At 39.4% G+C, this 72,089-nt stretch overlaps 2 protein-coding genes and 2 pseudogenes across 2 annotated transcripts; 1 reads left to right on the forward strand and 3 right to left on the reverse strand.

Annotated features, from left to right (window-relative positions):
* Positions 1-18,875: 18,875 nt before the first annotated feature.
* On the forward strand, positions 18,876-20,172 carry LOC100671054 (olfactory receptor 7E24-like). The gene has a single exon (XM_003422911.3). The coding sequence runs from the start codon at positions 19,246-19,248 to the stop codon at positions 20,170-20,172; it is 927 nt and encodes a 308-aa protein (XP_003422959.2). The 5' UTR covers positions 18,876-19,245.
* Positions 20,173-36,709: 16,537 nt separating this feature from the next.
* On the reverse strand, positions 36,710-38,020 carry LOC111749303 (olfactory receptor 7E178-like; annotated as a pseudogene).
* A 9,857-nt stretch (positions 38,021-47,877) lies between these two features.
* Positions 47,878-49,460, reverse strand: LOC100658779 (olfactory receptor 7E178-like). Its single transcript, XM_003413400.3, has one exon. It carries the CDS (start codon positions 49,103-49,105, stop codon positions 48,176-48,178), a length of 930 nt encoding a protein of 309 aa, XP_003413448.3. The 5' UTR covers positions 49,106-49,460; the 3' UTR covers positions 47,878-48,175.
* Positions 49,461-58,064: 8,604 nt separating this feature from the next.
* Positions 58,065-59,453, reverse strand: LOC100658498 (olfactory receptor 7E24-like; annotated as a pseudogene).
* Between the last annotated feature and the right edge of the window lie 12,636 nt (positions 59,454-72,089).

Raw genomic sequence — 72,089 nt, forward strand, 5'->3', positions numbered from 1 at the left:
AAGGGAGAATCAATAAGAATAAGTTCAGACTACTCAGCAGAAACCATGCAGGCAAGAAGGGAATGGGACGACGTATATAGAGCACTGAAGGAGAAAAACTGCCAGCCAAGGATCATATATCCAGCAAAACTCTCTCTGAAATATGAAGGAGAAATTAAGATATTTACAGATAAATACAAGTTTAGAGAATTTGCAAAAACCAAACCAAAGCTACAAGAAATACTAAAGGATATTGTTTGGTCTGAAAACCAATAATATCAGGTAACAGTACAATACAAGGTCACAAAACAGAACGTTCTGATATCAACTCAAATAGGGAAAGCACAAAAACAAACAAATTAAGATTAATTCTAAATAAATAAATAAAATAATACACATAACAGGGAATAATGGAAGTCAATAGGTAAAAGATCACAATAATCAAAAAGAGGGACTAAATACAGGAGGCATTGAACTGACAGATGGAGAGTGATACAAGGCGATATAGAATGATACAACTTAGGTTTTTACTTAGAAAAATAGGGGTAAATAATAAGGTAACCACAAAAAGGAATAACAACTCCATAACACAAGAAAAAAGCCAAGAAAAACGTAATGACTCAACTAACATAAAGTCAAACATTATGAAAATGAGGATCTCACAATTTACTAAGAAAAACGTCTCAGCACAAAAAAGTATGTGGAAAAATGAAATGGCCAACAACACACATGAAAAGGCATCAAAATGACAGCACTAAAAGCTTATTTATCTATAATTACGCTGAATGTAAATGGACTAAATACACCAATAAAGAGACAGAGAGTCACAGACTGGATAAAGAAACACGATCCATCTATATGCTGCCTACAAGAGACACACCTTAGACTTAGAGACACAAACAAACTAAAACTCAAAGGATGGAAAAAAAATATATCAAGCAAACAATAAGCAAAAAAGAAGAGGAGTAGCAATATTAATTTCTGACAAAATAGACTTTAGACTTAAATCCACCACAAAGGATAAAGAAGGACACTATATAATGATAAAAGGGACAATTGATCAGGAAGACATAACCATATTAAATATTTATGCACCCAATGACTGGGCTGCAAGATACATAAATCAAATTTTAACAGAATTGAAAAGTGAGATAGACACCTCCACAATTATAGTAGGAGACTTCAACACACCACTTTCGGAGAAGGACAGGACATCCAGTAAGAAGCTCAATAGAGACACGGAAGACCTACTTACAACAATCAACCAACTTGACCTCATTGACTTATACAGAACTCTCCACCCAACTGCTGCAAAGTATACTATTTTTTCCAGTGCACGTGGAACATTCTCTAGAATAGACCACTTATTAAGTCATAAAACAAATCTTTGCAGAGTCCAAAACATTGAAATATTACAAAGCGTCTTCTCAGACCACAAGGCAATGAAACTAGAAATCAATAACAGAAAAACTAGGGAAAAGAAATCAAATACTTGGAAACTGAACAATACCCTCCTGAAAAAAGACTGGGTTATAGAAGACATCAAGGAGGGAATAAGGAAATTCATAGAATGCAAAGAAAATGAAAATACTTCCTATCAAAACCTCTGGGACACAGCAAAAGCAGTGCTCAGAGGCCGATTTATATAGATAAATGCACACATAAAAAAGAAGAAAGAGCCAAAATCAGAGAACTGTCCCGACAACTTGAACAAATAGAAACTGAGCAACAAAAGAATCCATCAGGCACCAGAAGAAAACAAATAATAAAAATTAGAGCTGAACTAAATGAATTAGAGAACAGAAAAACAATTGAAAGAATTAACAAAGCCAAAAGCTGGTTCTTTGAAAAAATTAACAAAATTGATAAGCCATTGGCTAGACTGACTAAAGAAAAACAGGAAAGGAAACAAATAACCCGAATAAGAAACGAGAAGGACCACATCACAACAGAACCAAATGAAATTAAAAGAATCATTTCAGATTACTACGAAAAATTGTACTCTAACAAATTTGAAAACCTAGAAGAAATGGATGAATTCTTGGAAAAACACTACCTACCTAAACTAACACATTCAGAAGTAGAACAACTAAATAGACCCATAAAAAAAAAGAGATTGAAACGGTAATCAAAAAACTTCCAACAAAAAAATGTCCTGGCCCAGACGGCTTCACTGCAGAGTTCTACCAAACCTTCGGAGAAGACTTAACACCACTACTACTGAAGGTATTTCAAAGCATAGAAAAAGACGGAATACTACCCAACTCATTTTATGAAGCTACCATCTCCCTGATACCAAAACCAGGTAAAGACATTACAAAAAAAGAAAATTATAGACCTATATCCCTCATGAACATAGATGCAAAAATCCTCAACAAAATTCTAGCCAATAGAATCCAACAACACATCAAAAAAATAATTCAACCTGATCAAGTGGGATTTATACCAGGTATGTAAGGCTGGTTTAATATCAGAAAAACCATTAATGTAATCCATCACATAAATAAAACAAAAGATAAAAACCACATGATCTTATCAATTGATGCAGAAAAGGCATCTGACAAAGTTCAACACCCATTTATGATAAAAACTCTTACCAAAATAGGAACTGAAGGAAAATACCTCAACATAATAAAGGGCATCTATGCAAAGCCAACAGCCAATATCACTCTAAATGGAGAGAACCTGAAAGCATTTCCCTTGAGAACGGGAACCAGACAAGGATGCCCTTTATCACCACTCTTATTCAACATCATACTTGAAGTCCTAGCCAGGGCAATTAAGCTAGACAAAGAAATAAAGGGTATCCGGATTGGCAAGGAGGAAGTAAAGCTATCACTATTTGCAGATGACATGATCTTATACACAGAAAACCCTAAGGAATCCTCCAGAAAACTACTGAAACTAATAGAAGAGTTTGGCAGAGTCTCAGGTTATAAAATAAACATACAAAAATCACTTGGATTCCTCTACATCAACAAAAAGAACACCGAAGAGGAAATAACCAAATCAATACCATTCACAGTAGCCCCCAAGAAGATAAAATACTTAGGAATAAATCTTACCAAGGATGTAAAAGACCTTTACAAAGAAAACTAGAAAGCTCTACTACAAGAAATTCAAAAGGACATACTTAAGTGGAAAAACATACCCTGCTCATGGATAGGAAGACTTAACATAGTAAAAATGTCTATTCTACCAAAAGCCATCTATACATATAACGAAATTCCGATCCAAATTCCAATGTCATATTTTAAGGGGATAGAGAAACAAATCACCAATTTCATATGAAAGGGAAAGAAGCCCCGGATAAGCAAAGCATTACTGAAAAAGAAGAAGAAAGTGGGAGGCCTCACTCTACCTGATTTCAGAACCTATTATACAGCCACAGTAGTCAAAACAGCCTGGTACTGGTACAACAACAGGCACATAGACCAATGGAACAGAATTGAGAATCCAGATATAAATCCATCCACACATAAAAAAAAAAAAAAAAATTTTTTTTTTTTTTTTTTTATGTGTGAGCAGCCGATATTTGACAAAGGCCCAGTGTCAGTTAGTTGGGGAAAAGATAGTCTTTTTAACAAATGGTGCTGGCATAACTGGATATCCATTTGCAAAAAATGAAACAGGACCTATACCTCACACCATGCACAAAAACTAACTCCAAGTGGATCAAAGACCTAAACATAAAGACTAAAACGATAAAGATCATGGAAGAAAAAATAGGGACAACCCTAGGAGCCCTAATACAGGGCATAAACAGAATACAAAACATTACAAAAAAATGTTGAAGAGAAACCAGATAACTGGGAGCTCCTAAAAATCAAACACCTATGTTCATCTAAAGACTTCACCAAAAGAGTAAAAAGACCACCTACAGACTGGGAAAGAGTTTTCAGCTATGACATCTCAGACCAGCGCCTGATCTCTAAAATCTACATGATTCTGTCAAAACTCAACCACAAAAAGACAAACAACCCAATCCAAAAGTGGGCAAAGGATATGAACACACATTTCACTAAAGAAGATATTCAGGCAGCCAACAGATACATGAGAAAATGCTCCTGATCATTAGCCATTAGAGAAATGCAAATTAAAACTACGATGAGATTCCATCTCACACCAGCTAGAATGGCATTAATCCAAAAAACACAAAATAATAAATGTTGGAGAGGCTGCGGAGAGATTGGAACTCTCATACACTGCTGGTGGGATTGTAAAATGGTACAACCACTTTGGAAATCCATCTGGCGTTATCTTAAACAGTTAGAAATAGAACTACCATACAACCCAGAAATCCCACTCCCGGGAATATACCCTAGAGATACAAGAGCCTTCACACAAACAGATATATGCACACCCATGTTTATTGCAGCTCTGTTTACAATACCAAAAAGCTGGAAGCAACCAAGGTGTCCATCAACGGATGAGTGGGTAAATAAATTGTGGTATATTCACACAATGGAATACTATGCATCGATAAAGAACAGTGACGAATCTCTGAAACATTTCATAACATGGAGGAATCTGGAAGGCATTATGCTCAGCGAAATGAGTCAGAGGCAAAAGGACAAATATTGTATAAGACCACTATTATAAGATCTTGAGAAATAGTAAAAACTGAGAAGAATACATACTTTTGTGGTTACGAAGGGGGGAGGGAGGGAGGGAAGGAGAGAGTTTTTTATTGATCAATCAGGAGATAAGAACTGCTTTAGGTGAAGGGAAGGACAACACTCAATACATGGAAGGTCAGCTCAATTGGACTGGACTAAAAGCAAAGAGGTTTCCGGGATAAAATGAATGCTTCAAAGGTCAGCGGAGCAGGGGCTGGGGTCTGGGGAACTTGGTTTGAGGGGACTTCTAACTCAATTGGCAAAATAATTCTATTATGAAAACATTCTGCATCCCACTTTGAAATGTGGCATCCGGGGTCTTAAATGCTAACAAGCGGCCATCTAAGATGCATCAATTGGTCTCAACCCACCTGGAGCAAAGGAAAATGAAGAACACCAAGGTCACACGACAACTAAGAACCCAAGAGACAGAAAGGGCCACATGAACCAGAGACCTACATCATCCTGAGACCAGAAGAACTAGTTGGTGCCCGGCCAAAATCGATGACTGCCCTGTCAGGGAGCACAACAGAGAACTCCTGAGGGAGCAGGAGATCAGTGGGATACAGACCCCAAATTCTCATAAAAAGACCATACTTAATGGTCTGACTGGGACTAGAGGAATCCCGGCGGCAATGCTTCCCAGACCTTCTGTTGGCACAGGACAGGAACCATCCCCGAAGACAACTCATCAGACATGAAAGGGACTGGTCAGCGGGTGGGAGAGAGACGCTGATGAACAGTGAGCTAATTAAATCAGGTGGACACTTGAGATTGTGTTGGCAACTCTTGACTGGAGGGGGGTTGGGAAGATAGAGAGAGAGGGAAGCTGGCAAAATTGTCATGAAACGAGACTGAAAGGGCTGACTCAATAGGGGAGGAGCAAGTGGGAGAAGGGAGTAAGATGTATGTAAACTTACTTGTGACAGACTGATTGGATTTGTAAATGTTCACTTGAAGCTTAATAAAAGTTAATTAAAAAAATTTCTTATTCACAATTTGTAATTTATGAATTTATTATTCACAATTGAGAATTTATATATGTGCTTATGGAGCATAGTCAGTTGAGGTGTACAATTGATGCACGTCCAAACTTACTATAAATTGCCAACATTTGTTTACCAGTACAAAGTCAGACACAACCACATGCTTTTGTTTGAATATATGGAATCAAATATCTATGAAAATTGTCTGCTAATGATCATTTGACAATAGATCCACATGAAAATTACCATCCTGTAAAGGGAATAATACTCCCATAGCTCAGCTATCACAAATAATCAGTAAAATGCATTGCTATTCATAGAAACCCCTTCAAGCCACAAGATTCCTTCTATAAAATTCCCTGTAAACCATTTGACCCATTTTCTTAATTCACAGATCAACTCACCGAGTTGTAAGAGGAAGAATCAGTGGGTCAGTCTCCATTTGCCCACCTGAGAAGAAACATGATCATTCAGCTCTGGCTGAGGAGACAGAGCCCTGGGATAGGCATCAGGAGGACAAGGTCCAAATCTCAGATCTTTCACACACTAAATCTGAAGTGCTTGTAAATCTCTCAACCTCTCTTACCCAGAAACAGAGGGAATAATACCCTGATGGCAGCCAACGAAGATTCGGTACTTAGTAAATACTTGCACATTGTTCTTTAATGAAAATTTGAATCAATATCAGGTTAATGGGTTTATTGTTGAAATATGATCCCAGTTTTATTTGATTATATTGAAAAGAAGCCTAATATGTTCCAGAAAATTTAAGCATAGAATATACTGAAATCTTAAAATGTGCTGATGTTCACACAATAAAATTTATTTTTCCCTTCTTTTTCTCCAGTTTTCTTTTTAGTTTTCAGTTTTATGACTATTTCCACAATTTTTTGAAAATAATTGAATGTTGTACACTTTGTTAAATACATAGGTCCCATAGAAAGTCTGTGATATAGATATATTCATGCCCTATTTTATCTTGTCTCTAGTCCTATGAGACAACCTGGGAGGGATGAAAGCACAGGCAGGAAAGCATTCAGCATGGAAAATGTACAGCCCACACTGACCTTATGAACCAAGGAAAAAGAAACCAAGGGTCTATTCCACAGTTTGTTGTTGTCCTTGCAGTTGTAGCCTGCTCTTTGCCAAGAATGGAATAGGCTCTGGGGAATCAGAAATGAAAGAGACTCAGTTGTTTCCTTCCAAGCATGCCCACGCATTCTTGTATCTACCAGTTGCCGTTGAGTTGATTGAGACTCATAGTGACCCTATAGGAGAGAGCAGAACTGCCCCATAGGGTTTGCAGTAGAGCTCTTAACCACTGCACCACTTGTATGAGAATGAAAATAAAATGCTCTTACAGGAATCTGGACAAAACAAAATCTTCAGATCACAGGATACTTTAGTTGAATGGTATGAAGCTTCATCTAATTTATATTAATGATAATATGTAAAATTAATGCACCCTGACTATATGCATCCATCATATATGTAATCATATATGCAATATGCATTATCTGTTCAGTTCTTACAGAAATGCAGATCTCTCTCTCTATCAGCTGTGGATCAACTCAATTGTCAACATGTACACAGAGATACAAAGAATGTGCCCCATGGCACACAGATCACGAGTAGAGCAGATAGGATACACGATTAAATTGTATGTCACTGAGGCCCATGCGATGACCATCTTCATTCCATTTTCTCATATTTCAAAATGCTTAAATCAGAAGTCCAGGGGGCTTAACCAAAGATACATCTAAGTTACATCTTTAAACTCATTCCAGGAATAGAACTGAAGATCTTATCTTTACGTCTTCAAGATTGACATTGGCTAAATTACATGGATGAAGGAGGAAGTGGACAGCTGAGATAAAATCCAGAAGAAGGGGCAAGAGAGAGATCTGTCCTGAATTATCGTTTTCCAACTCCTGTTATGATCCTGTCCTATATTCTCAATGATCCTTCTGATAGTCAAGGCACCAAGAAGCACCCACTGCTGTCCACTGTGGTCTAGCAGGAAGTACAGACACAAAAGGGCACAATGAGCAGAGGGTCTCTGCCTGGAGAGACAAAGGAAGTGAAATGACAGGGAGGGTGGGCAGGGGACAATAGGGCCATGTGCCCTGTGTCTGCTGTCATGCTGCCTGGATTCAAACCTGGCTTCAACCTTTTCTGCCTCATGACCTGGAACAAGTTACAAAAAAGTCTGTGCTCCATTTCTCTTCTGTGAAATGACAATAACTGTGTGTTGTTCTTTTTTGGGTGTGGCTGTGCAGAAAAAGAAAACATGCTACATAGAAAACTTAGCTCAGATTCTGGCACTGGGCAGCCTTCGATAAATGTTGATGATACTGTGCTTCTGTCATCATCCTCGTCATTGTGGTTATCATCATCATATGCAACACTATTCTGAAGTGTTTATGGGACAGGTAAGAGGGACCTATTTCCTCCACTTGTGGAGAAGTGCCTACAGGATCCAGAAACAATGCAGAAGAAATTAAAACTCTAAATGAGCCTTCTCAGACCTCTACCAGAACAGGGAACAGAAAATTCACAGGTCTCTGAGCTGAAGCTTAGCACTTCATGGCCTCCCATCTGGCTATCCCAACTGTAGTGTATGTGCTTATGAGGAGGAAAAAGTGCTCCCCAGCCCTCTGTGCCCACTGTCTTCTATGGCACTCACTGGATCACACTGGGTCTCTGCTGACCAAGGAATGTGAGTCCACCATCATTGCCCCACCTGGTGGGAGATGAGTGCTGAGGCTCCATTCTCAGGACTGTCAGGAAGAGAGACTCAGGCATGGGCCTCCTGAGACAGATGACTGCTCTAGAGAAGAGACATAGTTATGGAGCTCGCTGGTCTCAGACAGCAAACTGAAGGTCTAGAAGGCACAGGTGGATTTTGTACAGTTATATGGCCTTGAAAGCTGAGAACTCAGAACTCACAATTAGTGAAATTGGTTCATGTTATTCCAATCTCTGACAACTTGTTAATATTAATCAAAGAGGAGGGGGAGATTGTGAATGTCCTTGGTATCTTGGACCTCCCATTTTAAGGATGAGGGTCACTTGTATTCCTCACCTCCAACTGCTAAGTTATAGGATTCTTAACATACAAATCAGTCTTTTGTTTTTCAGTTTTTCAACATAAATAATCAGTGTGTGAGTTGGTATCCTCAAGCCCATTGAAAGAATCATGTAATTTAGGGAAGATTAAGGGTTCTATAAAAGCCCTGGTGGTACAGTGATTAAAGCGCTTGACTGCTATTAGAAAAGTTGGCAGTTAGAACCTGCTCAGCCACTCCACAGGAGAAGAGCTGGCAATTTGCTCCCATAAAGATTACAGCCTAGAAAACTCTAAAGGGCAGTTCTATTCTGTCACATGCGGTCACTGCGAGTCAAAACCAACTCACCAGCACCTAAAAGAACAAGTCTTCTATACGAAGAATCCAATACTATTTCCATTTTTTTGAATTAATATTTGTATCATTAAAGAGAACATCCTATCTTCCTTTCTGTAGCCCTTGCATGTGGTTTGGGATTTTCTGCATAGGAAATTTATATTTTCTGCTAATTTGAGTGACAACACCAGTTCTAATATTTCTGTGTAGTTAATGCCTGGTGGTATTTTGGAAAACTGTGTATTTTGTCATACTTATTTTGTAACTTGATCCTTAACCTAAATACCTCTGAGCCTCACAGAAGGCTGCATTTAAAAAGCAAATAATCCGAGAAGCTGGACTATATGAAGAAGAAGGAAGCATCAGGATGGGAAGAAGATTCATTAACAAACTCTGTTATGCAGATGACACAACCTTACTTGCTGAACGTGAAGGGGACTTCAAATACTAATGAACATCAAAGACTACAGCCTTCAGCATGGATTGTTACCCCAACATAAAGAAAACAAAAATCCTCACAGCTGTACCAATGAGCAACATCACGATAAACAGAAAATATTGAAGCTGTCAAGAATTTCATTTTACTTAGATCCACAATCAATGCCCATTGAATCAGTGGTCAAGAAATCAAACGATGTATTGCCTCTGTTGTCAGGTGGTCGCTGCACATGAGGCACACTGGTTGAAAATCAAACCTGGTCTTCCACATGGAAGGGGAGAATTCTCCAAGTTCTATTAAATACTTTTCATGGTGTTTTCACTTTTCTTTACTGAATGCCTGATTAATTGTATTTGGGGAATAAAGGTACTTGAGAAGCGTCTAAAATTGAAACATTACAAAACATGCTTAGGGAAAAAAGGTTGTTGTAAAAGATGTTTTGGTCAAGGTTTTACAACTGAGAATAGAGGTGGTGGTATCATATTTCCAATTGTTGTAGCTCTATTTGTGCTCTAGGATCATTAATTCACCAAGTCATTATGAATAAATTACATTTTATCTTATTTTCATTAGTCTAGAATTGCAAAGAGTCATTTTTCACCAAAGGGAGCTCTTGCCTTTCACTTGTAACAGCCTGATGAAGACTTACTGTGCTGCCACATTCCCCTGGCCAACATTTTGAATGCAGCTTTCCCTGTGGTCCATAGACATATTTGGGTAAAGGATCAAATTACCAAATAAGTACAAAAAATAAATAGTTTTCTAAAGTACCAACATACACGAACTACACAAAAAAAATTAGAACTGGTGCTGTCATTCAAATCAGCAGAAAATATAAATTCCTAACGCATAAAACCCAAAACCACATGCAAGGGCTACAGAAAGGCAAATAGGAAGTTCTCCTTCATGACACAAACACGAATTCAGGTAACATAAATAGTACCAGATTCTTGGTATAGAAGACCTGTTGTTGTTGTTTTGTTGTTAGGTGTTGTTAGCTGCCAAGTCAGTTCCAACTCATAGTGACCTTGTATACAACAGAAGGAAACATTGCACCACCCTCACAACCCTTGTTATGCTTCAGCCCATTGTTGCAGCCACTGTCTCAATCCATTGAGGGATGTCCTTATTTTTGCTGACCCTCTACTTTACCAAGCATGATGTCTTTCTCCAGGAACTTGTCCTTCTTGATATCCTGTCTAAAGTATGTGAGACGAATTTTCTCCATCTTGCTTCTAAGGAGCATTCTGGCTGTACTACTTCCAACACAGATTTGTTCTTCTTGCAATTCATGGTATATTTAATAACCTTTGCTAACACCATAATTCCTTATGCGTCATCAAGCTTTCCGTTGCGTATGAGGTGGTTGAAAATATCACGGTCAGGCGTACCCTAACCCTTGTCTTAGTCATCTAGTACTGCTGTAACAGAATTACCACACACGGATGGCTTTAACAAAGAGAAAATTATTCTCTCACAGTCTAGTAAGCTAAAAGTCCGAATTCAGGGCATCAGCTCCAGAGGGAGGCTTTCTCTCTTAGGCGGCTCTGGAGGAAGGTACCTGTCATCAATCTTCTCCGGATCTAGGAGCCTCTCCTAGCAGGAACCCCAGGTCCAAAGGACACAACCTTCCTTGCTGAAAGTGAAAGAGACTCAAAGCACTTACTGATGAAGATCAAAGATCACAGCCTTCAGTATGGATTACACCTCAACATGAAGAAAACAAAAATCCTCACAACTGGACCCATAAGCAACATCATGATAAACGGGGGAAAGATTGAAGTTGTCAAGGATTTGCTCTGCTCCCGGAGCTTTTTTCTTGGTGGTATAATGTTCTTATGTCTCGCTGCTCACTTCTCTTTTTTATCTCTAGAGAAATTGGCTCAAGACACAATCCACTCTTGGAGATTGAGTCACACCTCATTAACAACACTGCCACTAATCCCGTCTCCTCAACATCATACAGATGGGATTTACAACACATAGTATAATCACATCAGATGACAAAAGGGTGGACAATCACATAATACTGGGAATTATAGCCTAGACAAATTGATGCACATATTTTTGGGGGACACAATTCAATCCGTGACATCCCTCAAAGTGATATGTTTCCTATTTAACACTGGTTGTTGTTAGGTGCTGTTGAGTCAGTTCTGGCTCGTAGCAACCCATTGTACAACAGAAGGAAACACTTTCAGTCCTGCGCCATCCTCACAATGATTGTTATGCTTGAACCCGTTGGTGCAGCCGCTGTGTCAACCCATCTCGTTGAGGGTTTTCCTTTTTTTTGCTGACCCTAAACTTTCCAAGCATGATGTCCTTCTTCAGGGACTGATCCTTCCTGACAACTTGTCCAAATAATGTGAGACATAGTCTCATCATCCTTGTTTCTAAGGAGCCCTGATTGTACTTCTTCCAGGACAGATTTGCTCATTCTTTTGGCAGTCCATGATATATTCAATATTCTTCGCCAGCACCACAATTCAAAGGCATCAATTCTTCTTCAGTCTTCCTTATTCATCATCCAGTTTTCACACGTATACTAGGCGATTGAAAACAGCATGGCTTGGGGTCAGGCGCACCTTAGTATTCAAGGTGACATCTTTGCTTTTTAACACTTGAAACAGGTCTTTTGCAGCAGATTTGCCGTATGCAATGTGGCTTTTGAATTCTTGACTGCTGCTTCCATGGGCGTTGATTGTGAATCCAAGTAAAATGAAATCCTTGACAACTTCAATCTTTTCCCCATTTATCATGATGTTGCTTATTGGTCAAGTTGTGAGGATTTTTGTTTTCCTCATGTTGAGGTGTAATCCATACTGAAGGCAGTGATTTTTGATCTTCATCAGTAATTGCTTTGAGTCTCCTTCGCTTTCAGCCAGGAAGGTTGTGTCATCTGCACAATACAGGTTGTTAATGAGTCTTCCTCCAATCATGATACAGCGTTCTTCTTCTTGCAGTTCAGCTTCTCAGATTATTTGCTCAGCATACAGATTGAACAAGTATGGTAAAGGATACAACCCTTGTGTACACCTTTCTGACTTTAAACCACACAGCATCCCCTTGTTATGTTGGAATGACTGCCTCTTGATCTGTGTACAGCTTCCTTATGAGCACAATTAAGTGTATAGAATTCCCATGATGTTATACATAATTTGTTGTGATCCATACAGCTAAAAGGCTTTGCATAGTTAATAAAACATAGGTAAATGCATGTCTGTCAGTTTGTCATACTATGGGGGCTTGCATGTTGCTGTGATGCTGGAAGCTATGCTATTATATGTATTCAAATACCAGCAGGGTCACCCATGGCAGACAGATTACAGCTGGGTTTCCAGACAAAGACTGACTAGGAAGAAGGACCTGGTAGTCTACTTCTGAAAAGAATTACCTAGTGAAAACCTAATGAACGGCAATAGAACAGCTTTACACTCAGGTTTTTTGCAGCAGATTTGCTCAATCCAATATGTTGTTTGATTTCTTCACTTCTGCTACCATGGGAGTTGATTGCAAATCCAAGTAAAATGAAATTCTTGACAACTTCAATTTTATCTCTGTTTATCATGTTTTTTTTGGTTTTTTATCATGATGTTGCTTATTGGTTGAGTTGTGAGAATTTTTCTTTTCTTTATGTTGATACAGAATCCATACTGAAGACTGTAGTCTTTGATCTTCATCAGTAAGTGTTTCAAGTCCTCTTCGCTCCCACTAAGCAAAGTTGTATTATCTTCATATTGCAGGCTGTTAATGAGTCTTCCTGCAACCCTAATGCCACATTCTTCTTTATGTAGTCCAGTTTCTTAGATTATTTGCTTTTTGAATGCAGCCTTCTGTGAGGCCCACAGAGGCATTTAGGTGAAGGATGAAGTTATAAAATAAATATGACAAAATAAATAGTTTTCTAAAGCACCAACATACATCAACTATGCAGAAATATAAATTAGCAAAAAATATAACTTGCCAATAACCCCAAACACAAGCAAGGGCTATAGAAAGGAAGACACTCAGTTCTCCTTCATGACACAATTATAAATTTAGAAAATAAAAATAGCACCAGATTCTTGGTATAGAAGACCTCGTGGTGTTTTTGTTAGGTGCTGTTGAGTCAATTTTGACTCATACAAACCCCATTTGAGCTACACTGTCGACTTTTCTAGGCTATAATCTTTATGGGAGCAAATTGCCATCTCTTTCTCCTGTGGAGTGTCTAAGTGGCTGCCCATTGCCAAACTTTCAGTTAGCAGCTGAGCACTTTAACCACTGTCCCAGCAGGGGTTTTATAGAATACTTACCAAAAAACCCAAACCAAACCCAGTGCCGTTGAGTCGATTCTGACTCATAGCGACCCTATAGGACAAAGTAGAACTGCCCCATAGAGTTTCCAAGAAGCACCTGGTGGACTTGAACTGCTGACCCTTTGGGGAGGGGCTGTAGCACTTAATCACTACACCATCAGGGTTTCCGTAGAACACTTAATCCTCCCTAAATTACATGATTCATTCAATTGGCTTGAGGCTATTCAATCACTCATTGATTGTTTAGATTTAAAAAGTGGAAAAAAAAAGAGTGATCCTTATGTTAAGATCCCTAAAGCTTGGAAGTTAGAGGCGAGGCATACAGGTGCGTTTCGTCCTTAGAATGGCAGGGCCCAGATACCATGGACATTTACTTTCTCTTATTCCTGTTTCATTAATATTAACAAGTCCACAGAGATTAAAATAACATGAACCAATTTGGCTAATTGTGACCTCTGGGCGTTGAGATCCTGAAGCCATACAACTGTAAATAATCCACCTGTGCTGTCAAGACCTTCACTTTGCTCTTCCCAATCCAGTGAACTCCACACCTGCCTCTTTCCTCTAGAGTCATCCTTTGAATCAAGAGGCCCACACCTGAATCTCTCTTCCTGATAGTCCAGAGGAAGGAGCCTCAACCCTCATCGCCCACCAGGCAGGGGAGTGGAAATGGACCCACTTTCCTTGATCATGCCACAGCAGAGACCCAGCACAATCCAGTGAGTGTCTTGGAAGACAGTGGACACAGAGGGGCTGGGGAGCATTGTTTCCTCCTCCTCACAACAAGCAGCACACTTGAGATGGCCAGATGGGAGGCCCAGAAATGCTGTTTTAGCTCAGAGGCCTGTGAAGTTTCTGTTTCTGGTAAAGGTCCAAGAATGCTCATTTAGAGTTTTAATTTCTTCTACATTGGTTGTAGATCCCATAGGCACTTTCCCACCAGAACAAGAAATTGATCCCTCTCACTGTTCCCTAAATGCTTCAACATGATCTCATTGATAATCATAATACGATAATGATGAGGCTGATGGCAGTATCCATAGTATCATAAATGTTTATTGAAGGCTGCCCAGTGCCAGGATGTGAGCTAAATGTTCTCTGTAGCTTGTTTCTTTTTTCTGCACAACCACACACAGAAAAGAGCAACACAGGGTTATCATTTCATAGAAGAGAAAAGGAGCACAGCCAGAAAAGTTTGAAGCCAGGTTTGAAATTGGGCAGTGTGACAAACACTGGGCACCTGGCCATATTTTCCCCTGCCCACCCTTCCTGCCCTTTCACTTCCTTGGTGTCTCCACATAGAGACCCCCTGCTCACTATGCTCTTTAGTAGGAGGTTTCTGCTAGTCCACAGTGGACAGCAGTGGGTGCCTCTTTGTGCCTTGGCTATGAGAACAATAGTTGGGAATACGGGAGGAGATCACATCACGAGTTGGCAGATAATAATTGAGGACACAGGTCTCTCTTGCCCCTTCTGGATTTCATCTCGGCTGTCTACTTTCTCCTTTCTACTTGCAATTTAGCCAATCTGAATCTCAGAGACATAAAGGCAGAATCTTGGATTCTATTCCTAGTCAGAAAACTGTAATATGTTTAAAGATGTAACTTAGATGTATCTGAGGTTACATTCCATGGACTTCTGCTTTAAATGTTTTGAAACGTGTAGGAACAGAGTGAAGATGGTAGTGTATGGGCCTCAGTGACTTGCAATTCAATTGTGAATCCTGTCTGCTCTACTTATGATCTATGTGCCACGGGACAAGTTCTTAGTATCTCTCAGCCTCTAAGTTGCCATCTGAGTTCATCCACAGTTGCTGTAAGGACTGAACAGATAATGCATATTGCATATGTGATTAAACACATTAGTGACGTGCATAGTCAGGTAACATTAATTTTGTATATTATTAATAAAAATTAGATGAACTTCATACCATTCAACTAATGCATTCTGTGATCTGATAATTTTGTTTTGTCTAGATCCTTGTAAGATAATTTTATTTTCATTCTTATACAAGTAGATACTGAAAACTTGAAGTAAACCCTGAGTCTCATTAATTTCTGATTCCCAGAGCCTATCTCATGCTTTGCACAGAGTAGGCTACAACCACAACCACAACAAATCTGCATTAAAAATGGAATAGGCCCTTGGTTCATTTGTTCCTTTGTTCACAGGATCACAGCATAGGCTGTACTGCTTCCCAACTGAGTGCTTTACTGCCCATGATCTCATCCCTTCAACCATGTCCCATAGGAGTAGAGACAAGATAAAATAGGTCATGAATATATATCATAGACTTTCCATGGGATTTTTTTTTTATTTAATAGAGTGTAAAACATTCAGTTACTTTTTAAAAAATTGTGTAGATTTTCATAAAACTGAAAACTAAAATGGAGAAAGAGAAAAGGAAAGTAAATCTTACTCTGTGAATCTAGGCATAATCTATGACTTCAATACATTCTATGCTCAAATTTCCTGGGACATGTTAAAACCAAAACCAAACTAAATCCATTGCAGTCGAGTAGATTCCGACTTATAGCAACCCTACAAAACAGAGTAGAACACCCCCACAGGGTTTCTAAAATGGGGTTGGTGGATTCAAACTGCAGTCCTTTTGGTTAGCAGCCAAAAGTTTAACCACTGTGCCACTGGGACATATTAGGCTTCTGTTTTTCCCTTATAATCAAATAAAATTGGGATTGTATTTTAACAATAAACCCTTTACTCTTATGTTGATTCAAATTCTGATTTAAAAAACAATGTCTAAGTATTTACTAACTGCTAGACCTTTGATAGCTGACAAAGGTATTATTTGTCCTATTTACAGGTAAGAGAGTTTGAGAGATTTACATGCACTCCAAATTTATTGTGTGAAAGTGATAGGATTTGGACCTTACTCTCCTGATTCTTCTTCCAGGGCTCTGTCTCCTCAACCAGAGCTGAATGATTGTGTTTCTTTTCAGATGAACAAATGGAAACTCAACCTTCGATTATTCCTCTTATAACCCTATGAGTGGATCTATGAAATAAGAAGATGAACCAAATGGTTTACAGAAAACTTTATACCATGAATCTTGTGTATTGTAGGATTTTCTATAAATACTAATGCATTTTTCTGCATACTTAGAAAATCTGCGCTATGGGAACATTATTCCCTATTAAAAAAAAAAAAAACAAAACCCATTGCAGTCGAGTTAATTCCGACTCATAATGGCCCTATACAACAGATTAGAACTGCCCCCATAGGGTTTCCAAGGAGCAGCTGGTGGATTCGAACTTTTGGCCTTTTGGTTAGCAGCCAATCGGTTAACCAGTGTGCCTCCAGGGCCCCATTATTCCCTAAACCTGATGGTAATTTTCATGTGGATCCATCATGGAAAGACCATTAATAGACAACTTTAATGGATATTTGATTCCATATCTGAAATGTAGTTGTGTCTGACTTTCTATTGGTAAACAAATGTTGGCAAATAACAGTAAATTTGGACATGTGTCCATTTTATACCTCAAACAACTATGCTCCACACACATATAAAATGTAGAAATTCTCAATTGTGAATAATAATACATTGTTAATAATAAATGAATAAGAAATTCCCCAAATTGTGAATAATATGGAGAATGGCATAAGAATTTTACTATAAGGGATATTATTGCTAATGTCAGATAGATCCTGGCTGAAAACAGAGAATACCAAAATGATGTTTACCTGTATTTTATTGACTATGCAAAGGCATTCGACTGTGTGGATCATAACAAATTATGGATAACATTGTGAAGAATGGAAATTCCAGAACACTTAATTGTGCTCATGAGGAGCCTTTCCATAGATCAAGAGGCAGTTGTTCGGACAGAACAAGGGGATACTGATTGGTTTAAAGTCAGGAAGAGTGTGCATCAGGGTTGTATTCTTTCACCATACCTATTCAATCTGTATGCTGAGCAAATAACCCGAGAAGGTGGATTATATGAAGAAGAACGGGGCATCGGGATTGGAGGAAGACTCATTAACAACCTGCGTTATGCAGACGACACAACCTTGCTTGCTGAAATTGAAGAGCACTTGAAGCACTTAGTGATGAAGATCAAAGACCACAGCCTTCACTATGGGTTATACCTCAACATAAAAAAAAAAAAAAAGAAACAAAAATCCTCAGAACTGGACCAATGAGCAACATCACGATAAACGGAGAAAAGATTGAAGTTGTTAAGGATTTCATTTTACTTGGACCCACAGTCAATAGCCACGGAAGCAGCAGTCAAGAAATCAAAAGATACATTGCATTGGGCAAATCTGCTGCAAAGGACCTCTTCAAAGTGTTGAAGAGCAAAGATGTCACCCTGCAGACTAAGGTGTGCCTGACCCAAGCCATTGTATTTCCCATCACATCATATGCATGTGAAAGCTGGACAATGAATAAGGAAGACCGAAGAAGAATTGATGCCTTTGAATTGTGGTGTTGGTGAAGAATATTGAATATATCATGGGCTGCCAAAAGAACAAACAAATCTGTCTTAGAAGCACAGCCAGAATCCCCCTTAGAGGCAAGAATGTCAAGACTGCGTCTTACTACTTCGGACATGTTGCCAGGAGGGATCAGTCCCTGGAGAAGGACATCATGCTTGGCAGAGTACAGGGTCAGCGGAAAAGAGGAAGACCCTCAAGGAGGTGGATTGACACCAATGAGCTCAAGCATAACAATGATTGTAAGGATGGCTCGGGACCGGGCAGTGTTTCGTTCTGTTGTGCATAGGGCTACCTTGAGTCGGAACCGACTTGACCGCACCTAACAACAGCAACATCCCTTATTTGTTCTTTTATAAATATTCCTTACCAAAGAAATTTATTGCACAGTACTTAGATAAAATAAATTACATGTGACTACTTCTTAAAAAGAACAACCCAACATTGAGTAGATTCTGACTTATGGTGATACTATGCGTGTCAGGGTAGAACTGGGCTCCATTGGGTTTTCAATGACTGATTTTTCAGAAGTAGATCACCAGGCCTTTCCTCCGAGGTACCTGTGGGTGGACTTCAGCCTTTTGGTTAGCAGCCAGATGTGTTAACCATTTCCCCATGTGGGACTGCAGGTACTTCCTAGTGCCCTTTAATTAAAATGAATTTTTCCATAGAAGAAGGATATTTCTTATTGCATATGTTTCCCTTATACAGGGGACTGATATTTTGCACCTTCTATGAATTTGTTATCTTAAAGTATCCTTGCCATTCTAACATTCTTTGGCCGAAAATCTCTAAAGCTGGGTTGAGTACAGAAAAAGACGAAAAGCAGAGTAAACAACGAGGAAGGAGTTCTGAAAAGTACACTAGTGGGGTTTGCTACAACCAGGTAATTTTGCTGCAGTTATTGGGGTATTAAGTCTGTAAGTGTGAATACTTGTGAATTTGCATGCTTTATTGCAAATTTCTTGAATTCCAAATACAGACACAGCGCTGAGTGTCTGCTTACTTGTTTCCTTTTAACAATCCTCTTTTCTTTTTCCAAAAGCTGTCTCAGGTATATGGAGCCACAGAATCTAACAGGTGTCTCAGAATTCCTCCTCCTGGGCCTCTCTGAGGATCCAGAATGGCAGCCCCTCCTCTTTGGGCTGTTCCTTTCCATGTACCTGATATCTGTGGCTGGAAACCTACTCATCATCCTGGCTGTCACCTCTGACTCCCATCTCCACACCCCCATGTACTTCTTCCTCTCCAACCTGTCCTTGGCTGACATTGGTTTCATTTCCACAACAGTCCCAAAGATGGTAGTGAACATCCAGACACAGAGCAAATCCATCACCTATGCGGGCTGCCTGACACAGATGTCTTTTTTTTATCTCTTTGGAATTCTGGACAGTCTGCTTCTCGCCGTGATGGCTTATGACCGGTTTGTGGCCATCTGTCACCCCCTGCTCTACATAGTCATCATGAACCCCCACCTCTGTGGCTTGCTAGTTTTGCTATCTTTTTTCATCAGCCTTTTGGACTCCCAGCTGCACAGGTCAATGGTGTCACAACTTACCTTCTGCACAGATGTGGAAATCCCTCATTTCTTCTGTGACCCTCCTCAACTCTTTAACCTTGCATGTTCTGACACCTCCATCAGTATATTACTGTATTGTATGGGTGCCATCTTTGCTGGTGTTCCAATCTCAGGGATCATTTTCTCTTACACTCGAATTGCTTTGTCCCTTCTGAGAGTCTCATCTTCAGGTGGAAAGTATAAAGCCTTTTCAACCTGTGGTTCTCACCTGTCAGTCATTTGCTTATTTTATGGAACAGGCCTTGGAGTGTACCTCAGTTCAACTGTTTCATCTTCTCCCAGGAAGGGTGCAGTGGCTTCAGTGATGTACGCTGTGGTCACGCCCATGCTGAACCCCTTCATCTACAGCCTGAGGAACAGGGACATCAAAAGAGCCTTGCAAAGGACCCTTAGCAGAAAAGTCTAACCTCAATGCTTTGCCATCTTTTTTTTTTTTTTTGGCTTGTGGTTTGGGAAAGATGGCAATACCTAACAGTTGCAACCATAAATCTTAGATCTAGGTTACATAATTTTTGTAGCTCTCATAGGTTTCATGCTCAGGTTTTCCTGTGTGAACATTCCTTCCTTTGTCACATCTTTATGAGATAGTAGGAGTATTTTGGGATATGTCAGTCGGCATGATCAAATCCCATTACAGCTATGGAGCCTTCTGTAGTTTCTCACCTATGACCCTTGGCTTCCTGGTAAAATGGACAATTCTATTTTTATGTACTTGGAATCTTCATCCTTAATCATATTTCATGTCTATTACCCAGATTATTTTTGCATCTAACAGAACTGAGTATGCAAATTATGTATAAGCATGCATATGCCTGGTCCTGAACCTTGACTTCATAGTGGAATCACCTGGGAAGCTGACAGAACATTGATGCCCTGGTTCCACCACTACAGATTCTGATTGAACTGGAACAGTATGCAGCTTTAGGAAGAGATTTTTAAAGCACCACAGGTGGTTTTAACGGGCAGCCAAGGTGAGAACTACTCGTCTTCTCAGACTCTTCCTTCAAAGATGACTTTGTTCTGGGTCTTTTACTCCTCCTGAGCAAATGTTGAAGACCTCAGAGTGATCGCAGCTCACAAGGGGAAAGATATGAGAGAACTTACCCTAACAGCAGGTGGGTGATTTTTCTCAATATTCCTGATATTTCTTCTCATACCTTCTCCATCTACACCATGTTGTTGTTATCTGCTCTTGATTTGGCTCCCTGACACATAGTGACCCCATGCACAACAGAAGAAAATGCTGCCCAGTTCTGCATCATCCCCATGAAATATTGTTGATCAGACCATTGTGATTCATAGAGTTTTCCCTGACTGATTTTTGGATGTAGATCTCTAAGCCTTTCTTACGAGTCCACCTTAGTCTAGAATCTCTGCTGGACCTGTTCAGCATTTTAGCAATATGCAAGCCTCTACTGACAGGTGGTAGCTGCACATGAGGTACATTGGTTGGGAATCAAACCTGGTCTTCCACATGGAAGGGGTGAATTTTACCAATATACCACCACTGCCACTGTCCTGCACACCATAAAGTTGGTCATGTGTGCTTGTTGATAAGCAATTGTCTCCCTTTTCCAGATTCATCCTTCTGCACTTTACTCTGTGATGCTCGGGCCAGAGAGGGGAGGATCTTTAAATAATTGTTCTGATTTTCCTTCCGGCTTTATTGTTACACTCTTCTAATAATGATCACTAAATGTTACTACACCCTAATAAGCTCGACATTTTTCTTATATCTCTTTCCTTAGACCTTGGTGTACAAGCTTTTTTCTACAGTTACTATCTGTTTATTATGCATTGCTTCTTTTTGCCTTTCAGCCCTTGTATAACTATTTTACCAGTTTCCTGTATGAAATGCTCTTTATGGTGTTATCGCTTCTTTTATTGAATCCTGACTGATAAATTATATTTGGGGAGTAAAGGTATTTATGAAGTGTTTAAAATTGAAACATTACAAAGCATGCTTAGGGAAAAATGGTGGTTGCAAATGACATGTCCTGGTCAAGGCTGTACAGATGAGGATAGAGGTGATGGTATCGTATTCCAATTACTGTGGCTCTATTGGTGCACTACGATCATTAATTCACCAAGTCATTATGAATAAATTAAGTTTTATCTTATTTTTCATTAGTCTAGATTAGCAGAGGGTCATGTCTTCAGGAGAGGGGAGCCCCTGCCTTTCACTTGTAAGAGACTGATGAAGACTTTCCTGTGCTACCATGTATCCTTGTCTTTGGGCTCTTTCTGTGTTCTATTATATGGGTGTGCAATGTCCTTCAGACATTCCAAGGGAGCAATTTAGAATGCTCTGAAAACCTGCCCAATGAATAGCTGAATTTACCCTGTCTTTTATCACTGAGTTAAATCACCTACAAAATTTCCTCATGAGAAACTTTGATACTAGAGAATGGAATGCACTTGATAGAAGGTGAGGCCATACCTGTTCTTGGTAAGAGATAGCTCTTATTAAAAATTGGGAATGTAGTTTTCCGACTCTCTGGATATGGTTAACTACAATGAGAAGTTATGAGTCCCATCTACCTTTCGAACTAGGTTGCGTATCCATTTCTGCAAACCTAGGGATGGCCAAAAGAAATCTATGTGTCCAAGGTATTATTTCTGTTTGATATCTCATTGTAATCTCTCCTCACAGGTAACATTTTCTTCTTCATCTTTAATCTTCAAAACTTAGAATGAGTGATACTAGTTGATCAATGGTATGAACGGGGATACGACTGGAAAGAAATATGGCAGAGGTTCCTAATGGCAGTCAGAAATGGATGTACATATCTTTGGTATGGAAGAGGAGCCACAGGTAATAGAAAGGGTGTGGGATTTGATGGCACACCTCCAACCAGATCTTGGCTTACAAACTGAACACATTTGACAATTCAGAACTTCAGAGTCCTCATCATCAAATTACGAGTAATAGTGCTATTCTTCCAAGGCCATTGTAATAACTAAATATAGTGTTGACAAGATTGGATCAAATTATAGATTCCCATCAAATTGTAGTCCTTAGTATCACTTTAGAAAAGTGTATTTTTAGGGTGCATTCCAAGAATTCAAAAAGAACTTGATATTACAAATTGTGATTTTAGCTGTAATATAAAACATCTTTCTGTTTAACTTCATCTCTATAGTTATGGTAACAAAAGCACTCATCTGAGAGAGTGGTTAAGAGGAGGTAACCAAAAGTACTGATTAGAACAGTGTTTAGTGCATAGTAGTGGATCAATAAGTGGACACTAATGTAGTCACCATATGAACAGACCAACAGAGAAGTTCAACTAATGGATTTTACAGGGAAACTGATTTTCCACGTTAGCTCCTCTAACTCATTAGGTGTGTGGACATGGACTTGTTATTTAACTCTCAAGGCCTTTAATTCTTCATTTTCTATATTATTTATCTTACAGCACTGTAAGGATTAAGCAGATAATGCATGTCATGCATAGTAAGAATTCAGTAAATATAGATATCATTGTTGTTGTCTTCTACTGTAACACAGATGCCATTCAAATAAATTTGAAATCCATGTGTGCTTTGCCCTGGATGCCTGATGACCATTACAATTTATCTTTATACAACAAGAACTTGAGAAGTTCAAGGGCAGGGATTGGATATCATTTATATATATAATAAAAATCTACTGCATTAAGACCAGAGATTATTCCCATCTCTAATTTTTACAATGTTGAATAAGTTATTTATTATTTTATTTTAAAAAAAAGGTGAAGACAATTTGGCATCCATACATTCAGTATTTTTCTTCCTCCCGAAAATATTGTACCTTCCAGAGACCTTTAAGAACTTCTAAAGGAAGAAATCTATGGTTTGTTTTTGTTATTATGGACATTTGATTGGATCTGTTATTCATAATTTAATTGTATATGCAAGGATAAGAGTAATAGGAATAAAGGGTAGGATTTGATAAGTTCTATAAATAACATAGGGATAAAAATTGAGGGTAGATGGTCCTCAATTAGACATCTAAAAAGAGAATCCAGGAATGTGGTTTTTGGGTTTTTTTTTTTTTTTTTTTCTCTCCTTTAGGATACTCACCCAAAAAGAGAAGTGGAGAAAACATACACACACACACAAAAAAAATCTCACTTTTTACCATAAGGACACAACTTTCTTTGGTTTTCATACACCTGTCCTCTATATGCAGTTTTGGCAATGACTCTAGAATCTGATCCTCTCTTTCCAATATGGTTACTATCAAAATTTTGTCACTGTCCAAGGAAGCTAAAATATCTCAAAACTTATCCTCTACCTCTCCAATCCACCTCTACACATCTGCCATTTGGTGTCCCCAAAATTACCCCAGCCATTTACCCACACATAGGTAAATAACATTCTTTGGCCCATATTCAATTTCATTGGGTATATGCTCATATTTTCTTCATATCAAATAATGACAAGTCAATCTCAAGTTCTTCAGAACAGAACGTCTATACCCGTAAAAGGTGCAACACATCATCATTCTACTTTATTTACTAGGAAAAGGAACTGGATAAGACCAAAGCACATTAGGGTTGTGAACACAAAGAAATCTAAGGAAAACTACATTCTGGAGAGAAGTGAGCTCTTTGTAGTTAAGCAGATATCACATGCTGTGACTGGCCTAATGGAAGGACTCTGCCGGTGTCAACCAGAGGAGCTTCTGACTGCAAGAACAGAAGTAGCAATGTGGTGTTTGCAGGAATTCTACTATGTGCCTGTATTTCTTCAGGGAATGTTATCTGAGTGCAAACATTCTCCCAACAACCCCCAACTCCTGTATTCACACTCTTGTGGATAACCATCCTCTTGAGTGTGTGCTAGACTCAGTTAATTTCTTCCATCAAATATAATTTGGAAAACTATTGGCATACCACTTCCAACAATGGGGTGTAAAAAAATTCTGGCTTTCATCTTGCCAGCCCTATCCTGCTCTCACTTTTTACCAGTTAACTCTGGTAAAAAGTGAGAGCCACTTCACCCCGATGAAAGCCAAATTCCATGTTGCCAGGTGCATGATGGAGAGGCCCATGTGGTCAGAAGCTATGGGAGGCCTCTGATCAACATCCTCTGAGGAACCAATTCTGCCAACTGACACCTGAGTGACATGGGAATCAGATCCTCATCCAGTCAAGCCTTGAGATGACTGCAGCACAGGCCAACATTTTGAATGCAGCCTCCACGAGGTCCATAGAGGTATTTTGGTGAAGGATCAAGTTACCAAATATTGCTGCCGTTGTTGTTGTTAGGTGCCATCGAGTCAGTTCCAACTCATAGCAATACTACGTAAAAGAGAATGAAACATCACCCGGTCTTGCACCATCCTCACAATCCTTGTTATGTTTAAGCCCATTGTGGCAGCCACTCTGTCAATCCATCTCATTGAGGGTCTTCCTCTTGTTCACTGACCTTCTACTTTACCAATCATGAGGTCCTTCTCTAGGGACTGATCCCTCCTGACAAGATGTCCAAAGTATGTGAGATGTAGTCTTACCATCCTTGCTTCTAAGGAGCATTCTGGTTGTACTTTTTCCAAGACAGATTTGTTTGTTCTTTTGGCAGCCCATGGTATATTCAATATTCTTCATCCACATAATTTAAAGACATCAATTCTTCTTCAGTCTTTCTTATTCATCATCCAGCTTTCACATGTGTAGGAGGCAATTAAAACACCATGTCTTGGATCAGGCACACCTTAGTCTTCAAGGTGACATCTTTGTTTTTCAACACTTTAAAGAGGTCTCTTGCAACTTATTTGCCCAATGCAATGTGTCATCAATCTTCCCCTGGTCTAGGAGCTTCTGAGGCACAGGGACCCTGAGTTCAAAGGATGTGCTCTGCTCTTGGTGCTACTTTCTTGGTGGATAGAAGTCCTCGTGTCTTTCTGCTTGCTTCTCTCTTTTATATCTCAAAAGAGATTGCCTTAAGACACAACCAAATCTTGTAGATTGAGTCCTGTTTCATTAAAATAACTACCATTAATCCCATTTCATTAACATCATAGAGGTAGGATTTATAACACATAAGAAAATCACATCAGATGACAAAACGGGAGACAATCACACTATACGGGGAATCATGGACTACCCAAGTTGACATACTTTTTTGGGGAAAATATTCCATCCTTAACACCCATATACGAGAAGATACAAAAAGTTCAAAGGCAAAGAAACATTGTAACACAACAAGTCTTCATCAGGCTGTTAAAAGGGACAGGCAGGGAAACTCTTTTGGTGAAGACATAAAGCTTTGCTAACCTAGACTGATGAAAAATAAGATAAAATTCAATTTATTCATAATGACTGGGTCAGGCTCACCTTTGTCTTCTAGGTGACATCTTTGCTTTTCAACACTTTAAAGAGGTCCTTGCAGCAGATTTCCCCAATGCAATGCGTCCTTTGATTTCTTGTCTGGTGCTTCCTTGGGTGTTGATTGTGGATCCAAGTAAAATGAAATCCTTGACAACTTCAATCTTTTCTCCATTTATCATGAGATTGCTTATTGGCCCAGTTATGAGGATTTCTGTTTTCTTTATGTGGAGGCGTAATCCATATTGAAGGCTGTGGTCTTTGATCTTCATCAGTAAGTGCTTGAAGTCCTCTTCACTTTCAGCAAGGTTGTATCATCTACATAACACAGGTTGTTAATGATTCTTCCTCCAATCCTGAAGTCCTTTTCTTCTTCATATAATTCAGCTTCTTGGGTTATTTTCTCAGCATGCAGATTGAATAAGTATGGCGAAGGGATACAGCCCTGAGGCACACCTTTCCTGACATTAAACCACAGTGTTCCCTTGTTCTGTTCAAATGACTACTCTCTACACTCAGCTTTGGCAATGACTAGAATCTGATCCCTTCTTTCCACTAAGCTTAAAATTATTTTTTTTCCACTGTCCAAAGGTGCTAAAAGCTCTCAACACTTATCCTCTCCCTCTCCAATCCACCCCTACATGACTGCCATTTGTTTTCTCCAAAATTACACTCAGCCATTTATCCACACATAGGTAAATACCACCCTTTTGTCCATATTCAATTTCACTGAGTATATATCCAAGTATTCTTTAGATCACCTAATGACAAGCCAATCTCTGCGTTCTTCAGAGCTCAGAAGCCTTACCCAGGTGGCCATATAGATAACATGTAAATGGTACAACACACCATCATTCCATTTTTTTCTACTGGGGAAGAAAAAAAATGCTAGATAAGCCAAAAGCACATTTTATTAAAAGTTTCAAGAGTTCTGAACACAAAGAAATGTAAGGAATATTACATTCTGGAGTGAAGTGAGCCCTTTCTAGTTAAGCAGAAATCAGAAATATTCGTTGATTTTGGTCACAGAATGGCTGCTGCATGACTTGATGTCAATGGAGGACCTCTGCTGACATAAGACAAAACAAGGAGGCTTATCACGGCTGCATGGCTGGGAACAGCATGGCGTTGTGTGCAGAAGTGCCAAATGTAGAGGTAGATCTGCCCATATTCCAGTTCTTTCACAGGGATTTTTTTTTTTTTTTTAGAAGATGGGTTATAACAGGTTGGATACTTTGCTGGGCTCAGAGTCCAACCACCTGATAGAAGGCAAGGGCTATGTGGTGGGTAGCATCTAAGACTCTCCAAATGACACACAACTCCTAGTTTTCATGCCCTGGTGCAGTTTTCATGCCCTGTGTGGGCAGGACTTAGTGACTCACTTCAAAGAATAAAATATGGCAGAAGTAAAGAAATGTCACTGTAGTCTGTGCTGTAGACAAGATATACATAGAAGTAGACAGAAAGCTCCTTAGTTATACCCTGTAACACTCTTACAAACACCAGATTTACTTGGTTGGTTACCATCAGGAATAAGTACATCAGCTAGATCACTACTGCAAGGGATAGTAATATTCTTAGTCTGCATCCTGATAGTATTAGACATAATAAATTTATCTTCTGTTGTCTTACTCACCTAAAAGGCAAAAGAAGGCTTCGGGCTGAAATGCTGAGGTATATTGAGTCTGCCCATTTTGGCAATGTGATTGATGAGCACATTGCTCTTACTTAAGATCCTGGTGAAGAACTAAATGGTATCCAGCGGAAAATCAGCATGATGAGTTTAAAGAGTTTGCCATGGCTGCCATCTAGGAGTTCAACTAAGTCCAGGTATTCATCTCCGATGTGCTACTTCCAATCTCCAATCAAAAGGAGGAAATGATTGAGGAAATAATATTGGAGCCGTTACTCCAGTCCTAAAATGTGACACAGCTGGAGCTGAACTCACAAGGACTCATAAGGACACATCAACTGGGACGTGAGCTATAAAGACAGGGGCCAACCACAGATTAAACCATCAATTACTCATATGCAGGTCCAAGTTGAAACTGAAGCAAATTGGAACAAGTCCACAAGAACCAAAGTACAGCCTTGAATATATCTCACCTGAATTTAGAGAGCCTCTCAAGAATAGATTTGACACATGGAAAACTAATAATCAAAGACCAAATGAGTTATAGAATGACATCAAGGACATCACACATGAAGAAAGCAAGAGGTCATTAAAAAGAGAGAGAAAAAAAAAAGACCTAAATGGATGTCAGAAGAGACTCTAAAATTTGCTGTTGAACTTCAAGTAGCTAAAACAAAAGTAAAATATGATGAAGTAAAAGAGATGAACAGAAGATTTTGAAGGGTGGTTCAAGAAGACAAAGTAAAGTATTATGCTGACATGTGCAAAGACCTGGAGATAGAAAACCAAAAGGGAAGAACACGCTCAGCATTTCTCAAGCTAAAAGAATTGAAGAAAAAATTCAAGCCTCAAGTTGCAATACTGAAGGGTTCTACGGGGAAAATATTAAATGATGTAGGAAGCATCAAAAGAGATGAAAGGAATACACAGAGTCACTATACCAAAAAGAATTGGTTGATGTTCAACCATTTCAGGAGGTGACATATGATCAGGAACCGATGGTACTGAAGGAAGAAGTCCAAGCTGCACTGAAGACATTGGCAAAAAACAATACTCTGGCAATTAATGGAATAGCAACTGAGATGATTCAACAAATGGATGCAGTGCTGGAAGTGATAACTCATCTATGCCAAGAGATTTGGAAGACAGCTAGCTACACGACCAACCCACTGGAAGGGATCCATATTTATGACTATTCCCAAGAAAGGTGATTCAACCAAGTGTGGAAATCATGGAGCCATATCATTAATATCACATGCAAGCAAAATTTTCCTGAAGATCATTCAAAAGCAGCAGCAGCGGTACATTGACGGGGAACTGTCAGAAACTCAAGCCAGATTTAGAAGAGGACTTGGAACCAGGGATATCATTGCTGATGTCAGATGGACCCTGGATCAAAGCGGAGAATACCAGAAAAATGTTTACCTGTGTTTTATTGACTAGGCTAAGGCATTCAACTCTGTGGATCATAACAAATTATGGATAACATTGTGAATAATGGGAATTCCAGAACACTTAACTGTGCTCATGAGGAACCTGTACCTAGAGCAAGAGGCAGTAGTTCAAACAGAACAAGGGGATATCGCATGGCTTAAAATCAGGAAAGTTGTGCACCAGGGTTGTATTCTTTCACTATACCTATTTAATCTGTATGCTAAGCAAATAATTTGAGAAACTGGAATATATGAAGAGGAACGGGACATCAGGATTGGAGAAAGACTCATTAACAACCTGCATTATGCACCTGACACAATCTTACTTGCTGAAAGTGAAGAGGACTTGAAGCACTTACTGATGACGATCACAGACCACAGCCTTATTATGGATTACGACTCAACGTAAAGAAAACGAAAATCCTTGCAACTGGAGCAATAAGCAACATTACGATAAACAGAGAAAAGATTGAGGTTGTTAAGGATTTCATTTCACTTGGGTCCACAATCAACACTCATGAAAGTAGCAAGCAGGAAATCAAAAGACCCATTGCACTGGACAAATCAGCTACAAAAGACCTCTTTAAAGTGTTGAAAAGCAAAGATGTTACCTTGAGGACTAAGGTGCTCCTGACCCAAGCCATGGTGTTTTCAATCTCCTCATATGCATGCAAAAGCTGGACAATCAATAAGGAAGACCAAAGAAGAATTGATGCCTTTGCATTTTGGTGTTGGTGAAGAATACTGGATATGTAATGGAGTGCCAAAAGAATGAACAACTCCATCTTGGAAGAAGTAAAACCAGGATGGTCCTTAAAGCAAGGATGGTGAGACTAAATCTCACATACCTTGGATGTTATCAGAAGGGATCAGTCCCTGGAGAAGGACATCATGCTCTGTAAAGCAAAGGGCCAGCAAAAAAGAGGAAGACCCTCAACAAAGTGGATTGACACAGTGGCTGCAACAATGAGCTCAAAATGACAACAATTTTGAGTATGGTGCAGGAATGGGCAGTGTTTCCTTCTGTTATACATAGGGTCACTATGAGTTGGAACCAACTCGATGGCACCTAATAACAACAAAAGCAACCACCATCCCTGGCTTTGGTGGACATCAAGTTTTGATAAATGTGTGCTTTCTAAATGCACAAAACCATAGCATCATTGAGCCCAAACATGGCACTAATGTAAAATAAGTCAATGAGTAAACAATAATCTTTAAGAAATGCTGCTTTTCTATTATGCATTTTATAAAATTTATTTGCATCAATGTTAAATCATCTCAGAGAAATAAGGCACTGAGTCCACTTTATTTTGTTTCCATTCTGTATTGCCTTCAGAAAGTGTGTTAAATATATTTATCATTCTAAATATTTGTAAAGCCTTGTTTTCTTATCAAATCAACCTTTTTACTTACAGCTGAGGCATTTAGGATCAGGGAGGCACCAAAGCCATATGTGAAACTCAGCTATCTTGTGCCTACTTAAGAGTTTTTCAAGCCAATCCTTCCTGGTAAGGAGATTGCAGTTCTCCTCATTTCAGATCCCTGGTGGCAATTCAGGTCTTCATTTTTCTTGGAACATCGCAATATGATTTAATTTGTGAAAATAGAGAATCATATGGAAAACACATGGGTAGTTTGCACATTTATAAAAATGTGAATCTTAATTGACCTTAACTTTTGAGGTAGTTGTAAGAAATTAAATTAAATTAAATAATACATATAAAGTGCTTAGACCCATGGTTCTCAATGCTAGTTGATCATTATAATTACCTATGGATCTTTTAAAATATGCTAATGAACTGGCCACAGCCAAGAACCAATTAAATCATATTCTCTGCATGTGAATTCCCTGGTCATCCCAAAGTGCAGCCAGGATTGACAAACATTATTTTAGAATATTGCCAGGTACTTAGTAAGCACTCCAATAATGTTGCATGTTATTTTTATCGTTAATACCCACTCCTTATATTGTATTAAATTCTATATTAAAAATAGAATCTTTGAATAGTGTTTGCTTTAGAGTCCAAATTTTATTGGCACTTTAAATATTACCCATAAAAACCGGAATATCCTAGCTACCCCTGCCTAATCCCAATCCTCAGCGTAGTTGTCTGACAAAGGCAAGTACTGTCACACATTTGGTGGGTACATTTCCTTTCAAATTTTCCATAATATTACCATTGACTTAAGTATCCATAAACATTTTTTTTGAAAATGTACCTAAATACTATCATACCACACACTTTGTCTCCCAAGAGTCCCCAAATACTGTACCATTGAGTTTTAAGTGTTCCTGTGAAGTACACACATCTTTTTCAAACACTTTAAATGATGCATGGTATTATCTGAGAGAGGGACATCATTCTACTTGCCCATCTCTTATTGTGACAATCCTATGAAAATTCTTGTGCCATTCTTCACATCACACATGTGAGAATTTCTATTTAATGTGTGCTTGGAGCGTAGTTATTTGAAGCATAAAAATCAGTGCATATCTAAATTTACTATCAATTTTCAAAATTTAGTTATGTAAAAGAAAAATAAGACAATCAACTACATATTCTTTTTGTCAAGGCATAGAATCACAAATATTCATGAAGTTAGTCTACTAATGTCATTTCATGATAGTTCCAAATGAAAATATCATCCTGTATACCCATTGCCATAGAGTTGATTCCGACTCAAAGCAACCCTGTAGGACAGAGTAGAGCTGCCCCCATAGAGTTTCCAAGGAGCACCTGGTGGATTTGTGCTCCCAAACTTTTGGTTAGCAGCCATAGCACTTAACCACTGTGCCACCAGGGTTTCCATCATCATGTGGATAGAGAATAATATTCCCACATCTCAGAATTCAGTATGCAGTAAAATGCATTACTATTTTCAGAAAACCATACAATCTACAAAATTTGAACTAAAAAGTAAACTGTAAACAATTTAGCCCTTTGCCTTAATATATAAACCAAATTAACCAAGTTGTAAGAAGAAGAATCATTCATTCAGCCTCTTTTTGCTCATCTGGAACCAAAGCAGGTTCGAAAAGAAATACAATCATTCTGCTCTGGTTAAGGGAATAGAGGACTGCAATGCGAATCAGGACACCACGATCCGAGTCCAAATATTTCAGACATTACATTTGGAGTGCATGTAAATCTCTCAACCTCTCTGAGCTGGATGTGGGGAGAATAACACCCATCCCTAGGATAGGTGTGGCAGCTAACAAAGGTTTGGAAGTTAATACATATTTGGTCATTGTTTATTTAATCAGAATTTGAGTCATTATAAAAGTCACATGTTTATTGATGAAATACAATGCCACAGAATATTTAATGTCCTTTTATTTGATTATACAATAATGGTAGATGCCTGTCATCTTCCAGGAAAATTGATCATAGAATGCTTTGAAATCTTAAAAAATGTTCAAGGTCCTCACTATAAGTTATTTCCCCCTTCTCTTTCTTCTTCTCCTCCCCCCATTTTTATGAAAATCTCCACAATTTTTTAAAAATAATTGAATATGTACATCCTATTAAATGAACAGTAATAGGCCCCATAGAAAGCCCATGATGTAGATGCATTCATGTCCTATTTTTTCTTGTCTCTAGTCTTACGGGACAACCCGGGAGGGATGAAAGCTCAGTGTGTGAACTCCATACAGCCTACCTTCTATTCAGCTTTGTTGTTGACATTACTGTAGCCTACTCTGTGTCATGCATGGGATAGGCTTTGGAGATCACAAATGAACGAAACTCAGTTGTTTCCTTCCACGTGTTCAATGTTTGTATAAAAATGAAAATAAACTGTTCTATTAGGGATTAAGGAAACCCTGACGACATAGTGGTTAAGTGCTACAGGTGCCAACCAAAAGGGCAGCAGTTCAAATCCACCAGGTGCTCCTTGAGAACTCTATGGGGCAGTTCTACTCTGTCCTATAGGGTCTCTATGAGTTGGAATCGACTTGATGACAACGAGTTTGGTTTTTTTATTAGGGATTCAGGGAAAACCAAACCTTCAGATACAAGATATTTCAGTTGAATAATATGAATCTGAGCCTAATAATATAAATAATAAAAATTTTTAAAGATCCCTGTCTCCTGGAAGTGAAAAGAATAGGCAAGCTCCCCCTGAGAAAAGGAATTCATTTTTCTCTTCTTCCTCATCCATTATTATTAACAGGTCCTCGGAGAGTGTGATAACATGGACTCTTTTGGCTAATTATGAGCTCTGGGCATTGAGTTCTCAAGACCATAGGCTCAAGACTATAAATCTAAACATTATTTTACTATTACTACATGCATCCATCATATATCAAATCATAAAGGTAGTATTCATTATCTATTTAATAATTATTCACTGAAGTTGTACCAACTAGATATCAACTCAGATGACAATATAGGGGCCCGGGGGTACTAAGAACCTGCTCCATGGTACACGTTTCATAAGTAGAGCAGACAGAATTCAAAACTAAGTTGTCAGTATCTGAGGTACATGCACTAAGTTTCACTCTGTTGCCCTACACTCCAGGAAGTTTTAAGCAAAATTCCAGAGATTTTAATCAAAGACATACCTAAGGTATACCTTTTAGCTGATTCCAGTTTCCTAACTACAAATACAATCTAAGACTCTGAGATATGCCTCCCTTTGAGACTGAGAGGGGTTAAATGCAAAAAATGGAAGTGGATAGCTAAGACAAAATCCAGGAGCAAGGGCAAGAAAGAGGCCTTCCCAGAATTATCATCTGCCAACTCTTTCTGTGATCCCCTCCTATGATCTCAGATATCCTTCCTATAGTCGATACAGCAAGGGGCACCCTCTGGAACAGCACAAAGAATAGTTTACAGTGACCAGAGAAATGGCAGGCAGGTCAACTGAGGAGAATATGGTCAGGTGCCCTGTGTCTGGAGTCAGACTGTGCAGGTTCAGGCCTGGCTTCACCCCTTCCTAGCCCAAGACCTGGTACAACTTCCATAAAAAGGCTGTGCTCCTGCCCTCATTTGTAAAATGTCAATAAAGTATGCTGCCCTTTGTGGAAGCTGGTGGCACAGGCGCAAGAAATAAGTTATGTGGAACTTTTAGGTCAAAGCCTGACACTATGAAGCCCTCAGTAAAGGCTCCTGATAATGTAGTAGCATCATCATCCTCACCATTATTATCACCGCCCTTATGATCATTTTGGAGTCCTTGGATGGGACAAATGGTTGACACTCTCAGTTGCTAACTTAAAGGTTGGAAGGTCAATGTCATGCAGAGGTACCTTGGAAGAAAGGCCTGGTGATGTACTTTCAAAATATCAGCAATTGAAAACCCTATGGAGCACAGTTCTGCTCTGAGACACATGGGTCACCCTGAGTCAGAATCAACCCAATGGCAACTGGGGGTGGTGGTGCTGTTATTTGTAGAACTTATCAAAATCCACCCATTATTTTATGGTTTTTAATCTTCCATATATTTTTAAATTGAAAAACATTGACGAGGTTAAATATTTGTAATAATAAAAACCAATTCTCTCGGGAGTTAATAGAAATCTGTATAGAAGGGCTCGTAGACCAGCCAATACTGGATGTATTGATATCAAAATGTCTTCACTTATTCTTGCGAATCAGTGAATAACTTATTCAAAATTGAATAAAGTGTAGATATAACAAATCTATGCCCTAAGCTAGCTTTTGAGTATAGAGACCAACGATCTTCAGCCCTGCCCTAAAAGTGCTCAAGGTCTCACTGTGCAAAGATGAAATTATAAGGTCTTCTGTCGGGCATCCAGCTTAAAGCACAGTTGGACTATCAAAGTTCCTCATCAGTGAAGTTGACTGGAGATTCAGCTTAGTGGTAAAAGGTAGGGTAATCGAAACTAGTTACTGCGCAGATTTTCAGAGCCCACATTGCTGCATCAGGAGCTCTGTGTGGCATCTCTGAATGAAAGATGAATATCCGTGTAGTGATAATCAGAAGGAGCCCAGAGATGCATTCACCAAGACAGAAGACAATGAAGCATGGTTACAAAGTGGAATTCCAGGGAGGCTACAACTAGAGAGATAAAAGAGCTCCCTTTGCTGAGGACACGAACTTTTGCTATCTTAAACTAAAAAAAAAAAAAAAAAACCCAGTGCCGTCGAGTCGATTCCAACTCATAGCGACCCTATAGGACAAAGTAGAACTGCCCCACAGAGTTTCCAAGGAGCGCCTGGCGGATTCGAACTGCCAGCCCTTTGGTTGGCAGCCGTAGCACTTAACCACTACACCACCAGGGTTTGCTATCTTAGAGTAATGAAAAACAGATAAAGTTTAATTTTGTCATAAGGACTTTGGTGACTTAATGATCCTCAGGTACCATGAAAGTCACAAAACAACTGGAAATATGATCTCCACCTCCAACTTCAATTGTACACCCTTTTCCAGGTCATATCATTTACAACCATCCTTTTTCCTACAAACATTTGTAAGCTTCCAATTGCAGACACATGACAATATATCTTTATTCTCCACGTGACAATTTATCAGTCAGGGTTCAATGAAGAAGAAAGAAACACTAGCTCTTTCTAATGAAGATGATTTAATATAGGTAATTATCTAAGTAGCTATTGAAAGACTGACAGACATAAAAGAAAAAAAGTGGTAACAGAGAGAAAATACATGCAGGAAGCAGCAACCACACCAAAGGACAAGGGGAACAGTGAAAAGGTTGGGCTCATAGTGGGGGAGGAGGTGGTCATCTTTATGGACAACAACTGGAAGAACCTGACAGGAAAGCCAGATGGAAAACCAGAGCAGTGATGTGAGGGTTTCCACACTGGCATCGCAAAGTATAGTATAGAAAGGTGAGTTTGGAGCAGAGACAAAAGAGCTAAATAACCAGCACATATGATCAGCTCTATGGTATAGGGTCACTATGAGTTGAAACTGATTCAACAGCACCTAACAACAACAGCATGAAGAAATGTTAAGAGGAATACTGAGAAAAACCATATTGCCTTTTGCTACTGTAGGTTCTCTCATATCTTCTCCCTTGTAAACTCTGATGACTTTAAGATCTTCAGCATCTTCACATATTAGAAAAAAATTAAACAATGGTTTCACTAAGATCAATAGTCTTCAACCTTGGCTGCTCACTAGTACCTACCAGGGTGCTCCGAAAAAAACATCCAACTTACCCCACACTCTAAACAAAGCAGATTCTCTGGTGTTGGAACTCTGGTATGAGTGTTTTTTTTTTTTTTTTCAAACATTTTATTGTGTTTTAGGTGAAAGTGTACACAGTAAATTTGGTTTCTATTTAAAAATTTTATACAACTTGTCCATGACATTGGTTGCTTTTTTCACATGTCAACATTCTCGTCGTTTCCATTATTTTTGTTCTGTTTCCGTTGATCTATCTTCCCTTCATTGTTTCAGGTTAAATAGCGACAATTTGACCTCATATAGTTAATTATTTAAGGGATCAGGCATGAGCATTTTTAATGTTCACAAGATGATTCCAGTATGAGCCATGATTGAGGGCCAGTAACAAACATCATCACACCTGAATTGTACAAATAAATAAGATAGATATAAAAGTATAGACATAGTCGTGAACAGTGGAAAGGATGGAGGATTGTATTTATTTGAAGAGACTTGTCCCTTTCCCAGGCATAGATGGTAAATATGGAAAGCTCTACAGATGTTATAGGAGTCAGTTGGGCAGGTATTATGATGTATGACACATTGCAAAACATTACTCAGTTCCCCGAAAATGTGCCAAATAAACAATATAATATTCTGATAAGAAACATCAAGAGGAATGAAATCCATGGGAGCTACACAAATTATGTGACCAAAAGAGTATGTATTGCAGCACTATGTCTTTGGTTTTCCCACCAAAACTAACATACACAGAAATAAAAAAAGCCACAGGTCTTTAAAATATTCTCCTGAGGAGTCTCTGCAGGGCTCTCTTAATGGCTGTATTCCTCGGGCTGTAGATGAAGGGGTTCAGCATGGGGGTGACAACAGTGAACATCACTGAGGCCACTGCACCCTTCCTGAGAGAAGGTGAGACAGCTGAGCTCAGGTATACTCCAATACCTGTTCCATAAAATAAACAAACGACCGACAGGTGAGAGCCACAAGTGACAAAAGCTTTTGCCTTACCACTCGATGATGGGATTCTCAGAATGGAGGAAAAAATTCGAATGTAAGAGAAAAGGATCCCTGAGATTGGAACACAACCAAAGATGGCACCAACCTAATACATTAATATAGTGTTGGTGGAGGCATTAGAACATGCAAGGTTGAAAAGTTGAGAAGGGTCACAGAAGAAACTAGGGATTTCCACATCTATGCAGAAGGTAAGTTGAGGGACCGTAATGCAGTGTAGCTGGGAGAGAAAAAAGCTGATAAAAATTGACACCAGGACCAGCAAGCCACATAGATGGGAATTCATGATGACTAGGTAGTACAGGGGATGACAGATGGCCACAAACCGGTCATAGGCCATCATCGTGAGGAGTAGACTGTCCAGACATGCAAAAAGATATAAAAAAGACAACTGAATCAGGCAGCCTGCATAAGAGATGTCTCTTTGGTGTGTGTAAGTATTCACAAGCACCTTTGCGACTGTGGTGGAGGTACAGCCAATGTCAGCTAAGGACAGATTGGAGAGGAAGAAGTACATGGGGGTGTGGAGGTGGGGGTCGGAGATCACGGTCAGGATAATAAGTAGGTTCCCAGCCATTGTGACCAGGTACATGGACAGGAACATTCCAAAGAGGAGAGGCTGCAGTTCCGGATCCTCTGAGAGGCCCAGCAGGAGAAATTCAGAGACACCTGTAAGATTCTGTGGTCCCATGTAGCAGAGACACCTTTTGGGAAAGGAAAAGGATTGGTAAAAGGAAACAAGTAAAAGGGCACCTGGTTCTGTGTTTCTATTTTAATTCAGGTAATTCACAAGTAAAGGATTGACACTTAAGGACCATACAGCACATTCAGTAACATTTCTCAGTTGTGGCGAACCCATTCTTCCTAGAACTCTTTCTCGTTGGTTTCCCTGCTATTCATCCTTTTGTATCCATACCCACTTTAGAGATACTCAACTGATGAATGTTAGAGAAGCAGGAACATCTAGAGACACCAAATCCACACAGGCAGGAAAATATCATCCCGTCTTAACGGAGGAAGCATATGGAATAAGAAATATCTTTTTCCATTTAAGAATAAAATCAGTCTAATTAAAGGAAATTTTTTAGTTTTTTTAATTAAAGGATGGAAATACTGGAGGTGTAGTGGTTAAGAGCTACCACTGCTAACCAAAAAATGTCGGCAGTTCAAATCCACCAGGGGCTCCTTGGAAACTTATGGGGCAGTTCTACTTTGTCCTATAGGGTCACTATGAGTCAGACTCTATAGCAACTTATTTGGGTTTTTTTGTTTTGTTTTGTTTTTTAATTAATGGACACTAAAATGTTCTAAAATGTATTTCATCAAAATTCAATGCAATAAATTCCTTTGACCTTCTTTAAGCTTTCAAAATACACTGTATTTAATTTTTTTTATTGACGTGGAAAATGTATTAAGCATTCCCCCCCCCAAAAAAAAATCCTTTGAATTATTTATAAACACCGTATAAGAACTATGCAATAAAAAGTCTGCCTTCATTTGTTTGGATGTTCAACTACTGACAGCTCTTAAGCCTAACCCTCCCTGCCTTCTGCCCAAATCTGAGCAAGCTGATAAGACAGCCCAGGTGCTGCCTCTCTTGGCACTGGCAATAGGTTCAAACGGGGCAAACCCCTGCTGAAGTGCTAGAACCCTCAGACCAGATCCAACTCCTAATCACACACACACACAAAAAAAAATTCCTTGCCAGGAACTTTCTTTGCTCTCTTAAGCCACAACTGAAACCATTTTCGGAGCCTGCCAAGGTGTCCCTAGACAGTCTTCTTTTTTAGTAGTAAACCTTTTCATCCACTCTTAGTGTGCGTGAGCTCATCAGCCTCAACATTTGGGCCAAATCCTGGGTGGGTGAGAATCCATCCTGACTCTCTAGACTGCGGAGTCTCATTCATCTCTCTAGTCCTACTGGACACCCCTGGAAGGAAGGAAAGCAGAGGCAGGAAAGCACCCACTATGTGGGCAACAGATTGACAACACTTTGCTCCTGTGAACTAAAAAAGTAAAAATATTTAACAAAAATTTCTTGTTTCTTTACCTACACTTTGCCAAGTGTGTGTATGCCTTGTTGTTAGATGCCATTGAGTCGGTCCCAACTCATAGTGACCTTACATACAAATGAACAAAACACTGCCCAGTCCTGTGCCATCCTCACAATTATTGCTATGGTTGTACCCAGTGTTGCAGCCACTGTGTCAATCCATCCTATTGGGGGTTTTTGTAGGCTCTAGGGAAGCAGAAATGAATGAGACTCTGTCATTTCCCTGCAATCACCCCACCTAAAGGACCCACGTAGAGAAATAGCAGGTTGTGTTAACAGGTTAGAATATTGACTAGGTGCCCTGTGAATGGAGTCTCACTGCCCAGATTCAAACCTGGATTCACTCCATTCTACACCAAACTTGACTAAAATATGTAAAATAACTGTGCTCCATTTCTCACCTATAAAATAATAATAATCTATGCACTTGTATCTTGGGGGAAAATTTTGCAGATGAAATTTAAAAAGCTATAAAACACGTAACTCAGAGCCTGGCACCAGGGAACCCTCAATACTGTTTGGCAATGTTATACTTACTGTTCTCATCATCATCATCCTCAATTTCAGATAATTTAGAAGTGCTTAGAGGACTTTTTGAAACAAAACAAAACAAAAAAAAATTGCAGATGTGTCGATTCCAACTCATAGCGACCCTATAGAACAGAGTAAACTGTCCCAAAGAGTTTCCAAGGAGCCACTGGTGGATTCAAACCACCAGCCTTGCAGTTAGCCGCCGAGCTCTTAACCACTGACTGTTTAGAGGGATTAATTTCCTGTTCTGGTGGAAGCAATGTTCTACAGAAGCTAGAAATAGTGGTGCAGCACAGCAGAACTCTGAAGGTGAGTCCTCAGATCCTCATGAGTACAAAAGACATAACTTCATAAACGTTTTAGTTGAAATTTTCCATTTTGGTTCCACTTCTTGCTATCCCAACTGTGTTGTTGGTTCTGATGATGAGGGAAAAATGCACTTGACAGTCCCTACTGCATTCCTGTCTCCCTCAGCACTCACTGGGTTGCATGGTGTCTCTGATGGGTCATAGTGAAAGAGTGTGGATCCACTGCTCCCCTCCTGCCTGGTTAGAGATGAAGGCTGAGGCTCCTTCATCAGGAATGACAGGAAGACAGACTCAGGCATGGGCTTCCTGAGGTGAACAATGACAATGGCAGGAAGAGACACACATATGTAGTCTGCTGGACTGGGACAGTGACTCTGAAGGGCTGGAGACACAGGCTAATAATTTGTGATAGCATGGCTTTGAGCGTGCAACTCACGAAGCTCATAATTAGCCTAATTGATCTATGTTATCCTAATCTCTAAGGCTTGTTAAATTAACAGATGAGGGAGGAGAAAAATGAATGTCCTAGAGCAGTCTGGCATTCCTAATCTCAGGAGGAAAAACATGGGCATTCTCACCTCAGACTTGAAAATTGCAGGGATTGTAATATGAAATTCAGGCACTTTTTTTTAGTTGAAAGAATCAATGCTTTGATATCAGCAAATGCAATGAATTGATCAGGAAATTTAGAGAGAATTACAATTTCTATACCAAGAATCTGATACTATTTCCATATCTCTTTTAAAATTTGTGTCTCTAAGGAGAATATTCTACCTTCCTTTTTACAGCCTTTTCTTATGGTTTGGGATTTTGTGCATTGAAGTTTTTTTTTTTTTTGTAAATTTCAATGACAGTACTAGTTTTAATTTTTCTCTTTAGTTGATATATGTTGTTATATTAGAAAACAAGTTTTTTGCATACTTGTTTGGTTACTTCATGCTTTGAAATCTTCAGGATTTTACTAGTTTACAATCAAGGTGTTCCCCAGGGGACTTCAGTCATCTCAAGGCTTGACTGGGAGAAGATCTACTTCCAAGGTAATTCACATGGCTATAGCAGGATTCAGTTCATCACATGCTATTGACCAGAAGTCTTCCTAAATTCCTGGACACATGGACCTCTTCAGGGGGCAGTTCTCAACATGGCAATTGGCTTTCAACCAAGCATATCAGCAAGCAATTAATAGAATTCTAGGAAGATGAAAGCCATATGAAAGCCAGAGTCCTTTTGCACTATTCTTTTAAGTGTGCCACAGGTCTGGACCATACTGTGGGGAGGATATTATTCCATGGATTAAACAACAGCAAGCATGGATCACTGTGAAAATTGCAGGTACTGCCCACCAAACCATATTTATGTCTATTCCCAAGAAAAGTGATCCAACCAAATGTGGAAATTATAGAACAATATCATTAATATCACACACAAGCAAAATTTTGCTGAAGATCACTCAAAAATGGCTGCAGCAGTATATTGACAGGGAACTGCCAGAAATTCAGGCCGGTTTCAGAAGAGGACATGGAACCAGGGATATCATTGCTGATGTCAGATGGATCCTGGCTGAAAGCAGAGAATACCAGAAGGATATTTATCTGTGTTTTATTGACTATGCAAAGGCATTCAACTGTGCAGATAATAACAAATTATGAATAACATTGAGAAGAATGGGAATTCCAGAACACAACTATGCTCATGAGAAACCTTTACATAGATCAGGAGGCAGTTGTCCAGACAGAACAAGGGGATACTGATTGGTTTAAAGTCAGGAAAGGTGTGCATCAGGATTGTATTCTTTCACCATACCTATTCAATCTGTATGCTGAACAAATAATCCAAGAAGCTGAACTATATGAAGAAGAATGGGGCATTAGGATTGGAGGAAGACTCCTTAACAACCTGCATTATGCAGATGACACAACCTTGCTTGCTGAAAGTAAAGAGGACTTGAAGCACTTACTAATGAATATCAGAGAGCACAGCCTTCAGTATGGTTTGCACCTCAACATAAAGAAAACAAAAATCCTCACAACTGGACAAATGAGCAACATCATAATAAACAGAGAAAAGATTGAAGTTATCAAGTATTTCATTTCACTTGTATCCACAATCAACAGCCATGGAAGCAGCAGTCAAGAAATCAAAAGATGCATTGCGCTGGGTAAATGTGCTGCAAAGGACTTCTTTAAAGTGTTGAAGAGCAAATACGTCACCTTGAAGACCAAGGTGCACCTGACCCAAGCCATGGTATTTTCAGTCACATCGTATGCATGTGAAAGCTGGACAATGAATAAGGAAGACTGAAGAAGAATTGACATCTTTGAATTGTAGTGTTGGCAAAGAATATTGAATATACATGGACTGCCAAAAGAATGAACAAATCTGTCTTGGAAGAAGCACAACTGGAACGCTCCTTAGAAGCAAGGATGGCGAGACTATGTGTTACATACTTTGGACATGTTGTCAGGAGGGATCAGTCCCTGGAAAAGGACATCGTGCTTGGCAGAGTTCAAGGTCAGCAGAAAAAAGGAAGACCCTCAACGAGGTGGATTGACACAGAGGCTGCAACAATGAGCTCAAGCATAACAACGATTGTGGGGATAGCTCAGGACTGGGCAGTGTTTCATTCTGCTGTGCATAGAGTCACTATGAGTCAGAATCGACCTGAGGGCACCTAACAAAGCCCACCACACAGGTCTTGCCCTTTATAAGGATGTTAGGCTCTAAGCCTAGAGTAGTCACACCCCATCTTTTCAGCCCATCATATGTCATCTTCTCAACAAAATTCGGCTAGGGAAAAACTGGAAGATGGGCACATCTATCTCTGCCTTGGATACTTCTGCCATGCTGTTCCTTGACATGCAGTAGAAGAAGGCTCCTGGTTTCCATCGCGCCAGCAGAAAACTTCCATAAGCATCATGCCAAATTGGACCCATTTTTTGCCCCAATTCAAAAAATATTCCCAGTGGCTTCTGATATCTATTTATCTGGAAAGGGCTCCCACCACCCATTTGTCAGTTTATCATACTGTGGTGGCTTGCATGTTTATATGATGTTGGGAGATATTCCAACAGTATTTGAAATATTAGTAGGGTAACACATGGTGCACAGGTTTCAGCAGAGCTTCCTGATTAAGACAGACAAGGAGCTCTGGTTCTGAGTGGTTAAGAGCTTGGCTGATAACTAAAAATGCTGGCAGTTTAAATCCACCAGCTGCTCCTGGAAAACCCTATGGGGCACTTTTACTCTAGTTGGAATCAATGGCAAAGGGATTTTTTTTTTTTTTTGGTTTTAGGAAGTTTGAGACAACAACCAAAATAAAGGACTCAAACTTACCAATGATGATGAAGATGGTGCAGGACCAGGCAATGTTTCAATCTCTTATGCATAAGTACACTACGATCGGAGCTGACTAGATGGCAACAAAAACAGCAAAAACAAAAAGGGCTCACTTCACTTCAGAATAAAATTTTCTTTAGATTCTTTGTGTTCAGAACTCTTGAAGTCTTTAATAAAAAGTCCTTTTGTCTTATTTAGTGTTTGTTTGTTTTGTTGTTGCTATTGTTTTTCCTATTAGATAAAGTGGAGTTTATGAGAATAATGAATGATCCGTTGCACCTTTTACATCCTACCATTGTGACCTTTCTGGCTCAGAGATCTCTTTGCTGAGGAAATAGAGATTGATATGTCAGTAACTGATATGAGGAAAACTTGGACATATATTATCAATTGGATATGTAGAAATGGATGTTACTTACCTGTGTGTAGATACACAGTAGAGAGTTATTTTTGGATACCAAATGACCAATGGCCGGTGTATAGGAGAAAGAGATGCTGGGTATCTAGATCTTTTAAATGCTTGGACAGTAGCAAAAATGTAATATTAAACAAAAGTCATTTCATAGTGGGTAGAGTGTATTAGAGAAAGTGAGAGAAAACTTCCATGAGATGGACTGATATGGTGGCTGCAACATTGGGCTCCAAATATACCAAACACACCAAAGATTGTAAGGACAGTGCAGGACCAGGCAACAATTTGTCCTGTTATACATAAAGTTGCTGCAAATTGGAGCCAACTCAAAGGCAGCTAACAACAGCGAAGAAGGTATCACATTCTGAAGCCACTTCCAAAGATGAGTGTACAGGGCAGGAGTATGAAAACCAAAGAGAGTTGTGTTCTTGGGGTAAAAAGTGAGATTTGCTTTGTGTTTTTCCCAGTTTCCTCTCACATGGTAGAACTGCCCCGTAGAGTTTCCAAAGAGTGCCTGGTGGATTCTAACTGCTGACCTTTTTGGTTAGCAACCGTAGCTCTTAAGCACTATGCAACCAGGGTTCCCTCTCACATGGTGACTATCCTTGAAAAACACAGAAAGACTATCATCTTCCTGCATCCTGTTTAAATGCACATTTGAGGAAAGTCTACCCTCAATTTTTTATCCCTCTTTTATTTATAAAATGTATCAAAACCTACCCTTTTATTCAATGATTCTTACACTTCCACACACAATTAAATGAAATAATAGAGCCCATCAAACACTCATGATAATAAAAAAAAAGGAACTACACATTTCTTCCTTCAGGGGTTCTTAAAGATCTCTATGGAAGGTACAGTGCTCCAAGGAGGAATGAAAATACTGGATGTATTTTGAAAATATCCTCACATTTTCTTATAAGATAGTGAATATTTCATTAAATGTAACACAAAGTAGAGATGGGACTAATCTCTGGCCTCATTGTGCTATACTTTGAGTATGTAGATAAATGATATCCAGTCTCTGCCCTTGAACTGTTCCAGGTTTTATGGTGTAAACAAAAATTATAATGTCCTGTCAGGTACCCAGAATAATCCATACTTAGAGTTGAAACAGTCTATGTGAATGACAGTACAGTAGATGGCACCTGAATGATATCTATATTTACTAACCATGAATATACATTATCTGATTAATCCTTACAGAGCTTTAAGCTAAGTATCATTAAAAATGAAGAATACAACACCATGAGACTTTAATAACAATAACAAGTCCCAGTCCACAAAGCTAATAGAGTTAGAGGAGCTAATGTTAAAAATCAAATATTTTCCCTTCAAAATCCATTAGTTGAAATATTTTATTGGCCTATTTATATGGTGACTATATTAGTGTTCACTTATTGATCTATTATATGTACTAAACACTGTTCTAATCAGTACTTTTGATTATGTCCTCTTAATCACTATCTCAAATGAGTGCTTTTGTTAACACAACTATAGAGAGGAAGAAGTTAAACAGAAAGATGTTCTCCATCATGCCTGAAATCACTGTTTGTAATATGAAGGTCTTTCTGAATTCTTGGAATGCACACTGAAAATGAACTTCTTTAAAGTGATATTAAGGGCTACCACATGATGGGAAATTGCCACTTGATCCAACCTTGACAACATTATTTTTGACAACATTATATTTAGTCATTCCAATGACCTTGAAAGACTAGCACTATTAATCTCAATTTGATGATGAGGACACTGAGGCTCAATGAAGTGCACTGAGTTGCCAAAGGTGTCCAGTTTATAAGCCAAGAACCGGTTGGAAGTGTGTCATCAAATCCCACACCCTTTCTATTACCTGCAGTTCCTCTTCCGTATCAAAGATAAGTATACCACTTTCTGATAGCCATTAGGAAACTCTGATATATTTCCTTCCAGTCTTTTCCCCATTCATACCATTAATCAACTAGTAGGACTCATTTTAGGCCTTGAAGTTTAAAGAGGAAAAAGAAAGTGTTACCTTTCAGGAGAGTCTATCATGAGACATCACAAGGAAAAAGTACCTTGAATGTATCAATTTTTTTTGCCATCCCTAGTTACAGAACTGGATGTGCAACCTGGTTTTGGATACATGGGACACATAAAGTCTCATTGCAGTTAACCATAACCAGAGGATCAGAACACTACTTTCATGATTTTTAATGAGAGCTGTATCTTCCCACAAGCTGGTCTGGCTTCATCCTCTGTCCAGTGAAGTCCATTTTCCTTTATCAAAGTTTCTCATCAGGAAAATTTGTAGGGGATTTAACTCAGTGGTAAAAGGCAGAGTAAATTAAGCTATTTATTAGGTAGATATTTAGAGAGCCCCAAATTGCTTCCTCAGAAATTATGTCAATATCTCTAAAGGACAAAAGCATACCCGTGTAGTGTAACAAAAAAGGAACCCAAAGGCAATGAAACATGATAACACAGCAAAGTCTTAACGAAGCTGTTACAAGTGAAAGGCAAGAGCTCCTCTTTAGTGAAGACATGACCCTTTGTAATCCTAGGGTATGGAAAAAAAACTAAAATTTGATTTTTTCATAATGATTTGGTGAAATAATGATCATGGAGCTCCAATAGAGCCACGGCAATTGGATTTGTGATACCACCACCTTAATCCTTGTTCATACAACCTTGACCAAGACATATCATTTACAACCACCTTTTTTTTCCTGAGCATGCTTTGTGATGTTCCAATTTTAGGCATTTCATAAATAGTTTATTCCTCAAATATAATTTATCAGTTGGGATTTAATAAAGAAAAGTGAAAGCACCATGAAAACCATTTCATACAGGAAACTGATAAAATACAAGGACTGAAAGGCAAAAAAAGAGCAATGTGTCAATGCACAGATCGTAACTGCAGAAAGAAGCTACTACACCAAGGTCTAAGGAAACAGGTATAAGGAAAATGTCCAGCTTATTAGGGTATGGTGACATTTACTGATCATTATGGGAAGACCTAACAATGAAGCCAGATGGGAAATCCAAACAGTGGTTTAAAAATTCACTCCTCTCCTGCCCGAACATCACAAAGTACAGAAGAGTGAATCTTGGTAAGGGAAGCAATAGCTTATCAACAAGCACACATGACCAACTTCATGGTGTACAAGGCAGAGGCAATGGTGCTTCATTGGTAGAATTCTCCCCTTCCATGTGGAAGACCAGGTTTCATTCCCAACCAATGTACCTCATGTGCAACCACCACCTGTCGGTAGAGACTGATGTGCTGCTAAAATGTTGAACAGTTTCCAGCAGAGATTCCAGACTAAGATAGACTAGTAAGAAACACCTGGAAATCTTCTTACAAAAGTCTGTTAATGAAAACCCCGTGGGTCACTATGTTCTCATCCACAATCGAACACGGGGATGGTGTAAGACTGGGCACCATTTTCTTCCGTTGTGCATGGGGTCACCATGTGTCAGTGAGGCAACTCAAGAGCTGCTAACAACAACATGATGCAGACGGAGAAGATATGAGAAGAAATATCGTCAAGAATGTTGAGAAAAAATCACTTTCCTGTTGCTAGGGTAAGTACTTGCTTATCTTGCCCCTTGCAAGCTCTGATCACTTTTAGATGTCCAGCATCTGCTCAGGAGGAGTAAAAGACCCACAACAAAATAGTCTTTGAAAGAAAAGTCAAAAAAATGAGTAGTTCTCACCTTGGCTGCACATTAAAACCACCTGTGGTGCTTTGAAAATCTTATGCTTAAGCCACATACTGGTCCAATTAAATCAGAATCTGTAGTGGTGGGACCAAGGCATCAATATTTTTTAAGCTCCCAGATGATTTCATTATGAACTCAAGGTTTCAGACCAGTGACACGCATTCTCACACACAGCTTGCATATACAGTTCTGTTAGATCCAAAAGTAGTCTGGGCAATACTTATGAATTACGGTAAAGAATGAAGATTTTAAGCACATAAAAATAGATTTCTGCATTTTACCAGGAAGCCTGGGTGACATATTAGAAGCTACAGAAGGTTCTATAGCTATAATGGGATTTGGTCATGCAGACTGCCATACCCCAGAATACTACCACTATCCGATTAAACACATGAAAAAGGAAGCAATCTTCAGATACAAATTCTTAAGATTAGAACCGATGAGAGCTACAAAAATCATGTAACCAAAGAGGCAAGATTTCTGGTTGTAGATGTTTGGTTTTGCCGTCTTTTCCAACTCACACACTCAAAAAGATGGCACAAGGATTAACATTAGGTAGTTCTGCTGAGGATCCTCTGCAGGGCTCTCTTGATGTCCCTGTTCCTCAGGCTGTAGATGAAGGGGTTTAGCATGGGTGTGACCACAGTGTACATCACTGAGGCCACAGCACCCTTCTTGGCAGAAGATGAGACAGCTGAACTGAGGTACACTCCAAGGCTTGTTCCATAAAATAAACAAACGACTGACAGGTGAGAGCCACAGGTGGAAAAGGCTTTATACTTCCCACCTGAAGATGAGACTCTTAGAATAGAGGAAACAATTCTAGTGTAAGAGAAAAGGATCCCTGTGATTGGAACACCACCAAAGATGGCACCCATACAATAAAGTAGTATGATATTTGTGGAGGTGTCTGAACAGGCAAGGTTAATGAGTTGAGGAGGGTCACAGAAGAAATGAGGGATTTCCACATCTGTGCAGAAGTTAAGTTGTGACACCATTGAAACTTGTAGTTGGGACTGCAAAAGACTGATGAAAAAAGACACCAAAACTAGTAAGCCACAGAGATGGGGGTTCATGATGACTGTGTAGTGCAGGGGATGACAGATAGCCATGAACCGGTCATAAGCCATTGTGGTGAGGAGCACATTGTCCAAACATCCAAAGAGATAAAAAAAGGACACCTGTGTCAGGCAGCCCTCATACATGATGGATTTGCTCTGAGTCTTGATGTTCACTAACATCTTTGGGACTGTGGTGGAAATGAAACCGATGTCAGCTAAGGACAGGTTAGAGAGGAAGAAGTACATGGGGGTGTGGAGACGGGAGTCAGAGGTGACAACCAGGATGATGAGCAGGTTCCCAGTCACAGTGATCAGGTACATGGACAGGAACAGCCCAAAGAGGAGGGGCTGCCATTCTGGATCCTCAGAGAGGCCCAGGAGGAGGAATTCTGAGACACCCGTTAGATTCTGTGGCTTCATGTACCTGAGACAGCTTTTGGAAAAAGAAAAGAGAACTGCTAAAAGGAAACAAATAAGAAGCACCCAGCACTGTGTTTGTGTTTTGAATTCAAGAAACTCACAGGTAAAGTCGACAAATTCATAACTGTTCACAGTTAAGGACCTAATACCCCAGTACCTTCAGCTATATTGCTCGGTTGTAACAAATCCAAGCCCTGTACTACTCAGAACTCTTTCCTCACTGTTTTCTGTGCTATTCACCAGTTTCTGTACACAATCACTTTAGCTACTCTGGGGTACAGAATGTTAGAATGGCAAGGATATTTTAAGACAATAAATTTATAACCACAGATAAGTGGTAACTATGATGAATGGTAAGACAGTACACGGAAACCCTGGTGGCGTAGTGGTCAAGAGCTATGGCTGCTAACCAAAAGGTCACCAGTTTGAATCCACCAGGTGCTCCTTGGAAACTCTATGGGGCAGTTCTACTCTGTATTATAGGGTCACTATGAGTCGAAATCGACTCGACGGCAATGGGTTACAAGATAGTACACAAGACGGGGAAAGCCAGCACAATTTGACCAAATCAAGATCATGGAAGCTCCACAGACACATCCAAACTCCCTGAGGGATGAAATTACTGGGCTGAGGGATGTGTACCATGGTCTTAGGGAACATCTAGATCAATTGGCATAACATAGTTTACAAACAAAATGTTCTACATCTCCTTTGGTGAGTAGCATCTGGGATTTTAAAAGATTGCAAGTGGCCATCTAAGAAACTCTACTGGTCTCACCCTATCTGGCACAAGACAGAATGAAGAAAACTGAAGACACAAGGGAAAGATTAGTCCAAAGGACAAATGGACCACAAGTATCACAGCTTCCACCAGACTGAGTCCAGCAAAACCAGATGGTGCCAGGCTACCACCACTGACTGCCCTGACATGGATCACAGTAGAGGGGCCCAGACAGAGCTGGAGAAAAACGTAGAACAAAATTCTTACTCAAAAAAAAAAAAAAAAAAAAAACAGACTTACTGGTTTGACAGAGACTGGAAAAAACCCCAAGAATATGGTCCCTAGACTCCCTTTTAACTCAGTACTGAAGTCACTCCTGATGTTAACCCTTCAGCCAAAGATTAGACAGGTCTGTAAAACAAAATGACACTGAATGGGGAACACAAGATCAAGAAGAAGAGAGTGTTAACATGTCATTGGGGTGGCAACCAATGTCACAAAACAATATGTGTATTAATTGATGAGAAAATAATTTGCTCTGTAGAAACCCTGGTGGTGCAGTGGTTAAGTGCTACAGCTGCTAACCAAGATGTCAGCAGTTTGAATCCACCAGGTGCTACTTGGAAACTCTATGAGGCAGTTCCACTCTGTCCTATAAGAGTCACTGTGAGTTGGAATCGACTTGACGGCAGTGCGTTTAAATTTGCTCTGTAAACCCTCATCTAAAATACAATAAAAAAAAAAATCAAAGGATGCAAAAAAAAAAAAAAAAGACAAGTTCTTAGAGCAAAATACCATCTCCCTCTATGAGGAAAACATATGGAATAAGAATTATCCTTCTTTAAAGAAAAAAATCATTTCAATTAAAGGACACTCTGAAACATACTCTTGAACACTGAGCTGCTAAAGCAAAAGGAAGAAATGATGAAGTAAAAGAACTGAACGGATGATTTCAAACAGTAGTTAGAGAAGACAAAGTTAAATATTATAATGACATGTGCAAAGAGCTGGAGATAGAAAACCAAAAGGGAAGGACATACCTGGTGTCTCTCAACCTGAAAGAACTGAAGAAAAAAATTCAAACTTTGAATTACAATAGTCAAGCATTCAATGGGGAAAATATTAAATGACTTAGGAACCATCAAAAGAAAATGGAAGGAATACACAGAGTCATTAAAACTGATGAATGTCCAAATTTGCTATTAATTGCCAACACTGTAAACATTTAGTTTACCAATACAAAGTCAGACATAACTACATGCATTTATTTCAAGGTACAGAATCGAATATCCATGAAAGTTGTCTGGTAATGGTCACTCCGTAATAGATCTGCATCAAAGTCACCGTCTGCGTACAGAATTATAGTCCCAACGCTCAGATTTCCTAACTATGCAGTAAGTAAAAGGCCTAATCCCATATATTTCATACACTAAATTAGGAAAAAAATTAGGAGTGCATGTAAATCTCTCAACCTCTCTTACCTGGAAATAGGATGCCTATGGCAGCTAACCAAGGTGAAAAAAAAATTTTTTGAAGCACTTAGCAATTACTTGTACATGGCTTTTTAATCAGAATTTGAATCAATGTGAGAATAGTGGGTTTATTGTTGAAATACAATCCCAGTTTTATCTGATTATATCGGAACAATAGAAGCCTAATATATCCCAGGAAATTCAAGCCTACGATGTACTGAAATCTTAACACGTGCCTAAGTTCACACAGTAAGATTTACTTTCCCTTTCTCTTTCTCCATTTTTCCCTTTCAGTTTTCAGTTTTATGAAAATTTCCACAATTTTTGAAAACAATTGAGTGTTGTACACTCTATTAAATAGATCCCATAGAAAGTCCATGATATAGATGTATTCATGCCCTATTTTATCTTGTCTCTAGTCCTATGTGACATCCTCAGAGGGATGAAAGCACAGGCAGGAAAGCACTCAGTGTGGAAGCTTTACAGCCTGCACTTGGACCCTGTGAATCAGAAAAAGGAACAAAAGTGTCTATTCCGTATTTAACACAGATTTGTTGTTGGCCTTGTGGTCGTAGCCTACTCTGTGCCAAGCACAGGATATTCTCTGAGGAATCTGAAATTTTTCTTCCAAGCATTCTTATATATTCTTGTATTAATCCATCACCATCAAGTTGATTTCGAAGCATAACAACCGTATAGGACAGAGCAGAATATCCCCACAGGGTTTCCGAGGAGTGGCTGGGAGATTCCAACTACCGACCTCTTGGTTAGCAGCCTAGCTTTCAACTACTGAGCCACTTGTGTAAGAATGAAAACAAATGGTCTTACAGGGATCCAGGCAAAGCAAAACCTTCAGATCACAGGATACTTTAATTGAATGGTATGAAGCTTCATCTAATTTATAATAATAATTATAACAGGTAAAATTAATGTGTCCTGACTATATGCATCCATCATATAGCTAATCTCTAAGGCAATATCCATGATCTGTTCAATTCTTGCTGCAGTGAAGATTGTATCTCTCCATCATCTGTGGATCAACTCATGTGACAACGTGAAAACTGAGAGATGCTAAAATCTTGCCCTGTGGCACACAGATCATAAGGAAAGCAGATAGTATTCATAATTAAATTGTAAGTCACTCTGTTTCCTCATATTTCAAAATATTTAAAGCAGAAGTGCAGGGGACTTAACCAAATATACATCTAAGTTACACCTTTAAACTCATTTCAATGTCCTGACTAGGAATGGACCCCGAGATCCTGTCTTTATGTCTCTGAGATTGAGATGGGCTAAATTACAAGAATGGAAGGGGAAGTGGACAGCTGAGATAAAACCCAGAAGTGGCAAGAGAGAGATCTGTCCTGAATTATCACCTTCAAACTCCTGATGTGACACCATCCTGTATTCTCAACTATCTTTCTTATTATTGAGGCACAAAGAGGTACTCAGTGCTGTCCACTTTGGACTAGCAGAAACCCCCCCACAAAAAAGCAAAGTGATCGGGGGGTCTCTCCTGGAGGACAAGGGAAGCAAAGTGGCGGGATAAGTGGGTAGGGGAGAATATGGCCAGGTACCCAGTGTCTGCTGTCACACTGCCGGGATTCAAACCTGGCTTCAACCTTTTCTGGCCCATGACCTGGCACAAGATACAAAAAAAGTCTGTGCTTCTTTTCTCTTCTGTAAAATGACAATAACATGTGTTGCTCTTTTCTGGGTGTGGTTGTACAGAAAAAGGAAATTTAGGTCATATCTTGGCACTGGGCAGCCTTCAATTAATGGTCAGGATACTGAGATTACTGTCACCATCCTCATCATTATTGTTATCATCATCATCTAGAAGATCATTTTGTAAGAGGGACCCATTTCCTTTCCTGGTAGGGAAGTGCCTACAGGAGCTAGAACCAATACAGAAGAAATTAAAACTCGGAATGAGCTTTCTTGGACCTCTCTCAGAACCAGCAACAAAAATCAAAAGACTCTGAGCTGAAACTTAGCATTTCAGAGCCTCCCCATCTGACCATCCCAAGTGTGCTGAGTGTCCTAATGAGGAGGAAACAAAGCTCCCCTGCCCCTCTGTGTCCACTGTCCCCCACAACACTCACTGGATTGTGCTGGGTCTCTGTTGTGACATGACCAAGATGTTTGGGTCCACTACCCATCCCCAGCAGTAGGCCTGAGGGCTGAAACACCTTCTTCAGGACTGTCAGGAAGAGAGTCAGGCATGGACCTCCTGAGGCAGACAACTACTCTAGAGGAGAAACCCAGTTATGGAGCTCACTAGGCTGGACTGGGCAAACTGAAGGCCTGCAGGGCACAGGAGGGTTACTCACAGCTATATGGCCTTGAGAGCTCAATGCCCAGAGCACACAATTAGCCATATTGGTTTATGCTATTCAAATCCCTGAAGACTTGTTAATATTAATGAAACAGGAAGAGGAGAAAGTGAATGTCTGGGCCCTGACATTCTAAGGAGGTAAAAAAAAAAAAAAAAAAAAAGTAGCTCACCTTTATTCTTCACCTCTAACTTTCAAGTTGTATGGATCTTAACGTAAAAATCAGACATTCTTTTTTTCAATTTTTTTAAAAATTGAAAAAGTGGTTAAAGCACTCAGCTGCTAAGTGATAGGTTGACAATTGGAACCCACTTAACCCCTCCACAGAAGAAAGACCAGGCCATGTCCTCCCATAAAGATTATAGCCTAGAAAACCCCATGGGGCATTTCTACTGTCATATGGCTTTGCTGTGAGTTGAAATTGTCTTGACAGTACCTAACAACAATAGATCTTCTATACCAAGAATCTGATACTATTTCCATCTTCTGAATTAATATTTACGTCATGAAGGAGAACTTCCTATTTTCCCTTCTGTAGCCCTTGCATGTGGCTTGAAATTTTATGGATTCACAATATATATTTTTGCTGATTTGAATGACAGCACCAGTTCTAATATTTCTGTGTAGTTAATGTATGTTGGTACTTCAGGAAACTATTTTATTTATACTATAAAGAGTATTTTGGCATACTCTTTGGCAACTTGATCCTTCCCCTAAATATGTCTGTGGGCCTCACAGAAGGCTGCATTCAAAATATTGGCCTGGGCTACAGTCCTCTTCAGGTTTGACTGGAAAAGGGTCCAATTCTAAAGTCACTGATGTGTCAGTTGGCAAGACTTGTTCCTCCCAGATTATTGGCTAGAGGCCTCCCTTAACTTCTGACCACAGGGGCAACTCCATCATGCAGCTGGCAACATGGAAGCTGGCTTTCATCACAGTGAGATGGCCAGAGAGCAGGAGAGGGCTGACAAAATGAAAGCCAGATTCTTTTCACATCCCCGTGTTTGAAGTGATATTCAAATAGTTTTCCAAGTTCTATGTGATAGAAGCAATTACTTGAGTCCAGCACACACTCAAGGGGATGGTTATCTACAAGAGCATGAGTACAGGAGTTGGCGATCACTGGGAGAATCTTAGCAACTACACAGTACACAGCCCTTGCTCTCTATAAGGATGGTTAGCTCTAAGCACAACAAGACTCTAGAGAGGTCCCTCTGCTTTCCAACATAGTGCCAATCCACCACACCACTGGCCTCTCAGCAAACACTTCCTGGACAGAACAGGTACATGGTAAAATTCCTACAAACCCCATCATGCTGCTGCTGGCCTTGCAGTCAGAAGCTCTTCTGGTTTTTCTAACACCAGCAAAGCCCTTCCATTGATACTAGGCCTGTTGTAGCCATTCCATGCACAACTTCAACAAAAATCCCCAGGAGCTTCTTATTTCTGTTTTACTAGGGAGGGTTCACTTCACCCTAGAATGTATTTTATTTAGATCTTTGTCTCTGGAACTCTTGAAGTCTTAATAAAATGTGCCTTTGGCTTCTCTGTTTTCTCTAGTGAATAAAGTGAGAGTAATGGTTAAGATTGTGTGTCAACTTTACTGGACCATGATTCTCAGTATTTTGATAGCTGTGTGACGTGGTCACTTCCCTGTGAGATTTGATTTGTGATCACCCCCATGATGGGAGCTGCTATGAGTAACCAGTCTGTTGAATGGGGGTTTCCTTGGGTGTGTGACCTGCATTGGGTGTGGGCAGACCATTCTGGCAGGGCTCAGGGGGGTTTGCTAATTCTGGATCCTGTGGCTGCCTCCTGTTTCTGTGACCTTCAGTTCTTGGGACTTGAGCTTGCAGCTTACCTGTGGTCTTGCCTGCCAATCTTGGGATTCATCAATCTTCTCAGCCTATAAGAACCCTGCTACCTGACACCAGCCCCTGTGGCTACAGGAATCAGGAAAATCCTCGATCTTGACCCATGGACTTGGGACGTTACAGGCTCTACAACCTTGTGAGCCATTTCCTTGATATAAATCTCTCTCTATTTATATATATATATATATATATATATATATATATATATATATATTATAAGCTTTACTGGTTTTACTTCTCTAGAGAAGCCTTCCCCTGGAGCTAACACCCTGAATTTGGACTTGTAGTCTACTAGACTGTGAGAGAATAAATTTCTGTTTGTTAAAGCCATCCACTTGTGGTGTTTCTGTTATAACAGCACTAGATGACCAGACAGTGGGGAAACATACATCCCCTTGAATGTGCATAATAAAAAAAGCAAACCATACATTTCTTCTGTCATAAGCTATGGAGATCTCTGTAGAAAGCCTGGTGGTTCAGGGAGGAAGGAAAATACTGGATGCATGGGTAACAAAATGCCTTTACATTTTCTGGTAAGAAAGTGAATAATTTATTCAACATTATACAAAATGGACATGTGCCACATATCTGCCCACACTGTGCTAGATTTAAGTACAGATTAATGATATTCAGTCCCTGTCCTTAACTGTTCAAGGCCTCATTGTGCAAACCTTAATTCCAAGGTCATCCATCATGTATTCAAATTAAAGCACACTTTGAGGATCAAAGCCCCTGTCAGTGAAGACGGTGGGCATTTAGCCTAGGGGTAAAAGCAATGAAACCAAAGCAGTTATTGGACCTGATTTTAGAGAGCCCAGAGAACAAAAGGTGGCATCTTAAAAGGAACATGGATATCCACATAATGAAGGACAAGAGGAGCCCCAAGGCAGACCCATCATGACAGAAAAGAGTGGACCATGTTCACAAAGTGAAATCCCAAGAAGGCTGTAACTAGTGTAAGGTAAGAGTTCCCTTTGCTGAGGATATGGCCCTTTACTATTCTAGAGTAATGAAAAGAAGATGAAGTTAAATTTATTTCTAATAACTTGGGTGACTTAATAATCTCCAGGCACCATTAAAGCCACTCAGAAACTAGAAATAAAAAACCCACTACCTTAAGCTTAATTGTACACCCTTGACCAAGACATATCTATAAATACTTTTTCCTGAACACATTTTGCCTTCTTCCAATTACAGAGACCTCACAACATGCCTTTATTTATGGCATTATCATTTTTCAGCTGGGGTTCGATCAAGAAGAGAGCAACAACAGTAGTGATTTTGATGAAGGTAATTTAATATAGAAAATTGGTTAAACAGTATTGTAGGATAGAAAGACATAACAGGAAAAATGTGGTAGCACAGAAATAGTACCTCATTAGCAATCATTCCAAGGCCTAATGAGGAAAAAAGATTAGATTTATTAGGGCATGGTGTGCTTTGTTTTCCACTATTGTAAGAACCTCACAGAAAAGCCAGATGGAAATTAGAGCAGTGATGCCACAATTTTTCTCTTTTACCCCTTCCCTACCCCCTGGCATTATACGGAAAAGTATAAAAGGGTGAGTTTAGTATAGAGAGATAAGAATTTCATGTCCAGCACGTATGACCAGCCCTATAATGTGTAGGGAGAAGACATATGAAGAAATATTACTAAAACTAATGAAAAAAAAATCACATTGCCTGTTGCTAGGGTAAGTTCTTTCATATCTTCCCCCTTGTGAACTTTTATCACTTCAAGATCTTCAGCATTTCAAGTGAGGAATAAAAGCCCCAAGTCACACCAGGCATCTTTGAGGGAAAGGTTTGACAAAGATCAATAATTCTTAAACTTGGCTGCACTTCAGAACCAGCTGGGGTGCTTTTGAAGAGGTCATGGTGGCACAGTGCTTAAAGAGATTGACTGCTAACAAAAAGATTAGCTGCTGGAAACCACCAGTGGCTCCATGGGAGAAAGATGTGGCAGTCTGCTTCTGCAGAGATTTACAGCCTTGGAAGCTCTATGGGGTCACTAGGAGTCAGAATCGATTTGACAGCAGTGGTTTTGGTTGGTTTTGGGTACTTTTAACACTCTTCATGCTCATGCCACACACCAGCCCAATTAAATCAGAATCTCTGGTGGTGGGACCCAAGTGTTGGGAGCTTTAAGCTCACCAGGTGATTCCAGTATGAAGCTAACATTGAAGCCAGTGAGTGACACACATCCTCTCACATACCCTTTATAAATAAATCAGATCTAAGCAAGAGTTTTGTGGACCATAAACCTGGACTATGGAAAGGGCTGAGAACTGAATATGTAAAAAAAGAGATTTGTGCATTTCTCTAGGCTGTTTGGGTCATAGATAACAAATACAGAAGGTTCCACAGGTTTTAGAGAATTCAATCAAGCAGTAGTTATGGCATAATTAGGATCCCAGAACACTACAACAGTCCTGTACAAGCGGGACCAAAATAAGCAATATTGAGATACGGCATATCAAGAGGAATGTAAACATGAAAGCTACAAGAATTTTGTGACCAAAACGTAGGATTTCCTGTTTGAGATGTTTGCTAACTTTTGTTTTCAATACACACACCAAAAAGAATGGAGCAGGTCTTGAAATCAAGCTATTCTGCTGAGACTCCACAGAGCCCTATTGATGTCCCTGTTCCTCAGGCTGTAAATGAAGGGGTTCAACATGGGGACAACCACTGTGTACATCACTGAGGCCACCGCAGTGTTTCTGGGAGAAGATGAGATAGCTGAACTGAGGAATGCTCCAAGATCAGTTCCAAAAAATAGGCAAACAACTGACAGGTGAGAAACACAGGTGGAAAAGCCTTTATACCTCCCATCTGATGATGGGATTCTCAGAATCAAGAATATAATTTGAGATTAAGAGAAAAGGGTCCCTAAGACTGGAATACCACCAAAGACGGCACCAATAAAATATACTAGTATGTTTTCGGTGGAGGTGTCAGAACAGAGAAGGTTGAGGACTTGAGGAGGGTCACAAAAGAAATAAGGCATTTCACTTCCATGTAGAATGTGAGTTGTGACACCATCAAGCAGTGTAGCTGGGAGTCCAAAAGGCTGAGGAAAAAAGACACCAAAACCAGGAAACCACAGAGGTGAGGGACCATGATGACAAGGTAGCGAGGTGGGTGACAGATGGCCACAAACCAGTAATAGGCCAACACAGTCAGGAAGAGAATGTCCAAACAGGCAAAAAGAAAAAAAAAAAAAAAAAAGGGCACTGTGTCAGGCAGCCCCAACGGGTGATGAATTTGCTCTGTGTCTGGAAGTTCACTAGCATAGTGTGGACTGTGGTAGAAATAAAACCGACGTCGGCCAAGGCCAGGTTTGAGAGGAAGAAGTACATGGGGTTGTGAGGGCAGGGGTCAGAGTTGACAGCCAGGATAATGAGCAGGTTCTTGAGTACAGTGACCAAATACATGGTCAGAAACAGCTCAGAGAGGAGGGGCTGCAGTTCTAGATCCTCAGAGTGGCCCAGGAGGAGGAATTCTATTAGATTCTGTTGCTCCATGTAGATGAGACAGCTTTGGGGAAAGAAAAAAGCGCTGTAAAAAAGAAAATAAGTAAACAGACACTCAGCATTGTGTGCATATTTTTAATTCAAGAAATTCACAAGTGTTTACACTTGAGGACCTAATACCCCAGGACCTTAGGCAATATTCCTCAGAAGTAGCAAAACCAACTTCTTTGCTTCTCAGGTCTCTTTTGTCCTGTGCTTCTGTGCTATTCAACTGTTTCTATACAAACCCATGTTAGAGACACTGGGTTGAAGAATGTTAGGATAGCGAGGACATCTTAATATCACAAATTCTTATGGGGGTAAAGTATCAGCCCATCTCTATGAGGAAAACATATGCAATAAGAAATATCCTGTCTTTAAGAAAAAGAGAATAGTATGACAAGCATCTTGGTAGTTTGTACACCTGTTAGAATATAATTCTTAATTGAAGCTCACTTTTAGAGTTGTTACAAGAATTTAAATAATACATACGAAGTTCTTAGAGCAGTGGTTCTCAAAGCTAATTGGTCGTTATAATTATCTATGGACCTTTTAAAATGTACTGACGAGCTTACCACAGCCTTAAGAAAAAAAAAAAAAACAACTAATTGCTGTTGAGTTGATTCCAACTCATAGCAAACCTATAGGACAGAGTAGAACCTCCCCACAGGGTTTCCAAAGAGTGGCTGGTTGATTTGAACTGCCAACCTTCTGGTTAGCAGCTGAGCTCTTAACCACGGGAACTCTAGGGCTCCTTCCCACAACCATGAACCAATTAAATCAGACTCTATATGTGAGTCCCTTGGTCAACCTGAAGTATAGCCAGGGTTGAGAACCATTGCTTTAGATCATTGCCAGGCTCTTAGTATATATGCCAGTATTGTTACTATTGTTATCATTAATACTCCTCATATTAAAAACATACACATTTAATAATACTTGCTGTACAAATCACACTTTAGAGGTTTAAAATATTACCAATTAAACTTGAGTTTTCCTGCTCTCCCTGTGTGACCTCATTCCTCTGCACAGCTGTTCCCAAAAAGCCACCCCTGTCATGAATTTGGTGGGGGCACTTCTGTTATGTGTGCTTTCTTTATGCTCTCAAATCACAACTGCTTCTATAACATTCTTTATGGACACATAGGTGTAAGTCACTAAAAAATTCCCAAATTTTTTTTTAATTAATTTTTATTAAGCTTCAAGTGAACATTTACCATTCCAATCAGTCTGTCACATGTAGGTTTACATACATCTTACTCCCTTCTCCCACTTGCTCTCCCCCTATTGAGTCAGCCCTTTCAGTCTCTCGTTCCGTGCCAATTTTGCCATCTTCCCTCTCTCTCTATCTTCCCATTCCCCCTCCAGTCAAGAGTTGCCAACACACTCTCCAGTGTCCACCTAATTTAATTAGCTCACTCTTCATCAGCATCTCTCTCCCCCCTGCTGACCAGTCCTTTTCATGCCTGATGAGTTGTCTTCGGGGATGGTTCCTGTCCTGTACCATCAGAAGTTCTGGGGAGCATTGTCTCTGGGATTCCTCTAGTCGCAGTCATACCATTAGGTATGGTCTTTTTATCAGCATTTGGGGTCTGTATCCCATTGGTATCCTGCTCCCTCAGGAGTAGCCTGTTGTGCTCCCTAGCAGGGCAGACATAGATTGTGGCCAGGCACCAACTAGTTCTTCTGGTCTCAGGATGATGTAGGTCTCTGGTTCATGTGGCCCTTTCTGTCTCTTGGGTTCTTAGTTGTCGTGTGACCTTGGTGTTCTTCCTTTGCCTTTGCTCCAGGTGGGTTGAGACCAATTGATGTATCTTAGATGGCCCCTTGTTGGCATTTAGGACCCCAGGAGCCACAATTCAAAGTGGGATGCAGAATGTTTTCATAATAGAATTATTTTGCCCATTGACTTAGAAGTCCCCTCAAACCATGTTCCCCAGACCGCAGCCCCTGCTCCACTGACCTTTGAAGCTTTCATTTTATCCCGGAAACCTCTTTGCTTTTAGTCCAGTCCAATTAGGCTGACCTTCCTTGTATTGAGTGTTGTCTTTCCCTTCACCCAAAGCAGTTCTTATCGACTGATTGATCAATAAAAAACCCTCTCCCTCCCTCCCTCCCCCCCTCGTAACCACAAAAGTGTGTGTTCTCCGTTTTTTCTATTTCTCAAAATCTTATAATAGTGGTCTTATACAATATTTGTCCTTTTGCCTCTGACTTATTTCGCTCAGCATAATGCCTTCCAGATTCCTCCATGTTATGAAATGTTTCAGAGATTCATCACTGTTCTTTATCGATGCGTAGTATTCCATTGTGTGAATATACCACAATTTATTTACCCATTCATCCTTTGACGGACATCTTGGTTGCTTCCAGCTTTTTACTATTGTAAACAGAGCTGCAATAAACATGGGTGTGCATATATCTGTTTGTGTGAAGGCTCTTGTATCTCTAGGGTATATTCCCAGGAGTGGGATTTCTGGGTTGTATGGTAGTTCTATTTCTAACTGTTTAAGATAAGGCCAGATGGATTTCCAAAGTGGTTGTACCATTTTACAATCCCACCAGCAGTGTATGAGAGTTCCAATCTCTCCGCAGCCTCTCCAACACTTATTATTTTGTGTTTTTTGGATTAATGCCATTCTAGTTGGTGTGAGATGGAATCTCATCATAGTTTTAATTTGCATTTCTCTAATGGCTAATGATCGGGAGCATTTTCTCATGTATCTGTTGACTGCCTGAATATCTTCTTTAGTGAAATGTGTGTTCATATCCTTTGCCCACTTCTTGATTGGGTTGTTTGTCTTTTTGTGGTTGAGTTTTGACAGAATCATGTAGATTTTAGAGATCAGGCGCTGGTCTGAGATGTCATAGCTGAAAATTCTTTCCCAATCTGTAGGTGGTCTTTTTACTCTTTTGGTGAAGTCTTTAGATGAGCATAGGTGTTTGATTTTTAGGAGCTCCCAGTTATCTGGTTTCTCTTCATCATTTTTGGTAATGTTTTGTATTCTGTTTATGCCCTGTATTAGGGCTCCTAGGGTTGTCCCTATTTTTTCTTCCATGATCTTTATCGTTTTAGTCTTTATGTTTAGGTCTTTGATCCACTTGGAGTTAGTTTTTGTGCATGGTGTGAGGTATGGGTCCTGTTTCATTCTTTTGCAAATGGATATCCAGTTATGCCAGCACCATTTGTTAAAAAGACTATCATTTCCCCAATTGACTGACACTGGTCCTTTGTCAAATATCAGTTGCTCATACATGGATGGATTTATATCTGGGTTCTCAATTCTGTTCCATTGGTCTATGTGCCTGTTGTTGTACCAGTACCAGGCTGTTTTGATTACTGTAGCTGTATAATAGGTTCTGAAATCAGGTAGAGAGAGGCCTCCCACTTTCTTCTTCTTTTTCAGTAATGTTTTGCTTATCCGGGGGTTCTTTTCCTTCCATATGAAATTAGTGATTTGTTTCTCTATCCCCTGAAAATATGACATTGGTATTTGGATTGGAAGTGTGTTATATGTATAGATGGCTTTTGGTAGAATAGACATTTTTACTATGTTAAGTCTTCCTATCCATGAGCAGGGTATGTTCTTCCACTTAAGTATGTCCTTTTGAATTTCTTGTAGCAGAGTTTTATACTTTTCTTTGTATAGGTCTTTTACACCCTTGGTAAGATTTATTCCTAAGTATTTTATCTTCTTGGGGGCTACTGTGAATGGTATTGATTTGGTTATTTCCTCTTTGGTGTTCTTTTTGTTGATGTAGAGGAATCCAAGTGATTTTTGTATGTTTATTTTATAACCTGAGACTCTTCCAAACTCTTCTATTAGTTTCAGTAGTTTTCTGGAGGATTCCTTAGGGTTTTCCATGTATACGATCATGTCATCTGCAAATAGTGATAGCTTTACTTCCTCCTTGCCAATCTGGATACGCTTTATTTCTTTGTCTAGCCTAATTGCCCTGGCTAGGACTTCAAGTATGATGTTGAATAAGAGTGGTGATAAAGGGCATCCTTGTCTGGTTCCCGTTCTCAAGGGAAATGCTTTCAGGTTCTCTCCATTTAGAGTGATATTGGCTGTTGGCTTTGCATAGATGCCCTTTATTATGTTGAGGAATTTTCCTTCAATTCCTATTTTGGTAAGAGTTTTTATCATAAATCGGTGTTGAACTTTGTCAAATGCCTTTTCTGCATCTATTGATAAGATCATGTGGTTTTTATCTTTTGTTTTATTTATGTGATGGATTACATTAATGGTTTTTCTGATATTAAACCAGCCTTGCATACCTGGTATAAATCCCACTTGATCAGGGTGAATTATTTTTTTGATGTGTTGTTGGATTCTATTGGCTAGAATTTTGTTGAGGATTTTTGCATCTATGTTCATGATGGATATAGGTCTATAATTTTCTTTTTTTGTAATGTCTTTACCTGGTTGTGGTATCAGGGAGATGGTAGCTTCATAGAATGAGTTGGGTAGTATTCCGTCTTTTTCTATGCTTTGAAATACCTTCAGTAGTAGTGGTGTTAAGTCTTCTCTAAAGGTTTGGTAGAACTCTGCAGTGAAGCCGTCTGGGCCAGGATTTTTTTTTGTTGGAAGTTTTTTGATTACCGTTTCAATCTCTTTTTTTGTTATGGGTCTATTTAGTTGATCTACTTCTGAATGTGTTAGTTTAGGTAGGTAGTTTTTTTCCAAGAATTTATCCATTTCTTCTAGGTTTTCAAATTTGTTAGAGTACAATTTTATGTAGTAATCTGATATGATTCTTTTGATTTCATTTGGTTCTGTTGTGATGTGGTCCTTCTCGTTTCTTATTCGGGTTATTTGTTTCCTTTCCTGTTTTTCTTTAGTCAGTCTAGCCAATGGTTTATCAATTTTGTTAATTTTTTCAAAGAACCAGCTTTTGGCTTTGTTAATTCTTTCAATTGTTTTTCTGTTCTCTAATTCATTTAGTTCAGCTCTAATTTTTATTATTTGTTTTCTTCTGGTGCCTGATGGGTTCTTTTCTTGCTCACTTTCTATTTGTTCAAGTTGTCGGGACAGTTCTTTGATTTTGTCTCTTTCTTCTTTTTGTATGTGTGCATTTATCAATATAAATTGGCCTCTGAGCACTGCTTTTGCTGTGTCCCAGAGGTTTTGATAGGAAGTATTTTCATTCTCGTTGCTTTCTAAGAATTTCCTTATTCCCTCCTTGATGTCTTCTATAACCCAGTCTTTTTTCAGGAGGGTATTGTTCATTTTCCAAGTATTTGATTTCTTTTCCCTAGTTTTTCTGTTATTGATTTCTAGCTTCATTGCCTTGTGGTCTGAGAAGATGCTTTGTAATATTTCGATGTTTTGGATTCTGCAAAGATTTGTTTTGTGACCTAATATGTGGTCTATTCTAGAGAATGTTCCATGTGCACTAGAAAAAAAAGTATATTTTGCAGCAGTTGGGTGGAGAGTTCTGTATAAGTCAATGAGGTCAAGTTGGTTGATTTTTGTAAGTAGGTCTTCCGTGTCTCTATTGAGCTTCTTACTGGATGTCCTGTCCTTCTCCGAAAGTGGTGTGTTGAAGTCTCCTACTATAAATGTGGAAGTGTCTATCTCACTTTTCAATTCTGTTAAAAATTGATTTATGTATCTTGCAGCCCTGTCATTGGGTGCATAAATATTTAATATGGTTATGTCTTCCTGATCCATTGTCCCTTTTATCATTATATAGTGTCCTTCTTTGTCCTTTGTGGTGGATTTAAGTCTAAAGTCTATTTTGTCAGAAATTAATATTGCTATTCCTCTTCTTTTTTGCTTATTATTTGCTTGATATATTTTTTTCCATCCTTTCAGTTTTAGTTTGTTTGTGTCTCTAAGTCTAAGGTGTGTCTCTTGTAGGCAGCATATAGATGGATCGTGTTTCTTTATCCAGTCCGTGACTCTCTGTCTCTTTATTGGTCCATTTAGTCCATTTATATTCAGCGTAATTACAGATAAATAAGTTTTTAGTGCTGTCATTTTGATGCCTTTTCATGTGTGTTGTTGGCCATTTCATTTTTCCACATACTTTTTTGTGCTGAGACGTTTTTCTTAGTAGGTTGTGAGATCCTCATTTTCATAATGTTTAACTTTATGTTTGTTGAGTCGTTACGTTTTTCTTGGCTTTTTTCTTGAGTTACGGAATTGATATTCCTTTTTGTGGTTACCTTATTATTTACCCCTATTTTTCTAAGTAAAATCCTAACTTGTATCGTTCTATATCGCCTTGTATCACTCTCCATCTGGCAGTTCAATGCCTCCTATATTTAGTCCCTCTTTTTGATTATTGTGATCGTTTATCTATTGATTTCCATGATTTCCTGTTATGTGTATTATTTTGTTTATTTATTTATTTTTTAGAATTAATCTTAATTTGTTTGTTTTTGTGCTTTCCCTATTTGAGTTGCGTTGATATCAGGACGTTCTGTTTTGTGACCTTGTATTGTGCTGGTACCTGATATTATTGGTCATCAGGCCAAACAATCTCCTTTAGCATTTCTTGCAGTCTTGGTTTAGTTTTTACAAATTCTCTAAACTTGTGTTTATCTGTAAATATCTTAATTTCTCCTTCATATTTCAGAGAGAGTTTTGCTGGATATATGATCCTTGGCTGGCAGTTCTTCTCCTTCAGTGCTCTGTATACGTCGTCCCATTCCCTTCTTGCCTGCATGGTTTCTGCTGAGTAGTCTGAACTTATTGATTCTCCCTTGAAGGAAACCTTTCTTTTCTCCCTGGCTACTTTTTAAATTTTCTGTTTGTCTTTGGTTTTGGTAAGTTTGATGATAATATGTCTTGGTGTTTTTCTTTTTGGATCAATCTTAAATGGGGTTCGTTGAGCATCTTGGATAGATATCCTTTCGTCTTTCATGATGTCAGGGAAATTTTGTGTCAGGAGTTCTTCAACTATTTTCTCTGTGTTTTCTGTCTCCCCTCCCTGTTCTGGGACTCCAATCACTCGCAAGTTATCCTTCTTGATAGAGTCCCACATGATTCTTAGGGTTTCTTCATTTTTTTTAATTCTTTTATCTGATTTTTTTTCAGCTATGTTGGTGTCGTTTCCCTGGTCCTCCGGAAGTCCCAGTCTACATTCTAATTGCTCGAGTCTGCTCCTCTGACTTTCGTTGTCTAATTCTGTAATTTTATTGTTAATCTTTTGGATTTCTACATGCTGTCTCTCTATGGATTCTTGCAACTTATTAATTTTTCCACTATGTTCTTGAATAATCTTTTTGAGTTCTTCAACAGTTTTATCAGTGTGTTCCTTGGCTTTTTCTGCATTTATCCTAATTTCATTTGTGATATCTTTAAGCATTCTGTAAATTAGTTTTTTATATTCTGTATCTGATAATTCCAGGATTGTATCTTCATTTGGGAAAGATTTTGATTCTTTTGTTTGGGGGGTTGGAGAAGCTGTTGTGGTCTGTTTCTTTATGTGGTTTGATATGGACTGCTGTCTCCGAGCCATCACTGGGAAACTAGATTTTCCAGGTAATCAGCTGGTACGCCGGCTCCTAGTTCTGAAAACGATCGCTGTCTGCCCGTATTTGTTCGTTCTCCATCTCTAAGTCTGTGTTTGTTGTTCAGAGTTCGTAGATTGTTATGTATGTGATCGATTCACTTGTTTTTCCGAGTCTTTGTTGCAAGAGGGATCTGCGGTAGCGTCCACCTAGTCCGCCATCTTGGCCCCGCCTCTAAAATTCCCATAATTTTTAATTAATTAACTTGGCCTTGACATATTTAGTAAACATGAATATAAATATGTCATACAAGAATTCCCTAATAGGTAATAAAACATAATATAAATTAACAAAACATAAGTATGTCATACAATTATTTAACTGGCAATAAAACATACCAATTATAGTTGAACATGACAGCACACAGAGTATATTAATCTGTGGATTTCTGTTCATTTATGGAAAAGATGACAGAAGTAAAAGATCTCTCTGACTCTGTATCAAGACTGAGAAGCTTGCTGAGACAATGCTCGCCACAACAGACCTAGCATTCCAGTTACAGGGACCTCCTCTGGGTTTGAGGGGTAGTCAAGTCTCCATCCCAGGACCATTCTTTAAAGGTAAATCCAGAAGTCTAAAGATTTGGACCGAACATTTAAACTAAGGTTTTAATTCTTATTTCTGATACTCCAATGCTCAACGAATGAGGGCTTCAAGACGGAGGTTCCTTCCTCAGGACTGTCAGGCAGACACATACAGGTATGAGCCTCCTGAGGCAGATTACCACTCTAGAGGAGAGACATAGATATGGAGCTGGCTGGACTGGAACAGACAAACTGAGGGCCTAGAAGGCAAAGGGGTGTTATACACAGTTGTATAGTCTTGAAAGTTCAATGTCCAGAGCACATAATCATCCAGATTGGTCCATGTTATTCCGATCTCTATAGGCACATTATTATTAATGAAACAAGAAGAGAAGAAAGTGAATGTCCCTGGTATCTAAAATTCTAGGCCCTCCTATTTTAAGGAGGAAGCCTTCCTATAATCCTCACTTCTAACTTCCAAGCTGTACAAATCTTAACATAAAAATCAGACTTTTTTTTTTCAAATTTTCAATGAAAAAAATCAGTGTGTGATTTGATATCCCCAAATCCATTGAATTATTCATGTAAATTGGGGAGGACTTGGTCTTCTATACCACAAATCTGATACGATTTCCATTTTCTGAATTAAGATTTCTATCACTAAGGAGGACTTTTTATTTCCCACTCTATAGTTTTGTTGTGGTTTGGGATTTTACAGGTAGATGATTTATATTTTTGATTATTTGCATGACAACACCAGTTCTACTTTTTGTGGTAGTTAATGAATGTTGATACTTTAGAAAACTATTTATTTTGTCATACATCCCTGGTAACATAATCTTTCACTTAAAGATTCAGTAGGCATATGAAATACCTAGGTTAGGCAATTGGGTAGAGACCAAAGTTTGTTAGTGATTACCAGGAGTAGGTGGAATGAGGGTAAAGTGGGGACTTGCTGCTCAGGAGACACTGAGCTTCTGTTAAAGGTGATGGGAGAATTTGGAAATGGATAATAGTAATTATTGGACAAACTAATAAACATAACTCATGTCACTGATTATACACATCAACAATGGTGAAATGATAAACCATTGGTAACATATGTATTTTCCAAAAAAAAAAAATAATAAGTAAGACAATAATAAGTGAAAATAAACAATCAAAAAAAAAAAAAAGCAATACTTCCATGGTCCTCAAAAAAGGCTGCATTCAAAATTTTGGCCATGACTGCAGTCATGTAAAGGCTTGATTAGAAGAAGATCTCAGTCCTAGACCACTCACATGTCAGTTGGAAGGATTTGGTTCTTGGAGGACTGTTGACCAGAGGCCTCCCTTGGCTTCTGGCCACAAGTGCCTCTCTATCAGGCACCTGGCAACGTGGACACCGGATTTCATCAGAGTGAGCTGGGGAGACAGCAAGAGAAAAGTGGAAAAATGAAAAGCAGTTTCTTTTAAACCCTTGGGTTGGAAGTGATATCCCAATAGTTTTCCAAATTCTATTTGTTGGAAGCAGGTAACTAAATCCAGCACACACTCAAGGAGATGGTTATCCACAAGAGCGTGAATACAGAAGGAGGGGGGTGTTGGGAGAATCTTAGAAGCAACACACTATACAGGCTTTACTCTCAATCAGAACAGTTAACTTTAAGCACAACTAGACTCTAGAGAGGGCCCTCTGCTTTCCAGCCTAGTCACAACCCATCCCACCACCATGCTTTCAGCAAACATTCCCTGGAGACAAACAGGCACATGGTAGAATTTTCTCTGCCTTGGGTACTTTTGCAAGCCCATCATGTCACTTCTGGTTTCAGTTCAGGGTTACCAGAGCATCAGGGTGCCATAGTTTCGGGGATTTCTCCAGTCTTTGTCAAACCACAAAGTCTGGCCTTTTTATGTGAATTTGTATTCTGTTCTATATTTTTCTCCTCCTCTGTCTGGAACTCTCTGTTGTGGTCCCTGACAGGGCGGTCATTAATGGTAGCCAGGCACCATCTACTTCTTCTGGTCTGGTGGAGTCTCTGGTTCATGTAGTCCTTTAGACCTTTGGGCTAATATTTTCCTTGTGTCTTTGGTTTTCTTCATTCACCTTTGCTCCAGGTGGGATTGGTTCAAAAGGTGAATCTTAGATGGCTGCTTGCAGGCTTTTAAGATCCCAGACGTTTTACTCACCAAAGTGGAATGTAGAACATTTTCCTCATAAACTAGGTTATGCCAATTGACCTAGATGTCCCCTGAGACAATGGTCCCCAGGCCCCAGCCCCAGCTACTTGGTCCCTCAGAGTGTTTGTGTGTATCTAGGAAACTTCAATGCTTTTGCTTTGGTCCAGTTGTGCTGACTTCTATGTTGTGTTTTGTCCTTCCTTTCACCGAAGTTGACACTTGTCCACTGTCTAGTTAGTGATTTCCTCTTCCCTTTCCTCCACCCCCCATAATCACCAAAGAATGCTTTTTTTCTGTGTGCAAACTTTTTCTTGAGTTCTTATAATAGTGGTCTCTGAGATGTTTCACAGGTTCATCATTATTCTTTATCATCGAGTAGTATTCAATTGTATTTATGTACCATAATTTGTTTATCCATTCATCTGTTGATGGACATTTAGGTTGTTTCCATCTTTTTGGTATTGTGAATAGGGCTGCAATGAACACGGTATGCATATGTCTATTCATGTGAAGGCTCTTATTTCTTTAAGGTATTATTCTTAGGAGTGAGATTGCTGGATTGTATGGTATTTCTATTTCTAGCTTTTTAAGGAAGCACCGTATCATTTCCCAAAGTGTTTGCAACATTTTCCGTTCCAAACTAGCAATGTAAAGAGCTCCAATCTCTCCACAACTTCTCCAACACTTGTTATTTTGTGTTTTTTTGGATTAGTGCCAGTATTGTCAAGGCGAGATGGTATTTCAATGTAGTTTTGATTTGCATTTTTCTAATAGCTTGTTATTGAGAGCATTTCCTTATGTGTTAGCTGCCTAAATGTCTTCTTTAGTAGGTATTGGTTCATATCCTTCATCAGTTTTTTTTTTTTTTTTTTTTTTTTTATAATAACTTTTATTAAGCTTCAAGTGAACGTTTACAAATCCAATCAGTCTGTCACATATAAGTTTACATACATCTCACTCCCTACTCCCACTTACTCTCCCCGTCTTGAGTCAGCCCTTTCAGTCTCTCCTTTCTTGACAATTTTGCCGGCTTCCCTCTCTCTCTATCCTCCCATCCCCCCTCCAGACAAGAGTTGCCAACACAATCTCAAGTGTCCACCTGATATAATTAGCTCACTCTTCATCAGCATCTCTCTCCCACCCGCTGACCAGTCCCTTTCATTTCTGATGAGTTGTCTTCGGGAATGGTTCCTGTCCTGTGTCAACTGAAGGTCTGGGGAGCACGGCCGCCGGGATTCCTCCAGTCTCAGTCAGACCATTAAGTTTGGTCTTCTTATGAGAATTTGGGGTCTGCATCCCACTGATCTCCTGCTCCCTCAGGGGTCCTCTGCTGAGCTCCCTGTCAGGGCAGTCATCAATTGTGGCCGGGCACCAACTAGTTCTTCTGGTCTCAGGATGATGTAGGTCTCTGGTTCATGCGGCCCTTTCTGTCTCTTGGGCTCTTAGTTGTCATGTGGGCTTGGTGTTCTTCATTTTTCTTTGCTCCAGGTGGGTTGAGACCAATTGCTGCATCTTAGATGGCTGCTTGTTAGCATTTAAGACCCCAGACGCCACATTTCAAAGTGGGATGCAGAATGATTTCATAATAGAATTATTTTGCCAATTGACTTAGAAGTCCCCGCAAACCATGCTCCCCAGACCCCCGCGCTTGCTCCGCTGACCTTTGAAGCATTCATTTTATCCCGGAAACTTCTTTGCTTTTGGTCCAGTCCAATTGAGCTGACCTTCCATGTATTGAGTGTTGTCTTTCCCTTCACCTAAAGCAGTTCTTATCTACTGATTAATCAATAAAAAAACCCTCTCCCACCCTCCCTCCCTCCCCCCCTCGTAACCACAAAAGTATGTGTTCTTCTCAGGTTTACTGTTTCTCAAGATCTTATAATAGTGGTCTTATACAATATTTGTCCTTTTGCCTCTGACTAATTTCGCTCAGCATAATGCCTTCCAGGTTCCTCCATGTTATGAAATGTTTCAGAGATTCGTCACTGTTCTTTATCGATGCGTAGTATTCCATTGTGTGAATATACCACAATTTATTTAACCATTCATCCGTTGATGGACACCTTGGTTGCTTCCAGCTTTTTGCTATTGTAAACAGAGCTGCAATAAACATGGGTGTGCATATATCTGTTTGTATGAAGGCTCTTGTATCTCTAGGGTATATTCCCAGGAGTGGGATTTCTGGGTTGTATGGTAGTTCTATTTCTAACTGTTTAAGATAACGCCAGATAGATTTCCAAAGTGGTTGTACCATTTTACATTCCCACCAGCAGTGTATGAGAGTTCCAATCTCTCCGCAGCCTCTCCAACATTTATTATTTTGTGTTTTTTGGATTAATGCCAGCCTTGCTGGTGTGAGATGGAATCTCATCGTAGTTTTAATTTGCATCTCTCTAATGGCTAATGATCGAGAGCATTTTCTCATGTATCTGTTGGCTGCCTGAATATCTTCTTTAGAGAAATGTGTGTTCATATCCTTTGCCCACTTCTTGATTGGGTTGTTTGTCTTTTTGTGGTTGAGTTTTGACAGAATCATGTAGATTTTAGAGATCAGGCGCTGGTCGGAGATGTCATAGCTGAAAATTCTTTCCCAATCTGTAGGTGGTCTTTTTACTCTTTTGGTGAAGTCTTTAGATGAGCATAGGTGTTTGATTTTTAGGAGCTCCCAGTCATCGGGTTTCTCTTCATCATTTTTGGTAAGGTTTTGTATTCTGTTTATACCTTGTATTAGGGCTCCTAGGGTTGTCCCAATTTTTTCTTCCATGATCTTTATCGTTTTAGTCTTTATGTTTAGGTCTTTGATCCACTTGGAGTTAGTTTTTGTGCATGGTGTGAGGTATGGGTCCTGTTTCATTTT

The sequence above is a fragment of the Loxodonta africana genome, chromosome 3 (assembly GCF_030014295.1).
Source record: "Loxodonta africana isolate mLoxAfr1 chromosome 3, mLoxAfr1.hap2, whole genome shotgun sequence".
In the NCBI taxonomy this organism is placed as follows: Eukaryota; Metazoa; Chordata; class Mammalia; order Proboscidea; family Elephantidae; genus Loxodonta; species Loxodonta africana.

Excerpts from the sequence above, each read along its gene's own strand:
- LOC100658779 (XM_003413400.3), bottom strand. The coding sequence starts at position 49,105 with ATGAAGCCACAGAATCTAACGGGTGTCTCAGAATTCCTCCTCCTGGGC.
- LOC100671054 (XM_003422911.3), top strand. The coding sequence starts at position 19,246 with ATGGAGCCACAGAATCTAACAGGTGTCTCAGAATTCCTCCTCCTGGGC.